This window comes from Anarhichas minor, unplaced genomic scaffold (assembly GCF_050575085.1).
Source record: "Anarhichas minor isolate MPS153535 unplaced genomic scaffold, ASM5057508v1 ptg000053l, whole genome shotgun sequence".
Lineage (NCBI taxonomy): Eukaryota > Metazoa > Chordata > Actinopteri > Perciformes > Anarhichadidae > Anarhichas > Anarhichas minor.
In genome coordinates this window covers 565624-627500 of record NW_027466499.1, presented here as the reverse complement: position 1 = coordinate 627500, position 61877 = coordinate 565624, and the positions used below count along the sequence as shown (strand labels likewise).

The 61877-nt window shown below is 43.4% G+C and overlaps 5 protein-coding genes and 1 long non-coding RNA gene across 7 annotated transcripts in view; 3 read left to right on the top strand and 3 right to left on the bottom strand.

Annotated features, from left to right (window-relative positions):
• Positions 1 to 1959: 1959 nt before the first annotated feature.
• Positions 1960 to 5109, bottom strand: LOC142931594 (uncharacterized). The gene is made up of 3 exons (XM_076075590.1): positions 4570 to 5109; positions 3627 to 3667; positions 1960 to 3387 (listed from the first exon to the last, which is right to left on the bottom strand). Exon 3 carries the CDS (start codon positions 3149 to 3151, stop codon positions 2279 to 2281), a length of 873 nt encoding a protein of 290 aa, XP_075931705.1. The 5' UTR covers positions 3152 to 3387; positions 3627 to 3667; positions 4570 to 5109; the 3' UTR covers positions 1960 to 2278.
• A 1024-nt stretch (positions 5110 to 6133) lies between these two features.
• Positions 6134 to 15555, bottom strand: LOC142931558 (uncharacterized). The gene is made up of 2 exons (XM_076075510.1): positions 15270 to 15555; positions 6134 to 10083 (listed from the first exon to the last, which is right to left on the bottom strand). Exons 1-2 carry the CDS (start codon positions 15331 to 15333, stop codon positions 6692 to 6694), a joined length of 3456 nt encoding a protein of 1151 aa, XP_075931625.1. The 5' UTR covers positions 15334 to 15555; the 3' UTR covers positions 6134 to 6691.
• LOC142931610 (uncharacterized) lies at positions 14667 to 20597 on the top strand. Its single transcript, XR_012947389.1, has 2 exons — positions 14667 to 15569; positions 16067 to 20597. It is a non-coding gene; the product is annotated as an uncharacterized LOC142931610 (long non-coding RNA).
• Positions 20598 to 30258: 9661 nt separating this feature from the next.
• LOC142931589 (uncharacterized) lies at positions 30259 to 33473 on the bottom strand. Its single transcript, XM_076075584.1, has 2 exons — positions 33328 to 33473; positions 30259 to 31734 (listed from the first exon to the last, which is right to left on the bottom strand). Exons 1-2 carry the CDS (start codon positions 33347 to 33349, stop codon positions 30512 to 30514), a joined length of 1245 nt encoding a protein of 414 aa, XP_075931699.1. The 5' UTR covers positions 33350 to 33473; the 3' UTR covers positions 30259 to 30511.
• An 18219-nt stretch (positions 33474 to 51692) lies between these two features.
• The window catches only part of LOC142931593 (uncharacterized), a 14563-nt gene continuing 4378 nt past the window's right edge, over positions 51693 to 61877 (top strand). Inside the window, exon 1 of the mRNA XM_076075589.1 lies at positions 51693 to 51810. Within this exon, the coding sequence (XP_075931704.1) occupies positions 51789 to 51810 (22 nt within the window). The 5' untranslated portion in view covers positions 51693 to 51788. The remainder of the gene's footprint in view (positions 51811 to 61877) is intronic.
• LOC142931572 (uncharacterized) overlaps positions 51774 to 61877 on the top strand; it is a 10217-nt gene continuing 113 nt past the window's right edge. Inside the window, exons 1-2 of one of the 2 annotated variants that reach the window (XM_076075536.1) lie at positions 51774 to 51810; positions 58665 to 61877. The exon at positions 58665 to 61877 is cut by the window's right edge and continues 113 nt beyond it. In XM_076075536.1, the coding sequence (XP_075931651.1) occupies positions 51789 to 51810; positions 58665 to 60709 (2067 nt within the window). In that variant the 5' untranslated portion in view covers positions 51774 to 51788 and the 3' untranslated portion in view covers positions 60710 to 61877. Of the gene's footprint in view, positions 51811 to 53013; positions 57821 to 58664 lie in introns of those variants that run through there. The other variant, XM_076075535.1, reaches the window with a different exon arrangement.

Here is a 61877-nt window from a genome sequence, read left to right as displayed (position 1 = left end):
TTCATCACCTCTGAGTTACAGCATCATAGTGATGAAGAGTAGAGCTGGGTCACCTTCATCACCTCTGAGTTACAGCATCATAGTGATGAAGAGTAGAGCTGGGTCACCTTCATCACCTCTGAGTTACAGCATCATAGTGATGAAGAGTAGAGCTGGGTCACCTTCATCACCTCTGAGTTACAGCATCATAGTGATGAAGAGTAGAGCTGGGTCACCTTCATCACCTCTGAGTTACAGCATCATAGTGATGAAGAGTAGAGCTGGGTCACCTTCATCACCTCTGAGTTACAGCATCATAGTGATGAAGAGTAGAGCTGGGTCACCTTCATCACCTCTGAGTTACAGCATCATAGTGATGAAGAGTAGAGCTGGGTCACCTTCATCACCTCTGAGTTACAGCATCATAGTGATGAAGAGTAGAGCTGGGTCACCTTCATCACCTCTGAGTTACAGCATCATAGTGATGAAGAGTAGAGCTGCATCACATGCTCTGACTGTCATGAAGACACAACACACACATGTAGATGAAAGGTGTGAAACATGTTCCTGTTGCACAGCAGTGGAACGTTTCACACACACACACTGAGCACAGATAGTGAAGAGATAGAACTGCTGCTGTGTGAAGAGAACACTGCTGCTAACAACAACCTGATGTGTTTAAAGTGTTTACACACAATGTTATTCACCTTTAGTTCATAGAGCAGCACTTTAAAATAAAAGTGCACAATACACTACTTTTGAATTCATTGTTGAACTTTGAGCATAACAATGAGATTAATCGCGATGAAATATTGTAATCGTTGCCCAGCACTAATATTAATATATATATATACTGTTGACCTGCTCTGTCTCCCCTAAAAAAAAAAAACATACAACAGTCTGTTAAAACTCTTTAAACGCGAACCTGTCGCCAGCGACTGAAAGTGACGTCAGAAAGTTACGTCAGAATTCAAATTACCGTAACTCCTCAACCATTTGCGCAATCGACGTAATTCCAACGGATTCTGAAACCTGATAGATGGTACATTACGGTAATGGAGAAATCAGGGGCGCGAAGAGGCTGTGGGAATGTTTGTGAGGTGAACAGAGGAGGAAGGAGAGCAGCTCCGAGTGAGTAGAGTGAGTACAGCTTTTGACTATTGCTGAAGTGTTTCTGCGATGTTTTAGTTTCTGAGAGTTTTTGACGGCTTTTTTCGCCACCATGTCGCGGAGATGCACGAGGCAGAGGAAGGAGAGTCCCCTCGAGACGTTTGGAGGACGATGAAGTAATTAATTCAATTTGTATACACTGGATTATTCCCAGCTTTATTACAATAATGTTTTTCAATATTACATTTACATTACATTACAGTCATTTAGCAGACGCTTTTATCCAAAGCGACTTACAATTCAGATTATATCACACCGTAGGCTCAGCTACAGGAGCAATTTTGGGGTTAAGTGTCTTGCTCAAGGACATATCAACATGCGACTAGTGGAGCCTGAGCCGGGGATCGAACCGCCGATCCTCTGATTGAAGGACGGCCTTGCTCTCCACTTAGCCACAGTCGCCCGATAATCAATATCTAGTGTATATATCCAAGAGGAAACAGTGCACTCTCTGCCATAAAAGCACACCCTGGATATGTGAGGAGTGTAAGGTTGGGCTGTCTTCAGCTGGAGAGGAACTGCTACAGGGACTACCCCTGCTGCTAAAAATTGCAAACCATATGGACAAATATAACAGCCTGTAGCATGGACACTGAAAGCTCTACATATTCTCAAAACTGTTTGACAATATGTAAAATAGGTTGAATTTCATTTATTTCATTAATTGTTAATTCAAATCCGTTTATTTACTTTTTTGTTATTACACACTTGTTTTAAGCATTTATAACATATAATAATGACGACATACTTGCCTGGTTTTGAAAGTTACATTTCTCCTGAAAAAAGGAGCAAAATAATTTTCAAAAAGGACATTGTCTAACATATTTATTGAAGAAAAAAGACAAAAAAGACCAGGCGGACCTTCATAACACTGTGTGCATAGGGTTTTAAGAGTTAAAGTTGTTTCGGAGACTCTCCACATGTCCAGCTATAAACATTGTTGTTTCCCTTACAGTGAGATCAGGACAAAAGACCCTCAAAACAAATATCAGAGCAGTCTGGTGGAATCACAAACAGTCTTGAGTGGTCGCAATCACCTATAGCTGTGTATATCATATGGTGGTAAAATGTCCTCACCAGGCCTCCCTAATCCCATCTGTCATCAGTCTTGTCAAATGTCTATCTGGATCTAAGTTCCTGCGTGGCTCTGGTCCTCCATTGTCCCCTCCATTAGCAGCAACCAGATGGTTTCTCTCCCGTATGAGTTCTCATGTGTACCTTTAGGTTTCCACTTTTGATAAAAGTTTTCCCACACAGTGAGCAGATGAATGGTTTCTCTCCTGTGTGGATTCTCGTGTGTCTGTAAATTTCCTCTCTGTGCAAAAGATTTCTTGCAAACGGAGCAGCTGTAGGGTTTCTCTCCGGTGTGCGTTATCATGTGTCTCTTCAGATATGCTTTTTGCAAAAAGCTTTGACCACAAACTGAGCACTTGAAAGGTCTCTCTCGTGTGTGGATTCTCGTGTGTGTGTGTAAATTCCCTCTCTGTGCAAAAGACTTCTTACAGACTGAGCAACTGAATGGTTTCTCCCCTGCGTGACGTGCCATGTGGAAAGTCAGCTCTCGCTTTTGTATAAATCCTTTACCACAAACTAAGCAACTAAACGGTTTCACCCCAGTGTGACGGGCCATGTGGTCTGCCAGATGTACTTTTTGTATAAATCTTTTACCGCAAAGTGAGCAGCTGAATGGTCTCTCTCCTGTGTGAATTATCATGTGTCTCTTTAGACATCTTCCTTTGCCAAATCTTTTCCCACACTCAGAGCAGCGAAATGGTTTCTCTCCAGCACTACATCTGGAACCACCGACAGAAAATTCATTATTCAGAGAGTTTAAACCTGACTGAGTTTCTCTGGTCTCCTTCCAGTCATCACTGTCATCAGTTTCTTGTTTGTTACATTGTGAGGGTTTGTCACTGCTGGATAGTTGGAAATGTCTATCTGGATCTGAGTGCCTGTCTGGTTCTGGTCCTCCACAGTCCTCTCCATGAGCTTCTGTTTCCATCTGTTCAGTTTGTCTTTGATGAAGCTGTGAGGACTGAGCTTCCTCTTCATCATCTTCACTCTTCACAGGAGTGAATGACAACTTGATATCAGCCTCCTCCAGACCTTGAAGCTGCTCTCCCTCCTGACTGGTCCAGAGTTCCTCCTGGTCCTCTTTAATGTGTGGGGCCAGACTGGAGCTCCACTACTGCTGCTCAGGGGGAAACTCTTCTTTAACCACCAACAGCTGCTGGACGTCTGCAGGACAGAATGAAGTACAGACACGTTACCGATCACCTCTCAGACTAAACTTAAACAGAAAATAATAAGAGTGAAAACAATCAGATGTAGTTCAAAAATAGAGAAGAAATTCAGCAAAAGAACCATTAATGATGGAATGTTTTCTCAATGAGTTCATCTGATTAACAACCGAAATGTAAACAACAGGCTGAGAGGGAGGAAAAGAAATCATTCAGCCGTTACTTTCACTTACTTACCATTTAGTCGTTCTCTCTTCCAAAGAAATCCAGCAACGTAACTATTCATGAAATGAAATCACACACTTTAGGATCCTCCTTAGCCCGGGGATATGCAGACACATTACCGGTTTATAAGAGAGGCATTGAACAATGCAGCGGGATGAGGGACAGAAGTACCAGAAGCTCCGTGGGGAGAGAAAGACATCATGTAGAGACGCCACAGTTTCAGATCTAACTCCATGAGTTAAGGGCTGAGAGTTAGTAATATGATGGATCTCAACCACATATCGGAGCACAAGGGTCCGGGGCGATTACAGAAGCAATGAAAATGAGGCACATAGCATCTGACGACATTTATGACAATACGAGATTGTGAACCGCTTACAGAAGTGGACAAGAAGCCTACAAGAAAGCTTCATTTAACAGACGTTAAATCAGGAGTCTGATTAAATATCAGGAGTGATTCTGACGCGCCAAACCCGCTCTGCAGAACATGTGGTGACAGAGGAAGATCAGCTGCTGGAGATGGTAAATGAAGGTGGCTTTAAAAGTATGTTTGAGACAACAACTCTGCTGGTGTTTGGATTAAAATCAAGGCTGAATATCCTGAGATCACCACTAAAGCACTGAAACCCTGCTCACCATTTCATACATCCTCTCTGTGAAGCGGGATGTTCTGCAGTGACATCAATCAAAACTAAACGGAGTAGACTGGACATCAGGAACAGACTTCGGGTGTCATTGTCTCCCGTTACCCCCAGATGGACCGTCTCGTTGCAGAGAAACAAGCTCAGGGCTCCACTGATTCAGAGTTATTGTGAGTTGTATTATTTATGCATTTTATATTTGTTTGCATGCCGATCGTATCATTTTATTTCGTCGTGTTTTTCCGCCACACCTTGAAGGCCGGTCCGTGAAAATAGTCATTAAATCAACCAAAGAAGAAGCAAAGAGAACCAACCTGCTCTGTGTAACCGAAGCTGAGGGATGAAAACAGCGTCCAGTAGTTTCCGTTGTCGCTCGTTCTCCTCTTTTGAACGAGAGAGTTCCTCCTCGTACTCTGCTATCGTTCTTTCAAACACACCAAATATCTCTTCAGCAGCCGCAGTTAGTCGCTGGTTGACTAAACATCTCAGCATTTGGACTTTAGACATGTTCTCACAACCACACAAACTGCGTCACAAACACCGTTTGCTCTCATTAAACTCTGACTAGCGCTGTGTGGATCACTTCCGTCCCAGCTAGCATGCTAAGCTAACTCCAATAGCTTTGTAGGCTACCGGGAGATGAGTCAGAGGAAACACGTTGAGAGAAAAGTCCATTCAGAAGGTTTATCCGGACACACAGAGACCAAGATGGAGCTCACACACACTCAGTGAACACAACACAGAGACTCTGCTAACAGACGTGTTTCTGATAGACGCCATCTTGGTCACAGACTGTGAAGTTAGCCTCAGTTTCCGGGGCAAATCCGCTGCTGACTTTCAAAATAAAAGTGTTACTGAAATGACAGACTTCCTCATAAAAACACAGACAGGAAGTTAAATGATTGAATATACTTACATTCATTGAGCTTTAATGTCAACACAAGATCCAAATAAATTGCTGCTTCTGGAGCTTTCAACCACAAACTGGGCCTCTTCACTGAATCTTTTGCTTGGATGTCATTAAATTACCTGTTAAAATGTAATTCATGTTGTAGTCAACTCTGGTGTGATTTATTTTCTAGGAGTACAGAAAAAAAAGATGCATTGTTCTTAACTTACAGCAATATTATATTAACTTCTTCAAATATAAGTTAAGCTTGAATACACTTCTTTTAGAGAACTATAACCTCTTAAACATGTCGGCCTGTGTTAAAAAAAAGAAAGACTGATACAGAGTGTAGAGTTTTTAACAAAACATGGACTTTAAAGTATTTCTCTACTGAGGTCAAAGGTAAAGCTGCGTGCTTAGTTTGTGGAGAACAGATCGGATTACAATTTGAATCGTCATCACGAGACAAAACACTCGGAGGAATACTAAAACGTGATGGATGCAGAGCGGCACGGACATCTGAGGCTTTATAAGCTGCTAAAGCAACATGCTCAGAAGATGTTGCTTCTCTTTGGATCGACCTCCACATGTGAACAAATGATGAAGTTTAACTAATCCAGATCAGATCCTCTCTCACTGACCATCAGCTTCACATCTCACCTCACACGTTCAGCCGGACTTCAGTTCATCGCTCACTGAACTGAAGAACAGGAAATGAGGTCATTGGACTACAAACAATAGTAATAACAGAACTAATTATCAGAAACATGATCCCTGTCAGTGTTGTACTATTACATATGTATCTTTGTTTGGATCATCCTTCCTGCTGCAGCTCATTTGAACTCCTTTATACTCTGTTGTTTGTGTAGTTAGGAAGTGTTTGAAACATCATAATGTTTACAGTAACTAAAGCTGACAGACATGTAGAGTCCAGAGTTTACCTCTGAGATGTAGTGGAAGTACAAAGTTGAATAAAATGGAAAATTGAATTTGTATTTAAGTACTTTTATTATTCCACCACTGATCATACATTCATACATTCACTCTCACAGCTCATCAGAACCAACAATGTGCTTCAGTCTAATGGTCCCGGTCCCCCCCCCGATCCAACTGATCCAGTGTGACGATGGTTAGAAACAAGAGATCCACAGGAAGTTCACCAGGAGGTCAAAGGTTAAGTTTATTGTCATCTGTGGATTAAATGAGCTCCACCGCGTCAACACAAACGTTACAGTGATGAATGAACGACAACATTTAGGAATTCTTTCATCACTTTTCAAAAACAAAATCAAATCAATTTCTATACAAATAGTAAACGTGATCGTTTGGGTTTAAACAGGAACTCAACCAGCAGCATCGGAAACTGACTGAAAAGTTTAGTTTGGTTTTTTTTATGCAAAAATGCGAAATATTGCTGCTTCATAAGATAATTTACAGCAAACGGAATGTTTTAGGTTTTTTTGGGACGACGAGACATTATGAAGATTCAGATTCGTCTTTTATGTATAAAAAATAAAAAAAAATAAAAAACTGGACAAACGGCCGAGTCACATCGCTTCTCTCCAGATTTCCCGCGTCGACTCTCCGGCACACTGGTGGTACTTCAGCTCCGTGTACCAAGCGAAGCCTTCGCCGCAGACACTGCAGCTGTACTGTTTCTCCACCGTGTGGACGGCCATGTGCGACTGCATGCTGGCCTTGTGAGCGTATTTCTTACCGCAAACCAGGCACGGGAATGGTTTCTCTCTGGTGTGCGTTCTCATGTGGATCTCCAGATGGGACTTGTAGAGACATTTCAGACCACAGACGGAGCAGAAGAAGGCCTTCTCCCCCGTGTGGTACTTCATGTGGTTCTTCAGATTGTAATCGTGGTGGAATCTCTTTCCGCACTCGGTGCAGCTGTACGGTTTTGTGACGGTCAACCTCGTTTTGCTTTCGGGAACTTCGTTACTGTTTAGACTGGACCTCCTGTCGTCTTTCCAAAAATCGCTGTCGTCGCTGTCGGGTTCAAGACACTCTTCTTTGTTGACGGAATGACATCCCATAATACCGTCAGAGATTTCATTATTCTTCAGAGAGTTTAATCCCGACTGAGGTTCTCTGGTCTCCTTCCAAAAATCACTATCGACACTATCATCAGTATCTGGTTCTGGATGTCTATCTGGATCTGAGTTCCTGTCTGGTTCTGGTCCTCTACAGTCCTCTCCATCAGCTTCTGTTTCCATCTGTTCAGTTTGTCTTTGATGAAGCTGTGAGGACTGAGCTTCCTCTTCATCGTCTTCACTCTTCACAGGAGTGAATATGAACTTGATATCAGCCTCCTCCAGACCTTGAAGCTGCTCTCCCTCCTGACTGGTCCAGAGTTCCTCCTGTTCCTCTTTAATGTGTGGGGGCTCTGGGTCCGTGTGCCGGCTCAGTCTTCCTCCTTCTGTGGACTGTTCCCCTCCTGTAGGACTTCTTCTTCTGTGGTGGTTGGTAAATGTTTCATCGCTCTGAGAGACATCATCATGTTTCACAGAGTTTAAACCAGACAGACGTCCACAGCTCTCGTCCCAAAAATCACTGTCGGCACTGTCTTCAGTCTCAGGTTCAGAAGAGTCTCCAGTATCTGGTTCTGGATGTCTATGTGGATCTGAGTTCCTGTCTGGTTCTGGTCCTCCACAGTCCTCTCCATCACCTTCTGGAGGCTCCGCCTCTCTGTTCTCCTCAGTCCGACTCTGATGAAGCTGTGAGGACCGATGACCAACACACTGATGATATTTCAGCTGATAATGCCAACCGAATCTTTGCTCACAATATCTGCAGCTGTAGACTTTCTCCCTCGAGTGGACTTCCAGATGTTTCTCCAGATGTCGCCTCCAAGCAAATTCTTTCCCACAAACGGTGCAACTGAACTGCGTTTGCCTCGCGTGGATCCTCATATGCTGAACCAAAGACTCGCTGTCACTGCATCCTGTGTTGCACACTGAGCAGCGGAACGGTTTTTCCCCCGAGTGACATGTCATGTGAGAACTTAAGCTCTCACGCTCGGCAAACGTTCTACCGCAAACTGAGCAGCCGAACGGTTTCAGTCCCGTGTGGAGTCTCACGGGAACCTGCAGCTGGTGCTTCGGGTTCAACCCTCCACCGCTCTGAGAGCCGCCGACCGACGTGTCGTCGTCGTCTTGGAGCCGCGAGGACTCGCCGACACACTCGTGACCGACGAGTTGGGACTCCAGAGCGAATCTCTCCTGACAAATGATGCAGCCAAGCGGTTTCTCTCCCGTGTGGACGGACGTGTGTCTTGACAGATGTCCCGCCGTTGCCAATCCTTTTCCGCAAAATAAGCAGCTGAGCGGTTTCTCTCCTGTAGGGGGGTTGTTGTGTGTCAGCAGAGTGAGACTGTCTTCAGATCTTTCGTGACACTCAGACGAGCTGAAAGGTTTCATGTCAGTGTTACATCCTGGATCTCTGACAGAGACCTCCTCACTGTTCAGATGCTTCGGACCTGATTGAGGTCGATCACCTTCAACTCCGTTATCAGTCTTGAGTTCAGTTTCAGCCTCGTCTTCAGAGCAGCTGAAAGGTTTCTTGCTGCTATTAAATCCATCATTTGCAGAGACCTTTTTATTTCTCTGGTACGTGAACCCTGACTGATGTTTCCTGGTCTCTTTCCAAAACTCAACGTCAACACTGTCATCAGGTTCAGAGGACGGTTCAGTCTTGACATCAGTTCCTGGTTGTAAATGTCCAACTGGATCTGAACTGGCTGGTTCTGATCCTTCAAAGTCCTCTTCGTTAAAGCCACTTCCTCTGAACTGTGAGAACTCACCGAGACACTTGTGTTTTTTGATCTGAAAATGCCAGAAGAATCTCCTCCCACAGACGGTGCAGCTGAACGGCTTCACCCCCGAGTGGACCGCCATGTGCTGAGACATGATTCCCCTCTGAGAAAACCGTTTACCGCAAACGGAGCAGCTGAACGGTTTCTCTCCGGTGTGGGTTCTCATGTGTATCTCCAGGTGGGAACTAAACTGACGTTTCTGACCACACACGGAGCAGGTGAACAGTGTCTTTCCTTTGTGCATCCTCATGTGGGTCACCAGCAGGTAGTTGTTGGGAAACGTCATGTCACATTCTGAGCAGCTCAGCGGTTTGTTGTGTTCGTCCCCTCGGGCCCCTAGGAGCCGCGAGTACTCTCCGACACACTTGTGGACTTTGAGCTGCGACGTGGCCCTGAATCTTTTGTTACAAACACTGCAGCTGAACGGTTTTGCTCCTGTGTGCGTCGCCATGTGAGACGTGACCGCTCCTTTGTGGCGAAAGCTTTTACCGCAGAGTGAGCAACTGAACGGTTTCTCCCCCGTGTGGATTCTCAGGTGGTAGTCCAGACCCGCTTTCTGAGTGAACTTTTTACCGCACACGGAGCAGCCGAAGGGTTTCACTCCCGTGTGAGTTCTCATGTGTATATTCAGATTTCCTCTCTGTTTAAATGTTTTGGCGCACACGGAGCAGCGAAACGGTTTTCTTTCAGGATCCGTATAGTCTTCTTCAGGCTCAGATTCAGATGAGTCTGAAGTCTCACTTTCCTGTTCTGGGTGTCTATCTGGATCTGAGTTCCTGCCTGGTTCTGGTCCTCCACAGTCCTCTCCATCACCTTCTGTTTCCATCTGTTCAGTTTGTCTTTGATGAAGCTGTGAGGACTGAGCTTCCTCTTCATCGTCTTCACTCTTCACAGGAGTGAATGAGAACTTGATACCAGCCTCCCCCAGACCTTGAAGCTGCTCTCCCTCCTGACTGGTCCAGAGTTCCTCCTGTTCCTCTTTAATGTGTGGGGGCTCTGGGTCCTCCTGTTCCTCTTTAATGTGTGGGGGCTCTGGGTCCTCCTGGTCCAGACTGGAGCTCCACTCCTGCTGCTCAGGGGGAACCTCTTCTTTAACCACCAACAGCTGCTGGACGTCTGCAGGAAACAGAACATACATTCCTTCAGGTTAAAACTCTACTACAGACTGAAATAATACATTTATAAACAATCATCAGCCTTCAAACCTGAAACTGGACATCCTTGTCTCCAGCTGTGGCTCGGGGGGCTCTTTGAGACTATCTTACTTCTGGAGTGAAACGTCCTCTCTCTGTCTCTTTCTTTCTGCCTCTTTGTCTCTCTCTGTGTCTCTGTCTCTCATTGTAGAACTCTGGTCGTCTCAAACACAATAAAACCCTCACCCTGGACATAAACTGTTTGTGCCCCTCCCATCTGGCAGGAGGCTGGGGTCCATCAGGACCAAGACCTCACGCCACAAAAACAGCTTCTTTCCATCCGCAGTCGGGCGGACTGCTCCCCGGGCGCCTGCATGGGCAGCCCACTGCTCCCTATATACAGGGATGGGTCAAATGCAGAGAATGATTTCCCCACTGTGGGACTAATAAAGGAATGTTTCTTCTTATTATTTTTACACTACTGTTATCCATTCGTTTGTGCACTTTATTTTACATTTCATTTATTTTATATCTCTCTGTAAATTGTAATACGTTTCTACTTGCACTGATTGTTGTTGATTGTTAAATGTTTGCACCTCCCGTCACGCCAAATTCCTTATATGTTCAACATACCATGGCAATAAACGGTTCTGATTCTGACAAGTAAGTTTATCACAACATGTGACCAACAAGCGGAACAGAACATCTGTTTGTGCAGCAGCCGTCGGGTAACGGTAGTGATGTCATCACTGCAGGTAACGGTAGTGATGACATCACTGCAGGTAACGGTAGTGATGTCATCACTGCAGGTAACGGTAGTGATGTCATCACTGCAGGTAACGGTAGTGATGACATCACTGCAGGTAACGGTAGTGATGTCATCACTGCAGGTAACGGTAGTGATGTCATCACTGCAGGTAACGGTAGTGATGTCATACAGAGTTTGATCACAAGAACAGGATCATAAATAAGATCATTGTTGAGCTGAGAATGTTGTAGTTTTAACATTTTAGAACTCAAGAAAGAATGTTTGTTTACATACAAGAAGAGGACAGAGGACAGGAAGACAGAGGAAAGGAAGACAGAGGAAAGGAAGACAGAGGAAAGGAGGACAGGACAGAGGAGAGGAAAGGAGGACAGGAGGACAGAGGGAGGAAAGGAGGACAGAGGAAAGGAGGACAGAGGAGAGGAAAGGAGGACAGAGGACATGAGGACAGAGGAAAGGAGGACAGAAGGCAGAGGACAGAGGGCAGGACACTGACACTATCTGACGTCTGTGTTCTTCATTCTTTCTAAACTTCCCTCATAAATGTGATTTATTTTATTAACATGTTATGTTTTGTTTCCAGTGAATATTAATAACTTCATAAAGACACTTTGAAACTGTTGCTGCTACATTTAAAATATGAATACATTCTGATCCTGTTCTGAATGTATTTACAGTGCCCTCCAGAATCATTGGCACCCTTAGAGAATTTGAGCAAAACAGGCTGTGAAAAAAATTCTTTGCCGTTTATCCTCTTGGTCTTTCACTCAAAATATTCACAAAAATCTTACCTTTTCATTGAAGTAAAATTATTGAAAAAAAAAAATTATGTTGACATTAAATAAATATTTTTCTCCAAAACATGTGTGCCACAATTATTGGCACCCCTAGAACATCTCATGATTAAAATCTAACTGAAGTATAATTCCAGTCATATTTTACATTTTTAAGTTCACCTGTTTGATTAGGAACTCTTAAGTGGTCAACCATGACTTCCTGTTTCACTGGGGTATAAATATGAGGTGACACAGGCCAAATTCCCTTAGTCATTCATCACCATGGGAAAGACCCGAGAGCACAGTGACGATGTGCGACGAAAAGTTGTTGAGCTGCACAAATCAGGAAAAGGATATAAGAAAATCTGTAAACAGTTGAAAATACCCATTTCCACTACCAGGGCAATAATTAAGAAGTTTAAAGAGACGGGAGATGTTAAGAATCAGCCTGGAAGAGGACGTGTGTGTACATTGACCCCACGCACCGTGAGGAGGATGGTTCGACTGGCAAAATAATCTCCAAGGATCACAGCTGGAGAATTGCAGAGGTTAGTTGAGTCTTGGGGTCAGAAAATCTCCTAAACTACCATCAGACACCACCTACATCACCACAAGTTGTTTGGGAGGGTTGCCAGAAAAAAGCCTCTGCTGTCAATCAACAACAAACTAAAGCGCCTACAGTTTGCCAAACGTCACTGGGACTTTCAATGGGACCGGGTTATATGGTCAGATGAGATCAAAATAGAGATTTTTGGCAACAAACATCAAAGGTGGGTTTGGCGTAGACAGAAGATAGCCATACAGAGAAGCACCTCATACCCACTGTGAAGTATGGTGGCGGATCTTTGATGTTGTGGGGCTGTTTTTCTTCCAAAGGCCCTGGACATCTTGTTAGGATGCATGGTATCCTGGACTCCATCAAATACCAGCAGATATTAAATGAAAACCTAACAGCCTCTGCCAGGAAGCTTATAATGGGCCGTGGTTGGACCTTCCAGCAGGACAATGATCCGAAGCACACCTCAAAATCTACACAAAGATGGTCCACCGACCACAGAATAAAGGTTTTGCCATGGCCATCACAGTCCCCCGACCTAAACCCCATAGAAGATCTGTGGGATGAGCTGAAGAGGAGAGTCCACAAGCTCGACCTCGGGATCTGAAGGATCTGGAGAGATTCTGCATGGAGGAATGGTCTCAGATCCAGTGCCATGTGTTCACCAACCTCATCACGCATTATAGGAGAAGACTCAGAGCTGTTATCTTGGCAAAGGGAGGCTGCACAAAATATTAAATGAAGGGTGCCAATAATTGTGGCACATATATTTTTGAGAAAACGATTTGTTTCAGGATAAGAATTTAATGTTTCTTTCAATTATGTTACTTCAGTTAAAGGTTAGATTTTTGTGAATATTTTGAATGAAAGATCATGAGGATAAACAATAAAGACATTTTTTCACAGCCTGTTTTGCTCATTTTTACTAAAGGGTGCCAATAATTCTGAAGGGCACTGTATATCTTTAAATAATACAATAAGATAAGAGTAGTAGTATTGATCGGTTTACACATTGGTCTCAACATACATACATAGAATGTATGTAAACAAATAAACAAGAAAAAATATAAAAACAAGGACATTAAAGACAACAAAGTAGAATAGAGAAACTAAGCATTAACATTGTTTACGTGCTAAGCTATGCTAAATGCTAGCAGAGTTGTGGTGAGGAAGGCTGAGCTAAGCTAGGCTAAATGCTAGCAGAGTTGTGGTGAGGAAGGCTGAGCTAAGCTATGCTAAATGCTAGCAGAGTTGTGGTGAGGAAGGCTGAGTTAAGCTAGGCTAAATGCTAGCAGAGTTGTGGTGAGGAAGGCGGAGCTTCAGCAGCTGAATATGGAAACAATGTGACCGACACCTTCTGGATTAAAAGGTAACAGAAGTACACATTTCACTTCTTCTGAGTGAAGTGAACCAGGAAGTAGACTGAAACTATGTAAACTAAACGGAGAACCAGAGGTCTCTATGTAGAACTCGTTGAACCCAGATACACCATTGATGTCTATGTTTTTATGGACTCAGACTCTAGAACCAAAGCAGAGCTACAGTCATGGAGTCAGTGAGGAGAGAGTTCAATGTTCCACAACGAGCTGAATGCTCATTGGTTACTATTCTTTAGTGGTGAATAACAGCAGCTCGTTACGTCACATGACTCACAACATGAGGAAACATTTGATTTATTTTACTGTTGGTTCTCTTTGCAGAGATGAAATGTTCATCTCTTCTATTTGTTACTAATATACATTAATAAACAATAATAGAAGTAAATTCATCTGTTTGTAATTATGAATCATTACAAATATGAAGTGTTTTAAAAACAATAACAAATAAATCTTTTGATGCATCAAGAAGAATCGATGGTTTCATAATCAGATTAGAATACGTCATTAGAACTAATAATATTTCTAAATCATGTTTAATCAAAGAAAATATTTAAATGAAATATGTCCTAAACCTTTGAATTGTGTGTTTTTACTTTGATAACCAGTAGAAACGATAACAAAGTAAAAATAAATCACTGTTTGTATTCATCTATTTATTACGTTTGGCTCAAAGGAAAGAGAAACATTGATCCCTAAAGATTATTATTATTATTATTATTATTATTATTATTATTATTAATAATAATAATAATAATAATAATAATAATAATAATAATAATAATAGACAGAAACATTGCGTGGCCTCACTTCAAACATCATCTCAGACTCCAGCAGCATTAAAAACTGAATTTGAATCATTCATTCATGAAACCGTATTTGTAGCTTTATTCCACATTCAGTTCCCCCGATTTAAACTCACTGCTGAGGAACACGTCTGGTCGCTGATGAAGACGTCTATCTGGGAATCAAACCTTCGGCTTTGGCTCTGAGGCCGCTTACTGAACAGTGCTCAGCCTCCAGACTCCTGAAACCCTTTCATGGTTTTACTTTCCTCCACTTCCAGTTCACGCAGACTAAAGGTTCTTCACTTCCTGCCCTCCATCGGAATTCCACGCGTCATAATAAAGTCACATGATCTCAAACAAGCTACTAGTTCTTGTTTTAGTATAACCAGCAGCTGGAGTTCAGTGACTGTTGAGCCCACATCCTCAGAGACCTGGACCCATCGTGGTCCAGGATCAAGCTGCACTTAAAGAGCGGACATCAGGACAGAGAGCAGGACTCTGGTGGACCAGAGGAGGAGGACTCTGTGTTTACATCATGAGGACTCTGGTGGACCAGAGGAGGACTCTATTTAAATATTGTAGATTTTCTACTTAAATACAATAAAATACAATGCTAGTACTAGTGCCAGATTAGTACTAGCATTAGTACTAGACCCATTATTAGTACTTGAGTCCATGTACTTCGTTACTTTGCTCCTAATCACAACAATCGATCCTCAACACGCAGTCGAAGCTGTTAGCAGGAGCTAGCAGCTAACAGGCTAACGTTAGCCTGTTAGCAGGAGCTAGCAGCTAACAGGCTAACGTTAGCCTGTTAGCAGGAGCTAGCTGCTAACACGCTAACGTTAGCTTAGCACGGACAAAAATGATCAGTACAGATGTTTCCAGCGGGAGAAAGAAAACCAACCTGCTTCTCTCCGCAGCTCCATGTCGGCCTTTAAAACCACATCCAGCACTTTTCTCCTTTTCATATCCGGATATTGTTGTCTCCAAATGTCCAATCAGAGGTCCGCGAGCCGCCGTTTGAATTCATGTTGAACATCCTGAAATGTGGACATTTTCCACAGATCGAGTGAAAGAAGACCAACGAAAACTACACTGTGTTTGTGTCCTTATTGACACTCAGATGACATGCTAACACAGCCGCATGCTAACTGTGTTCCGATAGAGCGAACAGAGAGACCCGGAAGCACTAGCAACACTTCCGGTACGCTCCTCTGGCCTTCACAATAAAATAGCGTTTTAAACGTCCATTTGATCCGCAGTCCTTTGATAAGATGGGTGGTAGTAGTAGTAGTATCATCATAGTATCAGTAGTAGTTGTAGTAGTAGAATGGAATGGAATGAAGTACATTAGACCCGGAAACACTAACACTACTTCCGCTCCTCTGGCCTTCACAATAAAAGAAGATCAGCGGTGGAATATAACGCAGTACATTAGACACGGAAACACTAACACTACTTCCGCTACGCTCATCTGGCCTTCACAATAAAAGAGCACAAATTACCTTGTTGTTTTTTATGTTTGTGTTTGTGTTAACTGTAAGTTTAAGTTTAATTTATAACTCTTTAAAAGCAAAACGTTATTCACAAAAGTGCTTCACAGACATAAATATAAAAGCTTAAACTTTTCAGCATTCCGACGTAAACGTCCTTCAAGTTTATTTACTGTTTACACTTTTCACCTCTATGTTTATTGTTCAGTAAGGGAGACGAGTCAGAGGCTCAGGACCCAGACCTGGGGGCTCCTGGGGGTCTAGAGGGTCTGAGGGACAGGGCCCAGACCTGGGGGGCTCCTGAGGGTCTGATGAAAGGTGGTTCATCTGAACCCACGTCCTCCTGTCACACAGAACCTCCAGATCCAGAGGAAGAAGAAGCAGCTGATGTTCAGCTGTGTTGTTGTTCCTCACAGTCTGGAACAGAAACCTTTACACACAAATCTCTGATAGATTCATGTTCATCATTTAAACATAAAGATGATGCAGCAACATTTTGACCAGAACTCATTTTAATTCAACGTGTTCAAGCCGAGAGAGATGCTGTTGTGAGGAGGAAGAGGAGGAAGAGCAGAGTCTCTCGTCTGTCTGTCTATGAAGAGTGATCGCTCCAGACATGAACCTCTGTTCTTCAGTAAAGAACCTGGACCCTCAGACACACAGTAAGAGAACTCAGTTTCACCTCTGACTAAGTGTTCTGTTTGTATATTTCATTTTTCTGATCATTCTACTAAAATGTATTTGATAACTAAATGATGCATTGAACAAACTTTCATGAATGAAACTCTTCATCTTCGTATCAGTGACAGCTGTAATGTGATCTAAGAGGACTAATACACACTTTGATCCTCTAAGTATTGACAGTAACAGCAGTTTGTGTATTCAGAGCTACTTTAACGTCTTTGTTGGGATCTATCAGAAGCGTGTTTGGTTATCAGCAAATATGAAAAACTAAATTATTGACATCAATAGAATTATTAATGTCAATAAGTTTATTAACAATGATTAATAATAACAGGGCTCCACCCTGAGATCAGGGACTGTTACAACCCGGCTACAAGGCTACAACATAAGGGAGACAAGACGAGTGATAAAAGTAATAGACATTTATTTAAAGAATACAAACTAAACTCACAACCAACCAATCAATCAATCAATCAATCAATCAATCAATCAATCAATCAATCAATCAATCAATCAACCAATTTATTTATTTATTTTTCAGGGACAATGCACACTAATCAACAGTTGCACTGTAAGTGAGCCAGAGTTAGCCAGAGAGGCTAATTTCCATCTGCTGTCCCCGGCCAGATGTTTCAAGGCAGCCTAAAATAACAAAATCTCAAATTGAAACGGAGTTAAAATTCATAGAGAAACGGACAGCAACGTATAGACAAAACCAATACAAAGCAAAAGAAATGTGTATGACATTAAAGCAGAGCAGACATAACAGGTCAACCAACCAACCAATCAATCAACCAATCAAAACAAATAGGCAGCCGTGTCGGCCAAGGAAGAGGCAGCAGAGAAGAGGGCCCCCATCCTTGTTCAGATGTGGGTTTTTGGGTACATCCCAAGTCTCTTAATTGCATCCCCGTTTCCCTTACTTGGGTCCTTTCCTTGCGTCTTAGTCCCTCCCACCAGGGATGCATGGAGGAAACCATGCGAGGAGAGAGGAAACAAGGAAATATGTTTTAAGAGACATGAGACGTCATTACCACCAATACCAGCCTCTTCTCATGTTATAACAGACTCAGATTAGCTTATAACAAACAGGAAGAGAAGATAAAACCTGAACCTGAACTCAATCAAGGCTTCACTTTAGTTTCTCAACTGACGAACATATTGTGTTCAGCAGCTTAATATTTACACTTTATGTTCATGAATCATGTAAACAGGAGAATAATAAAGCTGACTATCAGTTATCATTAGTTTTATGGAAATTTAAGTTGCCTTGAAATGAAGTTAATTTGTGTCTAATATATCTTTTATTTTTATGTTTTCATTCCGTCTTCACATTATGTTCATTGTCCTTTGTACTTTAGTGCTCTCTTGTATTTAGTTACTCCGGGGAACTTTCATGTTGTGTCGTTTTTGGCGGTCCCTGTGGACTAAAGTGGTAGTGTTCCCGAGCACAAGAGTCCCTTTAGAAAACCTCTCATTTTGTCACGTTCTTGGATTTTGTTTAGTTGGTTTCCTGTTTTATTTTGAAGTTCCCTACCTCTTGTGTCCCGTGTTAACTTCACTTCCTGCCTTTGTATGTTTTCCCTGTCCTGTCGCCGGTCCGGCCGACTGCTGCTCCTGTTCCCACCGAGCCCCAGCTTTCCTCGGCTCCTGACGACACCCAGCTCTACATCCCAAGTGCAACCTCAGATCCACCTCCTTTACATCAAGATGGCGCCGCGGACGGCTGGACATTCTCGTCAAAGGTGCGCTCACCTTAACTCATGCAGTGAAGCCCGTAGGAGAGGGAAATGGGCCGGCGCGCTTGTGCGTCTTCGCTCTCGTGGATTCCGCACACCGCTGCCGGGCATATTTCTCTCAAACGTCCGCTCACTGTGCAACAAACTGGACGAACTTCAGCTACTGGTGGGGAGAGACAGAGACTTTTCTTCATCCTCCGTTGTGTGCTTCACTGAGACCTGGCTCTGTGGATCCATACCGGACTCCACGCTCCAGCTGGCTGGCTTCCAGCTGTTCAGAGCGGACCGCGACACGGAGCTCTCCGGCAAATCGAAGGGTGGAGGAATCTGTTTCTACTCCAACAGTGTCTGGTGTAACGATGTGACAGTGATTCTACAGCACTGTTCTCCTGATCTGGAATTCCATCCGCAGTCGGGCTCATTAACAGAGCCCGGGACCCCCACTCACTCTGTCATCCCCAGGACAAATTCCACCGGTCACTCCCTTGCATCCCTTCTATTACACTCGACACTTTTACACTACACTTATATCTCACTTGTTTATAGTCCTGTTATCTGTTCGTTTGTGCACTTTATTTTATATCTTACTTTATTTTATATCTCTTGTAAATTGTAATATGTTTCTACTTGCACTGATTGTTGTTGATTGTTAAATGTTTGCACCTCCCGTCACACCAAATTCCTTGTATGTTTAACATACCATGGCAATAAACGGTTCTGATTCTGATTCTGATTAACCTCCTTAACCCCGTACTCTGTCCAAGCATCGGACCTGGGGGGACAGTTCAACTGCAGGTCCTTCCTGGTACAATGTGGTCTCCACTTCCAGATGCAAGTGACTACCTTCCTTAACGACCATCATGCTCCATCTCTCAGGCAGAGCCGAGGCCTGGGCCTCTATTCATCAAAAGCATGTCTCCATGCTTCCACTGTGTTTAACGTCACAATGCTATGCATTGTGGGTCATTTCCTCAGGCAAAGTATCCAGAAATGTGGAGATTGATTGATGGATGGATGTCGTGGTATTATTGGTCGGTATTAGCTTCAGTAAGAACACGTCAAAATGAGTTTAACAAGAAGAAAAGATGGATTTTGATATGAAGGTAAATGCATGTGATCTAATCGATGTAACAATGACGTTAACGCTCCACCATGTGTCTCAAGTAAAGAGTCTTTTCTTCCAATCAATGATTGTGATTTCCACATTTAGGAGTTCAACAGATCAATAACAATATCAGCTGATATCTCGATTTCATCCTTATTTGATACGTCGTCATTTTACAGTTTAGAAAAAACAAAGTCAAGATAAAAGTTTTAAAATGTCTTTAAAACAACTTTTCTTCGTTATTGGTTTCCATGTAAACTCTTTCAGTCGTCATGGAAACCCTTATATTTGTTAACAGTTAATAAAACGTGACATTTCTTTCTGTTGCTCAGCAACACAGTAACAACATGTGACGCACACAAAATGTATGGTCACATTTTTGTTATTAGATTCATATTTGAACGAATTTCTGTGATTTGCCTATCATAATTAAACTTCCTTTAGAAGTGTATTTTTATCTATGCCCAGTAGGTGGCACTGGAGCGCTGTCGATCTGCCTCGCGACCAGAGATTTGTAGGTGCGCGTTCAGCGTCTTCTCATAGCTTGAGAGGACACTGAAGCGAGAAGCCACAGCGTTTGCCTGTTTCATTTATTTCCTGTTTTTCTCAGGTTAGTAACATGAAAAGTGCACAAAAGACACATGAATTCAGGACCAATGTGTACGTAACATTTGTATAGAGTATTTTGTGTTTTTATGTAGTTGTTTGATCGCTACTGACTGTTAAGACTGACTGTTGAGTGCTAGCTAAGCTAATAGTAGCCCTGTGTTACATCCCTTGTTTTTATCTGGCTCCTACACAATGAACTTTTTCTTTATGATGAAATGAATCGACTCTTTATGTTCTGTTAGGTCGATCCATACTAAATATGTTAATTAATGTGACTGTAATATGTATATAAGTGTTGTGAATGTTTGTTAGCATTTGTTAGCTGTTCGCTGTACTGGTGACGCACCGCCGCCATTTGGAAGAGTGTCTGTCTCACGTACGCCACAGTGGCTGTGGGCATATTGCCAAAGTGCAGTTAGATGGGGTTTTAGCCCAAGAGACAACAGATATGTTGATCAAACATGTAATAATAGTAGTGTAACCTTTGTTATTTTGTTTATTACAACTTAATGTATTTTTCCTGTGTTTTGAAATGGAGAAACATATACAGAAGACTGTTTTCACTTAAAGAAGTGTAAAAATAAATATAGCTTGAGAGGACACTGAAGCGAGAAGCCACAGCGTTTGCCTGTTTCATTTATTTCCTGTTTTTCTCAGGCACAAAATCTGTGATCAGGCCCATTCATGCTGGGACCTGTAACAGATCTTTGGGGGCTCGTCCGGGATCGGCAGTGAATGGGGATCCGACAACTGCTGATCCAGTGATCCATGAACCGTGGGCCAGAGTGACGACACGTTGCCAGAGCGAGGGGTACTACGAGTGTGCGACTGCCAGGGTGAGGGAACCAGCAGAGTGGGATCCAAGCCAAGAGAGCGCAACTCAACAGTCCCAGGGTGTCGACAACGTGCAGCATGTCTGACAACGAGAGAAAGAGACTTGTTTGGACAGTAAAGAAAGGACTCCACAACCTGACATCTGAAGAGATCTTCGAGCTCACTCAAAGCATTGGACCAGTTGATGAGCTTGAATCAGATAAGTTGGACGAAAATGACGAGGAGAGTTGTTTTGAATATTTGTCTGCTTATATGTCTAGCAACTCCCTATTGACGTTAGAAGATGAGGGTATGTCATGGTTATTGGACCTGAAAGATAAAGTAGATCAGATTATTGAAGACCATAGTGTGACGGCCCAGGGCCATCAGGAAGATTGGAGGCAGCTGGCCAACGCCTTCGCCCTACAAGACCCGCCCCATCCGGAGGAGAGGGGGCTTCTTTTCCCTGACACCTGGTGTGCTACACGCAGTGGTTTAGGGGGAGCAGTGACACCGTCTGGGAGGCTGCGAGAATGCTTTCTTGTTGTGCAATCTGAACGGTCCAGACCTTTTTCTAATAAAGGTGGTTTCTTTAGTTAGCACCGTGCCTGAGTTTTCATTACGTTTTGTTGTGATTTCAGAGTGGGACCATAACAATAGCGAGAGTCCAGAGACTCAACAGTTGAATACTGAGGTGAAGATTAACACACCGACCATGATGCATTTATTGCACACTGACAGAGCTACAGCTAATGAGTATTCTGGATTAATGCTAAATGAAGTGACTGGAGTGAACACTGACACACATGGGGCACACACACAAACTGATACAGCCACTGCTAATATTGATACCAATGAGCTTGATATGCAGAAGTTGCTGTCCAGTTATGAGGAGATTTACAACAAACTCCTCCAGTTAAATGTCCCACTGACCACACACACTGCAGACAAGCAGCTGCCTAGTTTCAGGGACTGTAATCAGCCCAGTAGGCTAAACACAGTCCACTCACCCCCGTGCTTACCTAACTCCAACACCGAGAAACAGCCCACCCAAACCAGTAGGCTACACATTGATCACTCACCTCACTACATACCTCAGTTCGGAACAGAACAGCCCACCCATGCAGGTGAAACTATGATAGCCTTAAGGGATCTCCCACTGCTACAGCGTAGGGAATTTAAAATACATGGAGGGCAGATCGGGGACACTGCATCAGATATGAGCTATAACAGTATCTGCAAACAAGTAGATGAGGGACTGAGGGAGCGACACACAGAGAATGAGATCATCAGAGGAGTCCTGCGTGTAATCAAACCTGGAAACTTCAGAGATATGCTCACAAACAAAGAAGAAATGACTGTCACAGAGCTGAAAAGTTTCCTCCAATCTCATCTTGGTGAGAGGGGCAGCACAGAGCTGTTTCAAGAACTGATGTGTGCAAAACAACATGAACATGAGACACCTCAGCAGTTTTTATACAGGACAATTGGACTAAAGCAGAAGATAATGTTCACATCCAGACAATCTAACTCTGTGGTTAAGTATGATGCATCCACAGTACAGTGTGTGTTCCTTAACACCATCTACCAAGGTCTGGGTGAGAAACATGAGGATGTGAGGCGAGATCTAAAACCTCTTCTGTCTGACTCCACCGTGTCTGATGAATCCCTACTGAGGCAAGTAATCAGAACTACCAATGAAGAAAGTGAAAGGAAGCGCAGACTGGGTCGCAGCTCCATCTGCAAAGTGACTCAGGCTCACAGTACTCATGCTGAACCGGAAAAGACAAACAAAGGTGATAAGAGTACTGAAACTGAAAATAAAGACAAGACAATTCAGAGACTATCGGCTCAGGTAGAGGCCTTAAACCAGATCATAGAGTCACTGAAACAACTTAGAACACCAACTCAGGCACCTGAACAGCCATACTCACCTGTGTATAAGTACCCCACTGACAAAGCTATGTCACAGAAAAAAAAAAGACCTTTTGGATGCCCTCAGTGTGTAGAACACGGTCTACCTAACTGTAGCCACTGTTTCGCTTGTGGAGGTGAAGGTCACCGTGCTGTAGGTTGCCTGAAGAAACCAAAGCCGTCGGGAAACGGGCCTCGGTCATGGAAGAGGGACGATCTGTGACCGCATTCGAGACCAAGTCCCACTGCAATGATGTTCTGGCGTCCAAAACTGACGATGTCAGTTCAGTCATTTCCCCTCAGCTGTCCAACAACACACAGCCAGTCACAGACAAAGTAGCTCCACTCATAGGACGCAGATCCCTGCTAAGATGCAGCATGGCTGGCTATGCTGTCACCGTTCTGTTAGACACTGGAGCAAATGTGAGTATCCTTGATCGTACCTGGAAAGAGAAATACTTACCCTGTCAAGATATTCGACCTCTCAGTGAACTCATTGACAAGGAACTGGATGTGCTAGCCATCACAGGAGACGAAATACCCTACGACGGATGGATTGAGGTAATAGTCAACTTACAAGGCAACAATGACCCAGACCTGTCTATTCGAGTGCCGTTCCTAGTGAGTCGTTTAAAGATAGAAAGGCCATTGATTGGATTTAATGTAATTCAAGAGCTCATCATGGGGCAACAAAGCAGACCCAAAGTCCTGTCTATCCTCACAAATCTCATCGCTGGAGCCATGGAAATTGACAGTGTCAAAGCTGAAGCAATTGTGAGTTTTGTGCAAACCCAAAAGCCAGAGGAAGAATATACTACTGTGAAGGTCGGTCTGAAAGGGGCTATCATCCGTCCTGGAGAAGTTGCCTATGTCAAATGTCAAATCCCAGACAATTTTCATTTCTCTGGCTCATTGGTGTTATTTGAACCCAAATTCAACAGCTTACCTTTAGAGAGACTAGACATGGGTGTGGGGCTGGTGGAAATCCGTCAGTCTGACAGGCCCTATGTTGAAGTGCCTATAGGGAACCACACAGAGCAGGATGTGATACTGCCCAGCAAGACAGTTATTGGCAGTATTGAGCTTGTTGAGGAAATAATAGAAGAAGCAGAGCCAGAGAGTCACAAGAAACATGAAAACCTAGTACATGGTACCGACTCTGCACCAGCCACTCGGTTAAACAATGGCAACTCAATCCCACTGTGGCACCCTCCTGTTGACATAAGCCATCTAACAGAGGAACAACAGAAAGAAGTCAATCAAATGCTGTACGAAGAATCTGGAGCTTTTGCAAAGGACGATGATGACATCGGATGCATCCCCAGTCTCCAAATGAGCATCAACCTTAAGGATGATATTCCTGTCCAGCGAACTCATGTATCTATTCCTAAGCCACTCTACAAGGAGGTCAAGGAATATGTACAGGTTCTGCTTGCTAAGGGATGGATAGTAAAGTCAAAATCACCATATGCTGCTCCAGTGGTCTGTGTTAGAAAGAAAGATGGAACACTCAGACTGTGCATTGACTACAGACTACTCAATCAAAAGACTGTGCCAGACCGACACCCCTTACCTCGCATTCAAGACCTAATTAACACCCTTGGAGGTCACAGCTGGTTCACCATTCTGGACCAAGGAAAGGCCTATCACCAGGGCTACATCGCTGAGGGGTCCCGTCACATGACAGCATTTGTCACACCCTGGGGTCTATATGAATGGGTGAGGATCCCATTTGGCCTCTCAAATGCTCCAGCTGCCTTTCAGAGAAGCATGGAGGAAATGCTTGACAGCCTGCGGGATGAATGCTGTATTCCCTACCTGGACGATGTCCTTTGTTATGGCAAATCCTTTGAAGATCACATTGAGGGGGTAAGGCGGGTCCTGAGAGCTCTGCAGCAGCATGGTGTGAAGCTCAGACCAACAAAATGTGATCTATTCAAGCATGAAGTCAGGTATGTGGGAAGGCTGGTCTCTGCAGAGGGAGTACGGATAGACCCAAAGGACCTGGATGCTGTCTTAGCTTTGAGGGAGAAGACACCCAACACGGTAGGAGATGTCAGGAAGCTACTGGGATTCCTCAGTTATTATCGGACATACATCCAAGACTTCTCCCGCATCGCCAAGCCCATTTATGAATTGCTGCAGGTAAAAGGAAGTACAGCAGAAAACTCAACGAGGATACTGAAGAGAGGGAAAGGTGCCCAGCTCTCATCAAGGTCCCCAGTCCAGTGGACAATAGAGCACCAAGGTATCCTCCACCAGCTCATTAACACGCTTACCAACCCACCTGTACTAGCATATCCTGACTTTGACCTGCCCTTTACCGTACACACTGATGCCTCAGAGCAAGGGTTAGGTGCAGTGCTCTACCAGCGCCAGGAAGGAAGACTGAGAGTCATCGCCTATGGTTCAAGGACTTTGTCTCCGGCTGAGAAGAACTACAGGCTTCACTCTGGCAAGCTTGAGTTCCTCGCTTTGAAATGGGCTGTTTGTGAGAAATTTAGGGACTATCTGTTTTATGCTCCCCACTTCACAATCTACACAGACAATAACCCACTAACATACGTCATGAGCACAGCCAAACTAAACGCCGTTGGTCACAGATGGGTAGGTGAACTTGCAGACTTCCGATTTGATATCAGATACCGACCAGGGAAGAGCAATGTTGATGCTGACACCCTCTCCCGTCTACCACTGGACTTTGACAGGTATGTGACAGAATGCACTGAAGAATTGTCCAAGGAAACTGTATTTGCAACGTGGGAAGGTAGTCAGGCTGCAGAGGAACAAGACATTGCTTATGTGGCCGCTCTCAATCTTGCACAAGACCCAGAGCCTCATGGGATAGGACATCTGCCTACTATTAACCATGATGAGCTGGCCAAGGCTCAGAGAGAAGACCCAGCAATTGGGGCACTAATAAGACTGAAGGAAACAACGAGAGTCTTGTCAAATGAAGATCGACGAGGAGCGAATGTCATAAACACAAAGAGAGGAACTCTCACTTTTCCCGATGGCCATGTCATCCAGATGTGGCGACAGCCACCCCGGCCTGGCTGTGTCACAACCCACACCATTATCACACTAACAGCTGAGACAACAAACTCTGCTGCTACCAGCAGCATGCCTTCAAACGAGCCACCTACGCCGCCCTCTACCCTGCCAACTGTCGAGCTGCACCCACCTCCAACCACTGTCTGGCCAGCTGCAGGTTCACACACACAGGTGACAAACACCTCCCCACCTGACGACAGCGAAAGGGTCTTTGCAGTGAAGGAGGTCTGGCAGAAAAACTGTGATGGTCTGACTCCGAGTGAACAAAGTCTGCTGTGGCAACTTCTACTTGAGTTCAAGGACTGCTTTTCACTGTCGGAGGACGATGTGGGCGGCACAGATCTCATCCAGCATAACATCGAAACGGGAGATGCACAGCCAATCAGGATGAGACCTCGACGCCTCCCACTGGCCAGGCAGGCTGCGGCAGACAAAGCCCTGCAAGAGATGCGGCGAGCTGGGATCATTGAGCCTTCCACCAGCCCCTGGGCCGCCCCGGTCGTCATGGTCCCCAAAAAGCAGAAGGAGAAGTGGCGTTTCTGTGTGGACTTCAGACCCCTCAACAAAGTGACCAAAAAGGACTCCTACCCCCTGCCACGCATCGACGAGGCCCTTGAAACAGTGGCAGGGTCATCCTGGTACTCCTCTTTGGACCTGCGGAGCGGGTATTGGCAGGTCCCCCTAGGCCCTGAAGCTCGGGCCAAAACTGCCTTCATCACTAATGGGGGTTTGTGGCAGTTTAAAGTCCTTCCGTTTGGCCTCTGCAATGCCCCTGCCACGTTTGAGAGACTAATGGACAGGGTACTCGCTGGTATCCCTCGGCAGGAGTGTGTTGTGTACCTGGACGACATACTGGTGCATGGTGAATCATTCCAGGCGTCTCTCAAGGCCCTGAGGCGGGTGCTGGAGAGGGTGGCAGCAGCAGGTCTAAAACTGCACCCACAGAAATGCTCCTTCATGCAACGAGAGGTCACATTTCTGGGGCACAAGCTTGGGGGCGGTGGTGTCAGCACCATGGATGAGAAAGTGCAGACTGTGAAGGATTGGCCTACCCCCAGCACTGTGCAGGACCTGAAAAGCTTCCTGGGCCTGGCCTCCTACTACAGGAAGTTTGTGAGAGGGTTTTCCTGCATAGCTGCACCTCTGTTCCGCCTGCTACAAAAAGGGGTGGTGTTTGATTGGACAGAGGAGTGCCATGCAGCTTTCACTTCACTGCAGAAAGCCCTTGTGGAAGCCCCAATCCTCTCACCGCCTGACCCCACCCTGCCTTTTATCCTCGACACAGACGCCAGTAATGCAGGCGCAGGGGCTGTGCTGGCCCAAGTGACTCCCGAAGGAGAGAGAGTGGTGGCTTATCACAGCAGACAGTTCAACAAGGCTGAACGTCGCTACTGTGTCACAAGGCGGGAGCTGCTTGCTGTGGTCAGTGCCATTCGACATTTCAAATATTACCTTGGGGGCCTCCATTTCACAGTCAGGACCGACCACTCTGCCTTAGTGTGGCTCATGTCTTTCAGAGAGCCAGAAGGCCAGCTGGCACGCTGGATTGAGGAGCTGCAGGCGTATGATTTCACTGTGGTCCACAGACCAGGGGCACGCCACGGAAACGCAGACGCACTTTCACGCCGTCCCTGCAGCACTGATGGCTGCAGCTACTGTGAGAAAAGAGAGGCGCAGGAAGAAGAGAGGCTGCAACCTGATGTGAAATGTGCTGCAGTGGGACCGGAGGGCACGCCAGCAGGCCACGGACTGACAGCTGTGGACGCAACAGAGTGGGGGTGCAGACAGGAAGAGGATGTCGACATAAGGCCAGTGCTCACTTGGGTGGGAGCCCGGCAGCGACCAGCTTGGGGAGAGGTTGCCTTGTGTTCTCGAGCCACAAAAGGACTCTGGTCAATTTTTCAAGCCCTGCGCCTGCAGGATGGTGTGCTGCAGAGGGGGTGGAAAGTGCCAGCGACGGGAGAGACACAGTGGCAGGTGGTGGTGCCCAGGGCTCTGAGAGAGACAGTGCTCCAGGCGATGCATGGAGCTCCAGGATCTGGTCATTTCGGGGTTACTAAGACCCTCCGCCGCCTCCGCCAGGGGTTTTACTGGGGCCAACATAGGCGGGATGTGGAGGACTACTGCCGCTGCTGTGACAGCTGCACTGCACGGAAAGGCCCTGCGGACAGATCTCATGCCCAGCTCCAACAGTTTCCAGCTGGGTGTCCCATGGAGAGGGTGGGGATTGATGTTCTCGGACCTTTTCCCCACTCAGAGAGGTAACCGTTACATCCTCACTGCCATGGACTATTTTACTAAGTGGCCTGAAGCTTACTGCCTGCCAAACCAGGAGGCGGAGACTATAGTTGATGCTCTGGTGGGGGGGATGTTCAGCAGATTCGGGGCCCCTGAAGTCATCCACACAGACCAGGGCAGAAACTTTGAGTCCCGTGTCTTTGCTGCCATGTGTGACAAACTGGGCTCCCACAAGACCCGCACCACACCCCTTCATCCACAAAGCGATGGACTGGTCGAGAGATTTAACCGCACTCTGGCGCAGCAGCTGGCCATAGTGACAGCTAAACACCAACGTGACTGGGACGACCATGTACCTCTGGTGCTGATGGCTTACAGGTCTGCTGTACAGGACTCCACTTCCTGCTCTCCTGCCCTTCTCATGCTAGGCAGAGAAATTCGGACACCAGCTGAGATGATGGTGGGGAAACCCCCTGACGCACCTGCAGGTCCCCCGGGGCTCGACTATGCTAGGAAACTCCAGGACCGCTTGGAGTCTGCCCACGAGTTTGCGAGGAACCAGCTGCGCAGTGCAGGTGCAAGGCAAAAGAGGAACTACGACGTGCACGTCAGAGGACGACATTTCGAAGTCGAGGAGCTGGTCTGGGTGTATAGCCCACAAAGGAAGAAGGGCAGGTGCCCAAAGCTAGATAGTGAGTGGGTGGGACCCTGCCGAGTCCTGGAGAGACTTGGTGAGGTAGTGTACAGGGTCCAGCTGCCACCACGAGGAAGGAAAGTCGCCCTGCACAGAGACAGGCTGGCCCCCTACCGGGGCACAGCCATCCCACCAGGACAAGAGCTTGGGACACGGGGAACCCTGGACTCTGCCCGGACTACCCCCCAAACCCTTTCCAATAACCCCAGTGTCTCCCCCGGCCCTTCACAGACTGGACTTGGTGTCCTTGGCCCAGCCCTTTCTTCCCTGTCCCCTGCCCATGGGCCCAGCGTCCCCTCGACCCCTTCCCCTTCTCCCCAAGGCCAACGGCGGCCTCAGAGGAACCGAAGGCCCCCTGGCCACCTGAGAGACTTTGTTTGCCCCCTCGGGGGCGAGGGACTTTGTGGGGGGAGGGTAGTGTAACGGACTGAAGACATATAATGTTAACCTGTTATGTTAGGTGTTATGGTGTTTACAGAAAGTGTTCTAAGATGTTATATAAGATTGGTTCTTGCATTTACGGAGGTCAGTGAAGGCCTCATGCCTGGTGGGATGTTGTGTTTTGTGACCTGGACGACGAGAGTTAGTCTATGACCGGGAGCAGATGATTAAAGATGTTACAGAACGTTAACAGTGTTGACTGTTTGTTGGCGTAGGCTACGGCCCACAGTAGCCTGTGTACTGTCCGCAAATAAAGGACCACAAGAAAATAACGTCTCGTAGCTTTCCTGAGTAAGGGTCGCTACAATATGTTAAATTATTGACGCATGATTCATGTGGAGTTCATTAATGTATCGCTCTGTTACAAGTTGTTGGGACAGAGTGAAGCCTCTCTCATGAACAATCTTTGGCTCGGAAGCCGTCCTGCAGAGAGAACAAACCGTCAGGTGACAAACGGGATTTAGGTTCAGAAGTGAGAGCCGATGTGACTTTACCCGGTTAAAGCGACAGCAGTTTCTTTAATAAAACGTCCTCAGCTTTTTGTTCTAACCGGCTTCCTGCAAACAGACACTCGCCGAGTCGTCGTTTTGAAGTCCTAAAATTCAGAACCAGGTCTGAGAAGAGATGTCGAGGCGGTTCAACGCACCTCAGAATGCGTTTTTGGTGTTTGGCCAATTAAAACGTGTTTGAGATGAGCTAGTTAGTGCAGTTTGACACACACACACACACACACACATTATTTAATATGACACATGTTATTATATTATACACACAGACCTCTGTCTCCAGTCTGAATGTGTTTCCGTTGCCAGAATTTGCACCTAAAACGCTGATAAAACTCCAAAACCCCCAAATGATTCATATTGTCACATGACCTCTGTCATAAGGAATCCTCACCTGACGAGTTAGATAAACGAGGCAGATTCACATCAGCGATGACCAACATGATTAAGACAGATTATTAGAGGTCCCCAGGTTACACGAGTCCCCGTGAGAACCGGGTCTAAAACTGGACCCTCTGAGACCAGCAGCCAGTAAACCCAGGTGTAACTGATAAAGTTAACTTTAGTGGGCGACTTAACTGGAACATATTTAATTACACCTGTGACTTTACATTGTAAATGGACCCTTCCAGGATATTTTATTAGAATATTGGTCGATACATATATCAATGTCAAAATGTTTTGAATCCCTTATATTGTTTAAATCCAGTATCTTAGATCACAAGCTGAGAAGCTGAACTCTTTAACCTGACTGACAGCAGCTCAACTGTTGTTGTGTTTGTCGTACTGAGACTTTAAACTGCAGTCATCATCATCACTGACTTCAGTCTCAGGTTCAGAAGAGTCTCCAGTCTCCTCATCAGGACCTGGTTCTGGATGTGAGTGTGCTGGCTGGAGGCTCCATCTCTCTGTTCTCCTCAGTTTGTCTCTGATGAAGCTGTGAGAACCGTCGACCGACACATTTATGTCTCTTGACCTGTCGACGCCAAGCGAACCTTTTGTTACAAACGCTGCAGCCGAACCACTTCTCTCCCGTGTGAGTGATCGCGTGACTCTTCAAGTGTCCCTTGGTCAAAAATCTTTTATCACACACTGAACAACTAAAGGGTTTCTCTCCTGTGTGAGTTATCATGTGTCTCTTCAGGTGTGCTTTTTGCAAATAACTCTTCTCGCAGACAGAGCAGCCGTACGGTTTCTCTCCCGTGTGGATTGTCATGTGTTTCCGTAAACGTCCTCTCCAGGCAAAATATTTCTTACAGACGGAGCAGCTGAATGGTTTCTCTCCCGTGTGAGACCTCATGTGGATCTTCAGGTATCCACTTTCAATGAAAGCTTTACCGCACAGGGAGCAGCCGAACGGTTTCTCTCCTGTGTGGAGTCTCATGTGTTTCTGTAGACACGTACTCCGTGCAAAACACTTTGTACAGACGGAGCAGCCGAACGGTTTCTCTCCCGTGTGAGTTCTCATGTGTCTGTTCAGATCTGCCTTAGTTCCAAATCTTTTCTCACACTCAGAGCAGCCAAATGGTTTCTCTCCAGCACTACATCTGGACTCACTGACAGAAACTTCATTATTATTCAGAGAGTTTAAACCTGACTGAGGTTCTCTGGTCTCCTCCCAGTCCCCATCACTGACTTCAGTCTCAGAAGAGTCTCTTGGATCTGAGTTCCTGCCTGGTTCTGGTCCTCCACAGTCCTCTCCATCAGCTTCTGTTTCCATCTGTTCGGTTTGTCTTTGATGAAGTTGTGAGGACTGAGCTTCCTCTTCATCATCTTCACTCTTCACAGGAGTGAATGTGAACTTGATATCAGCCTCCTCCAGACCTTGAAGCTGCTCTCCCTCCTGACTGGTCCAGAGTTCCTCCTGTTCCTCGTTAATGTGTGGGGGCTCTGGGTCCTCCTGGTCCTCTTTAATGTGGGGGGGCTCTGGGTCCTCCTGGTCCTCTTTAATGTGTGGGGGCTCTGGGTCCTCCTGGTCCTCTTTAATGTGGGGGGGCTCTGGGTCCTCCTGGTCCAGACTGGAGCTCCACTCCTGCTGCTCTTCTTCACCGATGACCACTTTTCGTACATCTGAAGGTAAAACTGAGACACAGACAGACGTTAATATGAATCTTAAAAGCTGCTCTGTTAGTATCGTGTCTCCTCACACGTCCTCAGAATTCTATCTGTCTTAAGATTGATTGGCAGAACCTGGGAAATAATTCTGAAGTGCTTTAAAGATTTTTGGGGGCGTTTTCACCTTTTATGTGACGGATAGCGTACATATAAGTGAGAGAGAAACAGTTGAACCCGTCGCTGAGTAATGGCCGGTATCACCTGGAAACTAAACGCTGTCAAGACACACGTTAGCTGGTTTACTACAACTGTATGAACCCAAAATAAACTATCTTACTGTGATTTAATTACAATAAAGTTATGCAGAAATAATAAACATCATGATTCATGTTTTGTTAATTCTCTCCTGAAGACAACAAGCAAACAACTTTTAAAATACTTGTTTTCTGAATGGAGTCTGGTTCTATCGATGCTATGCTAAGCTAACATTGTAGCATCTCCATCAACACTCAACATAAGTCATCTAGGTTTAAATACATCAGCGTAGTTATTGTTTGTACCATGTGGTTTATATACAAACATTTATACACATAGTTTCTGGTCTCTGTACAAATATGAGGTATATTATATATATATTATATATATAATATATATTATAGAGATAATATATATTATACATATAATATATATTATAGAGATACGATATGTTTATCCTCCATTTATGATTCAACGTCAGTGATGACGCGATGCTCTGGGACTAAATCTGTCACATCGAGCTTCATCAAGTCATTTAGAGAACGGTCGTCACTTAAACTTTGTGTCCATTAGCTTAGCTTAGCTTAGCTTCATCCCTCTGCCTTTGCTCCTCATAAATGAATCCAGTAATAAAAAGGAAGAGACAACAAATAAAACCAGGACATCGTGGACTTCGTTCTGATTCTTTGGTCCTACTGTGGCCCAGAAGGGACAAACTGAACTGTAGACAGACTTCCTGTTTCTAGATGGTTCTGAAACCAGGAAGTAAATGATTATAGATCAGAGTATTGATCAGCTCCTTACTGATGATTTTATTATTCAATGTTTAAACGTTCATTTATTATCATGATGAGCTGCTCCAACTACACACACACAACTACACACACACACACACATAGACACAACTACACGCACACACACGCAGACACACACACAAACACGCATTGACATAAATGTGATTTATTTTATAAACATGTTACGTTTTGTTTCCAGTGAATATTAATAACTTCATAAAAACACTTTGAAACTGTTGCTGCTACATTTAAAATATAAATACATTCTGATCCTGAATTTGTTTTTTTAAATATATATATTTATATATATAAGATTTCATAAATCAGTATTAGTGGTAATATTCTACTTCAGTACACTTCATTGTATTTGTTTATAAAACACAACACTTAGTATTCTGCTGCTGGTTTAATGTGTAATAACACATCATGTATTACGTTATTACACTTTGTGTTCAGAACTGAAGCTGTTGATCGATGATGACGTTTGTGGATTAAAAAGACTCGAGCTGAAGACAGCTAGCTGCGGCTAACCAGCTAACGTTAGCTTAGCATCATTAGAAAGAAAACAAACCTGTTCTTCTTCTCGGCTTCATTTCGTGCAGCAGTTTCCGGTGCCGGTCCGTCTCCGTTCTGTTTACGGAACTAAACTCTGATGGGTTGTTGTTCTGCCGTTATTTAGGTTCAGCTAACGGTTCTCTCTGCTCACGAGAGGCTAACGGAGAAGCTAACCGGCGGAAATACCAATTATCACTTCCGGGGACAGCTTTCAAAATAAAACTGAAGACTTTCTGCCCGACCCGTAATGTTGTGAATCACCTGTGAAGTAGAGACGGGAGAAATAACATCATGTCTACGCAGAAAAAACAACTGTTGGTTAATTATTGGATAAATCTTAGAATCACCCAACTAAAAAAAATAGTATTATAGGCATCAGAATCAGAATCAGAATCAGAATCAGCTTTATTGGCCATGTATGCTTACGCATACATGGAATTTGTCTCCGGTTTCCACTCCGCTCTCAATGTACAAACACCAATTTACAATAAACAAGAAAATATATGTATAAAGAATAAAAAAGGGCAGCAAAAAAGTAGAACGGATGTAGGTATAAACATTTAACAGCTATATACAATATAAGTATAAATATATATCCGAGAGAAAAAGTGTATATATATATATATACACATGTGAACATAAACCTATAGACAATGGCATGAATTGTAAGTGGTGGTAATAGTGCAGTATAACTTATTTATTGTTCATGAGAGTGACGTGTGGAGGCTGAAATCTTCCCCACCGAGAGAAGGCCGGAGAGCACGCTCCACTGTTGTTTTACAGTAGAGTTGCTTCTTAATAAATCTACCATAAACTGGTTTACAATTAAAAAGTATTTAATCCTACTGAAGCTAATACAATTACAGAATGAAGTACACTACTAACAGAATATATAATATATGATCCGCGCGGAAAAGCTATTCACTCGCGACTCAGCCTGGAAACACAGATGTTTCCACGCTGAGAGCCGAGAAGAAAGAGAGTGAATTCCTTTCCAGCACTTCCTCTTACAGTTTGAAATCCCCTCCCTTTTGTCCATCTTAATTCCTATTGGCTAATTTCGGTTGCCTCCTCCTGGCGTCAGGCTTCCGAAAACCCTCGCGCGGGTACAACCTGCAAATGTCTGTCTAGAAGTCTGACTTTCCCTTGGCTATTCTTCACAGTTTAATACATTCAATGACTGTCTTTTATGGCTTAACACTTCTATGATAAACATTCTATATAAAGATAAGGATTTGCAACTTTTGGCAAAAACTTCACAAGTTTCACAAACAGATATAAAGGTGCTACTAAGATACACTTCTAACTACAAATCACTTCTACAATTATGAATCTTCTAATTATGTATTCCAAAACACTTCTAATTATGATTTCTTAATTATGAATCATTAAACACTTCTATTATGATTTCTTAAAACACTTCTAAACCCAAATTTCCTACAGATGGCCAGCAGAAAGAAGCTGTTCCTGTGTCTGGTGGTTTTGGCGTACAGAGCTCTGTAGCGCCTACTAGAGGGGAGGAGGTGAACAGCTTGTGTCCAGGGTGTGAAGGGTCTGCAGTGATCTTTCCAGCCCGTTTCCTGACTCTGGAGGTGAACAAGTCCAGGATGGGGGGCAGGCTGGCACCAATGATCCTCTCTGCAGACTTGACAGTCCGTTGCAGTCTGTTCCTGTCCTGTTTGGTGGCCGATCCGAACCACACAGTGATAGAGGAGCAGAGAACAGACTGGATGATGGTGGAGTAGAACAGGATCAGCAGCTCCTGAGGCAGGTTGAACTTCTTGAGCTGGAGCAGGAAGTACAACCTCTGCTGGGCCTTTTTCCTGATGGTGTTGATGTTGGGAGCCCACTTCAGGTCCTGGGAGATTGTGGATCCCAGAAACTTGAAGTCCTCCACAGCGGACACAGTGCTGTTGAGTATGGTGAGGGGGGGCAGTGTTGGGGGGCTCCTCCTGAAGTCCACTGTCATCTCCACAGTTTTGAGCTTGTTCAGCTCCAGGTTGTTCTGACCACACCAGAGGACCAGCTGTTCAACCTCCCGTCTGTACGCAGACTCGTCACCGTCCCTGATGAGGCCGATGACCGTTGGGTCGTCTGAGAACTTCAGGAGTTTAACAGACGGGTCCTCTGAGGTGCAGTTGTTGGTGTAGAGGGAGAAGAGCAGTGGGGAGAGACCACATCCCTGGGGGGTCCAGTGCTGATAGTCCGGGTGCTGGATGTGATTTTTCCCAGCCTCACCTGCTGCGTCCTGTCAGTCAGGAGGTTAGTGATCCACTGACAGGTGGAGGCTGCACAGTGAGCTGGGAGAGTTTGGGTTGGAGTATTGCTGGGATGATGGTGTTGAACGCTGAGCTGAAGTCCACAAACAGAACCCTTGCATATGACCCTGGGGAGTCGAGGTGTTGCAGCATGTAGTGCAGTCCCATGTTGACTGCATCATCCACCGACCTGTTTGCACGGTAGGCAAACTGCAGGGGGTCCAGCAGGGGCCCTGTGATGTCCTTCAGATGGGTCAACACCAGTTTCTCAAAGGATTTCATGACCACAGACGTCAGGGCGACGGGCCTGTAGTCATTTAATCCTGTGATAGAGGATTTCTTGGGGACCGGGATGATCGTGGAGCGTTTGAAGCAGGAGGGGACTTCACACAGCTCCAGTGATCGGTTGAAGATCTGTGTGAAGATGGGGGCCAACTGGTCAGCACAGACTTTCAGGCACGAGGGGGGGACACCGTCTGGGCCTGGTGCCTTCCAGATCTTCTGTCTGTGGAAGAGCCGACTCACATCCTCTTCACAGATCCTCAGTGCCGGTGGGGGGTCGGTTGGGAGAGGTGAGAAGGAGGCAGGGGGAGTAGGTGGTTGTTTGATGGTGGGGTGTGTGAAAGTGGGCTTATCAAACCTGCAATAGAAAAAAGTCAGGTCGTCAGCCAGTTGGTGATTGTCCTCAGTGTGGGGGGGGGGGGGGGTGGTCTCCTGTAGTTGGTGAGTACATCCAGGCCTCTCCACACTGACGAGGGGTCGGCTGAAAACTTTTCCTCCTTTTCCTTAGCTACCCTGATCTCCCTCATCAGTGTGTTCCTGGTCTGGTTGTACAGGATCCTGTCCCCACTTCTGTAGGCCTCCTCCTTGGCCCGATGAAGCTGCCTGAGTCTTGCAGTAAACCAGGTTTATTGTTGTTGTATGTGCAGAAGGTTTTAGTCGGCACACACATGTCCTCACAAAGACTGATGTATGATGTCACAGTGTCAGTGAGCTCATCCAGGTCTGTAGCAGCAGCCTCACAAACACTCCAATCAATGCAGACAAAGCAGGACTGTAGCTCCAGCTTTGCCTCGTTAGTCCATCTCCTCACAGTCTTCACCACAGGCTTTGCAGATTTTAATTTCTGCCTGTAGGTCGGGAGAAGATGAACCAGACAGTGATCAGAGAGTCCCAGAGCTGCACGAGGGACGGAGTGATATGCATCCTTTATACAGTGGAGCAGTGGTCCAGTGTGTTTTTGTCCCTGGTGCTACACTTAATATGTTGTCTGTATTTAGGCAGTTCTTTGCTGAGGTTTGCTCTGTTGAAGTCCCCAAGAACAATGAGTCTGGGTGTTTGTGCTCCATGTTGTTTGTGCTCAGCGAGGTGTTGAGAACCTCACTCACACAGGCATGAGGATGTAGACACCGACCAGAAGGAATGAGGAGAACTCCCGCGGTGAATAAAAAGGTTTACAGTCTATGAAAAGTGTTTCTAGGTGAGGGCTGCATGATTCCTTTAACACTGTGATTACATTACATTACAGTCATTTAGCAGACGCTTTTATCCAAAGCGACTTACAATTCAGAGTCTATCACATTTCTACACCGTAGGCACAACTACGGGAGCAATTTTGGGGTTAAGTGTCTTGCTCAAGGACACATCGACATGCGACTAGCAGAGCCGGAGCCTAGGATTGAACCGCCGACCCTCTGATTGAAAGGCAGCCCTGCTATCCACTTAGCAGACGTAGACGTAAAGTATCAAAGACGAGTTTTAGATAAAAGATCCAGAGGTGGACATTAAGGTAAGACATAAAACACTGATTTAGTGAGTATACAGATCAACAATACTCTGCTGTAGCAGTTCCTAGTCACAAAACTGAAATATTAAAAGATATTTTTTTGCTGTGTAAACAGTTGAATTGTGTGCCATTGTATGTTGGTGGGTTGACCAACAGAGATCAGACAAAGGGTGGACATTTGCAGTGACTCATGTCGGCATTAATTAATAATAAAAGTAAAGTAATGAAAAACTGAAAGAGCTGCTTCATTTATTCCATATGTTTCTTTGTCTCTCCTCCTTGAACATACATCACACCACAGTGTGTTACAACATGTATGTTATTCTTTAAAAAGTCTATTCAATCATTTAACTTCCTGTCTGTGTTTTTATGAGGAAGTCTGTCATTTCAGTAAGACTTCCGGACTTTTATTTTGAAAGTCAGCAGCGGATGTGCCCGGGAAGCTGTATTGTTCACTGAGGCTAACTTCACAGCAGAGTGTTGTGTTCACAGAGTGTGTGTGAGCTCCATCCGGGTCTCTGTGTGTGGTTGTGAGAACATGTCTAAAGTCCAAATGCTGAGATGTTTAGTCAACCAGCGACTAACTGCGGCTGCTGAAGAGATATTTGGTGTGTTTGAAAGAACGATAGCAGAGTACGAGGAGGAACTCTCTCGTTCAAAAGAGGAGAACGAGCGACAACGGAAACTACTGGACGCTGTTTTCATCCCTCAGCTTCGGTTACACAGAGCAGGTTGGTTCTCTTCACTTCTTCTTAGAACACAGAGTGTTGATGAAGGACAACAAACTGGTTTTAAAGACGAAACACCAAGAAATCTGATTGAAGCTCAATATTTAGTGTCATTAAAAAGCTGGTGAATTTGTGAAATGAGTCCATCTATCTTTCTTCAATAATGATTTTAACTCTGTGTAAATGTTGTAAAAAGTAGAATTATTAACAATCCTCCACCACTGTAATAGTTCCACACATATAACACTAACTACATTAGTGTAGCCTGGTGCTCATCAGAAGATTGAGCTTCTAACATATGAACGTCAGCGCTTTGAATTATTAAAGCCTTCTGATTTGCTCACAGGTGTGATAGAGTGTGTTAGTGTGTTAGTACATTTCTACTGTGATTTAGTCGATGTGCCTTACTCACTAACAGAACTATGTGTGACATATGATTCTGTACTGAGGAGAATGGTAACAGGACCACATGGGGTGTCTCTGTCTTTGCTTTGATAAGTGGGGGTTGCAGTTTAACCAGAGAATGTTTGGGTGTGAAGACTCCCAGGGGTAATCAAGGGTAATAAAGACACATGTATTTGTGGGACAAGGCTCAGAAGAGGAAGGGGTGACTGGAGGGGTTAATGGGGAGCTTGAAACTGCTGATCAGTTGTTGTAATGTAAACCAGATGTTCCCCCCACTGTGTGCTGATGACAGTATGACGGTGAAGCCTTCTCTGCGCAGAGAATAAATACTTTAAAGACAAACTTCTTTCCTCAATGTTTCTTGTTTCAGTGTTCAGTATTATAGGACTCACTCGGTACGATTGAATAGTTTTATTTCCACCACACAGGTCTGTTTCACACAGCTGAAAGAATAAAGATCAGATATTGTCATACGGGCCATAAAACATGTGCAACACATGAATGAAACAGAATCCACATGTAGTTCTAGTCCGACCTGTTGTGGTTTTAAAGCTGTTACTCATTCACACAGTCGGTGGTTTTGTGCAGTGAGCAGTTTAAACCTGTGACTGTGAGCTGGACTATGAAGAACTCTTTTGTGTGACAGTATGTTAGGATCCGTGGCTCTGATTGGTCAGTCGGTGGTGCTTTTATACGAGTGGATCTCTTATCTCGGGGTGCAGCTGTGGAGGAGCAGGTAGTTGGAGCGCTGATCAGAATGTCGGTGGTGCGATCCCCAGCATTGACTTGGGCCTCTGCCGTCGGTGTGTGATTGTGTGCGTGAATGAGTGAATGTTGACGTGACGTGTACAGCGCTTTGAGTGGTCAGAAGACTAGAAAGACGCCACATAAATGCAAGTCCATCCAACATGAATACAGAGTTGAAGTCTCACTCTGACCAGATGTTTAAAGCAATAAACACTCTGAGAGCATTCGTTAGTGCTGAATCAGCAATGGGAGGAGATGGAAAGATGGAAAGATGATGAAATGTGATATTAACAACGATGAGAAAAACATTTTGTTTATCGATAAAGTCTTCTAATCTTCTAATAAACTGACCCGAGGTCACTAAGTGGTTGGACTCTCATGTCATGTCTGAATGACCTACAAGGTTTATGAACCTCCTCTCTTGTTTTACGAGCATCTACATTCCTGAGGCGAAAGACATCCAGCTGCGAATAAAGGGAAACCTGTTTTGATGTAAAGTAACATGTACCTTATTTGATGTGTTATGCTAAGCTAACATATTTTTCATACTATGAAGAGTGCTTTAACATTTGGGTTTTGGACCTTATGCTGACTTCTCTCAAATACTATGACTCCTTGAGATCCACATCTGTGATTAAGTTAGTTTCTATTTCGGTTCATTTAAATTTATATAAATAAAATACTCATGGTAACAAATAAGCCTATCCTTCTATATGAATCATTTGGTAAGATCCTGCCTCATAGGGTTAGCATGTTTAATGGTCGCAGATTTAATAAATAATACTTAAATACTATCAAAATATGTAAAGATTATTAATGATTCAATTGTGATTTGAAAACCAATAAATTACTTTAAAAGAATGATGATATGACATACGACACCATTAGTTTAACTAACAGAATTAGTACATGTTACTTTACATCATATAAGATTAAATTTAAGATGCCGCCCAATTTTGGAAAAATAGGGAAAATGATATGAATTTGATCTCAATCTCAGGGTCGCTACGGAGTTCTTGTCAGGGTGTACAGGGACTTAATATTTCATATACACACAAATCAAATGATCAATTTCTTTATAAATGAAATATCTATTGACTAACTACACAACTAAACTACTAAACAGAAAATATATTAATAAACAATAAAATACACAAGAGTACAATGAATAACGATGAACCAAAAATGAATGAAAAGGATTGCATGTGACCAGAATCAGTGACTCGTATCATTGATTAACGTCTATCAACACATCAACATGTACGTGCAGTACCGTCATCATACAGGAGTTGAGTTTCAGAAGCACCAGGGACGTCTGGGAAGCAACTTTACATTAGTTATAATTTAGATTAAATTCAGATCTTTAAGTCTAAAGCTCATTCATCTGTTTTATTCATATTTCTATACAAGATTATTTTATTGTCTCACTTAAGTATATTTGGCCTAGAAACGTCAAACTCATTTACATCTGTAAATTGTGTTGTTTTCACCTGTTTTTCCTCGTCTCCACCTCTCTCTGAGCGCGATATTAAAAACCAGGAGAAGGAAGGCACTTCTTCAGGTTCTTGCTTGTCATGATGGTTTGATGTCCGATCAGCCTGTGGTTACATAGTCCTGGGTGAGGTTGTGGAGATCAACCTTCAGCTTCAAAGTCCAGAGTCGAAGAGTAGAAGATAGATGTCATTATGTTAGAGAACAATATGTTCATAAATGTATGACTAAATTTAAGGGGGGTTAACATGCCCATGTCATGCCCCACAGAGGCACCAAGAAAGGGGGAGGGGGCTTGGAACTTTCCCCCGGTGTTGTTAGAGTATAAATATTCTCGGTTTTAAAGAATCGGGGCGTTAGTTGGGGAGAAGTCAACCAGGTCTAGGCGCGGGGTTAACCTTTAACTTCTTACAAATCTCCAGACATTTAAAAACAGCCTGCTCACTGAGTTCAGGGTTTTAAAATTATTTTTGATTTTTCTTATATATCTTTTTGTTAATCGATTTTTCTCTGTATTTGGACCAAAAGAATATACTTTGAATTGGACAGAAATAAATAAGTAACAATTTAACTTTTTTCGAGCGACTCTTTTTCTGCGTCTCTTCTGGGAACTCAGACAGAAGAGGTCTCCTCTAAGGGGGGGGGGGTCTCCCAGCCCCAGTGGTAAGTTGAAGGACCTCCAGCACGGCACACGACTGATGCAATCTTATGCATACACACCTACACATACTAACATCCGTTTCTATAGTTAAGAGAGACCCGGGGAAGTCCCACTTCAAGCCGGTCCCAAAGAACGACCGTGAGTTTGAAAGAGCTTTATAACTGTTGGGCTCTGAGCAAGGAAATAAAAATTTTAAGACTTTATAAAACCGACGGCTATCCGAGCGATAGATTATATTATTTAGTATATCAATGTTTGGCGATTCGGAAAAGAAAGCAAACGACCTATCGATTGTGCTTTTGTTGGTGATTTATTACTATTTGGTGCAATTGGCTACCGGTATAAGTTTCTCTTAAGCGAAGGCTATCGAGGCAAATTAGGGGGAATTGTGCGGGAGCCACTCTCCCTCAGGGCAGGTGAGTGAGTCATATAGAGAGAGAACTGATCCTCTGCCTCTCTCCCCCTTCACGCAGTCTCTTGCTGCACCAGGGGCGCTCACAGGGGGCGACCGGACAGAAAGGGCACGAGACCCGTGGATCCGTGGTCACCCCGGCGGTAGCTCGGGTCTGCCCGTCACCGGCGAGGTTCTCTCAGTTCGCGCACACACTACTGAGGGATCCTCGTTTCACTTTTGTTCGTTTCAAACAGAAGGCCTCTTATTTTATTAATTTTTTTTTTTTTTAATTAAGAAAGCGTGAGGGGGCACCGCACGCTACACAGCTGATGGAGAGAACTGTGGAGGACCAGAACCAGCCTGGAACTCAGATCCACTCAGACCCATTCATATTATATTTGGTGGACTAACTATCGGGTCCTTGACAGCGAGACCTTTCTCTGGCTTATTACAAACAGAAAATAAAGGTACAAGAGGGAAGTCTTAACCATCGGTTTGGTGCCCCCCTAAGGTTTAGGTAAGGGAGGGAAGACCAGTCCATCATAAGACGAGCTCCAGCTCTGCTTACGCTAGAAGGGATCCTCCCCTTCAGGTTCAGGTACGCTGCGTCGCCAAGGCCCGGCACTGCCGACGTGGAGAGACTCCAAGAGAGAGCCCTGCTTCTTCAAGTGGCGGCTGCTCTTTGCTTTCCAGGCGCAAAGGTAACTGACATCCTGGAAAAGTTCCCCAGCATCTTGGCTAAACACCCACTTGCCCAGGACGTGGTCGTGCATGTGGGATGCAATCACATTTCCAGCCAGTCCTCTGAATTACTGAAACAGGATTTCAGCATTCTCCTGGACTCCCTTGAGGTCCATGTTAAACGGGTCTTTATCAGTGGACCCCTCCCCCCACACAACCGCGGCGTGGGTCGGTTCAGCCGCTTGCTGAGTCTACATACGTGGCTGAAGTCAACCTGCACAGCCGAAACGTGGCTTTTATTGATCATTTTAATCTTTTCTGGAAACGTCCTGATGGCGTCCACCCAACTGGCTCGGGGTCACGCACTCTATCTGACAATATTTTCTACTCCATCTTGACTTCACCATCACATTGACTACCCCACATCTCATTTCCTCACCTGGTAGCCTGTCAACACAAGCACTCCCCTCCCTCCCCTACAAGCAACACTAGCTCCCCCTGGCGGCTTGGTGGGTCTCCTACAACTCTCTCCCTCCCTAGTCTCCACCTTAACTTCCACTTCCCGACCCATGAACATTCCTGTCAGAATCACAGACTCGTGCCCTACTTATGGTCGGGTTCACCCTGTTGCAGTGACTTTCTGACCTCTATTATCAAGCTAGATAAAGTGCTAATGGTTGGTGATTTTAATCTGCATATTAATGATACCACAGATAGTATAGCCACTGAGTTTCTGGTGCCACTCACAGGGGTGGTCACACCTTGGACCTTGTGTTCTCTCTGAGTCTAGATATTGATCATGTCCGTTGTGAGGACCTACTGATCAGTGACCATAAATGTATTTTCTATGATCTTTCCGTAAATGCTGACCCCTTGTGTCTGAAACGAACATTCCACTCCCGCATTATTACTCAGGGTACAGCTGATCAGTTCTCAATGCACTCCTGCTGTGATATCAATACAAATCTCAATGATGTTGAATTTTTAATGCAGTCGTTTATTGAACATTGCACTAATAGCTATTATGTCTGGTATTCAGCCTGGGATCTCTTCATCTACATGTAGCTCCTCTTATTCTCCTGCTGTTCTGGACTCTTTCCAGCCTATCAGCCTTCAACACATGATGGACTTAATTAAGAAAACAAAGCCACCATCTTGTCCTCTGGATATTATACCATCCTCTCTATTTTTAGAAAGTTCTGCCAATTACTGGCCCTGCAGTAACATCTATTGTTAATTCCTCATTGTCTACAGGAATTGTCCCGTCCTATTTTAAGCATGCCACTATCCAGCCTATATTAAAGAAACCCAACTTAGATCCAGCATTGCCCATGAACTACAGGCCCATATCAAAACTGCCTTTCCTTTCCAAAATCTTAGAGAAAGTGGTGAACAACCAACTAACTGCTGCACTGGAGAGGCACAACATGTACGACAAGTTCCAGTCTGGGTTTCTTAAGCAACACTCTACTGAAACCGCTCTCCTGAGGGATTCTAATGCAGGTGACTGCTCTGTGTTAGTACTTCTGGACCTCAGTTCTGCGTTCGACACTGTAGACCATAACATCCTGATTAAGAGGCTACGTGACTGGGTTGGCATATGTGGCATAGCGTTAGACTGGTTCACGTCTTACCTCGCTGACAGAAGTTTTAATGTCTCTGTGGGTGATTTTGTGTCTGTCACCTCTCCACTGTCTTGTGGCGTACCGCAGGGCTCGGTTCTGGGGCCTCTGTTATTTTCCCTTTACTTGTTGCCTTTGGGACCGATTATAAAAAGTCATAATGTGTCCTATCATTTATATGCAGATGATATCCAACTCCATCTGTCATTCAAACCCAGCGAGGCCTTCACATTAACTAGGCTCCTGGACTGTGTCAATGCCATCAGAGACTGGATGGCGGAAAACTGTTTACAACTCAACGACACTAAGACGGAGGTTCTAGTTATTGCACCAGATGAAGTTGTCCGTATGATCAAGCAGAGTATTGGTCCACTCGCCACTGCTGCCCATTGCAACCTGCGTAATCTAGGGCTAATATTTGATCGATCCATGTCGTTTGACTCCCATGTTAAGCAGCTGTCCAGATCCTGTTTCTTCCACCTAAGAAATATCAGTAAAGTAAGTGAGATCTTTATTATGAACAGCTGATTTAGAGATGATCATACACGCCTTTATCTCTTCACGCATTGATTACTGTAACACACTTTTCTCGTCACTCAGTGTATCTGCTCTTAACCGTTTGCAGGTCATCTAGAATGCTGCCGCCAGATTACTCACTAGGACAAATCGACGGTCTCACATCACCCCCGTACTCCGATCTATTCACTGGCTCCCTGTAGCATTTAGGATCCACTTTAAAGTTCTCACTCTCACTTACTGTTAAAAACTTTGTGACTTTATGAATGAATCTTACTTACTTACTTCCTCACAAAGAGTGTCACACAAGAGTGAAACAGCAGAAAGCCTTTCTCACTCGGGGGACCACCCTCTCTGTGACGCCTCCATGTTTCTACAACAGGATGGAATATCTTCCTCAAATTAGGCTGCTGTCCCCCAAATTCATCAAGTTCCCCTCGATGGAGGAATAAAGGATCTATAACATTATATATCTATGTTGAAACAAGTGTTTTAACATGTCATGTTTTGTTCACTTCTTTGTTTCACTTGATGATTGTATTTTGTTTTTCTGGTGATGAGTTGATGTTTTGATGGATTGATCTGATTTGATAATGTGATGTACTTTTATAGACTTTACATATTCTGTATATTGATCTGTTTGGAACAAATGTACAACGTAGAAAAGTGAATCTCCTCTCCTCCACTGCCCCTTTCTCTCTTCTCTATATATTCATGACTGTCTATTGAAATGTGGTGAGATACAAGGAGCCCTCTATGTACAGATGTCCACCGGTGACAGCACTCATGTTAACATTAAACTGTCTGATAAAAACATGAACTTTAACTTTACTTTAACAGATAAATGTTAGATTTACACTCCGAGACCAAAACTTGTATTTTCTGTTTGAAACTAAAAGGAAATGGAAACAAACTACCGTCATCTTTTGAATGTTTCTGTTTTATCAGAGATCTGAAAATATAATAAAATATTTGTCTTTCTTCAAACTGAGTTGGTTAAATAAGTAAAAAGCAGCGAGTGTTTCCCAAACTGAAAGGACTTAATAAAGGAAAGTAAAGAACTGAAAGAGCTGCTTCATTTATTCCATATGTTTCTTTGTCTCTCCTCCTTGAACATACATCACACCACAGTGTGTTACAACATGTATGTTATTCTTTAAAAAGTCTATTCAATCATTTAACTTCCTGTCTGTGTTTTTATGAGGAAGTGTCATTTCAGTAAGACTTCCGGACTTTTATTTTGAAAGTCAGCAGCGGATGTGCCCGGGAAGCTGTATTGTTCACTGAGGCTAACTTCACAGCAGAGTGTTGTGTTCACAGAGTGTGTGTGAGCTCCATCCGGGTCTCTGTGTGTGGTTGTGAGAACATGTCTAAAGTCCAAATGCTGAGATGTTTAGTCAACCAGCGACTAACTGCGGCTGCTGAAGAGATATTTGGTGTGTTTGAAAGAACGATAGCAGAGTACGAGGAGGAACTCTCTCGTTCAAAAGAGGAGAACGAGCGACAACGGAAACTACTGGACGCTGTTTTCATCCCTCAGCTTCGGTTACACAGAGCAGGTTGGTTCTCTTCACTTCTTCTTGTTCTCTCTGTTTAAACTGACGTCACATCAGCCTCCAGTACAACAGGAGAGCGGCTCTATTCTACACTTTACGGTAACTGAACGCTGTTGAAACGGTTAAATGTTTGTTTGTGACGTCACTTCGCTTCTGTTACAGTAACAAGAAACTGTTTATCAAGTCTGTTACACAAAGGTGCATAACAATAAACAATAAACAGTGTAATATGAGACATTATTTAAAAAATAGAAAAATATTTAAATTTACAATAAAATATGTTAAACAAACAAACTAAGAGTACGTTAAAACAAGTATATTATTAAAGTGGCAAGTGTATTTTAATAGAGTGTAACAGTAACAAAATGTCCTGAGGATGTCACAGTCTGACTCAGTGGGGGTCCTGGTCTTCATGATGAACCCATGAAGACCAGGGAGGTGTTGAAGATGTCTGAAGAAACTGGGCCGGCTGCTTTGTGGGGGTTCTGACTTTTATGCAGCCTGTTAACATCTCTCAATAATAGAGAGTCATCACTGAGATGGGGGGGGGGGGGGGGCACTGGGATGCGTGTTTGAGAGACGTGGGCCTCTGCTGGGCTGGGGGAGGGGGACCTGGTGGTCTGAGGCTGGTTGATGGAACCGTGGGGGGGTGGGGTCAGGAATGTCCCATTGTCTTTCAAATCTACAGTAGAAGTTGTTCAGCTCGTCTGCCAGGCATTGTTCATTCATGGGGGGGGTTTAGGCTTGTAGGTTATCTGTCTGAGGCCTCCAGACAGAAGCAGAGTCATTGGCTGAGAGCTGATGTTGCAGTTTCTCAGAGTTCAGTCGTTGAGCGTTCCTCACCGCCTTACTAAACCTGTTCTTTGACTCTTTGTACAAGTCCTTGTCCTCACTCCTGAATGCCTGATCCTTGTGCAGCCTTAGCTGTCTGAGTTCTGCTGTGAACCAGGGTTTGTCGTTGTTGTAACTCACCTGGTGCTTGATGGAACACAGCTGTCCTCACAGAAGCTGATGTATGATGTCACAGCCTCTGTGTACTCATCCAGACTGTTGGTAGCAGTCCTGAAGACATCCCAGTCTGTGCAGTCCAAGCACGCCCGAAGATCCTCCAGAGCCTCTTGAATTTCCTCACCACAGGTTTAGAGCTTTAGTTTCTGCCTGTAAGCAGGAATCAGATGGACCATGACGTGGTCCGAGTGTCCCAGTGCAGCACGGGGGACGGCGTGATAGGCCCCGCTGATTGTGGTGTAGCAGTGATCTAATGTTCTCCTCTCTGGTTGGACATTTAATAACCTGTCTGTATTTGGGGAGTTCATGGCTCAGCTTACCTTTGTTAAAGTCACCAAGGACAATAACTGAAGAATCCGGGTCTGTCTGCTCCACAGACACAGTAACTGGTTGGTGAGCGTGCCGCGAGTCGTTAGAGCTCAAAATTTAGCAGCCATCTTCTCGCCTCTCCATCGAAAGTTGAGAGATTGTTCTCTTTTCTGTTCAGTACAGTGTTCATATCGACCTGTCCCGTTATCAAACCAATGAATACGCTCACTGTTACATCACTAGTTGGTATGTAGTCACAGTTTCCCTCAATGTGTGTTTCCTGTTTCCTGCAGATGTCCAGCAGCTGATGGTGGTTAAAGAAGATGTTCCCCCTGAACAGCAGGAGTGGAGCTCCAGTCTGGACCAGGAGGACCCAGAGCCCCCACACATTAAAGAGGACCAGGAGGACCCAGAGCCCCCACAAATTAAAGAGGACCAGGAGGACCCAGAGCCCCCACACATTAAAGAGGACCAGGAGGACCCAGAGCCCCCACACATTAAAGAGGACCAGGAGGACCCAGAGCCCCCACACATTATAGAGGAACAGGAGGAACTCTGGACCAGTCAGGAGGGAGAGCAGCTTCAAGGTCTGGAGGAGGCTGATATCAAGTTCTCATTCACTCCTGTGAAGAGTGAAGATGATGAAGATGAAGCTCAGTCCTCACAGCTTCATCAAAGACAAACTGAACAGATGGAAACAGAAGCTGATGGAGACAGAAGCTGATGGAGAGGACTGTGGAGGACCAGAACCAGACAGGAACTCAGATCCAGATAGACATCCAGAACCAGATACTGATGAGGAGACTGGAGACTCTTCTGATACTGATGACAGTGGTGATTGGAAGGAGACCAGAGAACCTCAGTCAGGTTTAAACTCTGTGAATAATGATGAAGTTCCTGTCAGTGATTCAAGATGTAGTGATGGAGAGAAACCATTTAGCTGGTCTGAGTGTGGGAAAAGATTTACATCGAAGACAAATCTGAAGATACACATGGTAGCGCATACAGGAGAAAAACCTTTCAGCAGCTCAGTGTGTAAGAAATCCTTTAAACGAAAGTGCAGCGTACAGAAACACATGAGAATCCACACAGGAGAGAAACCTTTCAGTTGGCCAGTTTGTGGTAAAAATTTCAAAATAAAAGCAAGTGTGACACACCACACAGGAGAGAAACAAGTCAGTTGCGGTGTTTGTAACCAAACATTTGCCTTGTCGTCTACAGTTCAAAACACATAAATGTGTCAGTCGTCAGTCCTCACAGCTCCATCAAACTCAGACTGAACAGATGGAAACAGAAGGTGATGGAGAGGACTGCAGAGGACCAGAACCAGACAGGAACTCAGATCCAGATAGACACCCAGAACCAGATACTGATGAGGAGACTGGAGACTCTTCTGAACCTGAGACTGATGACAGTGATGACTGGAACGAGACCAGAGAACCTCAGTCAGGTTTTAAAGGCTGACAAATGAAGTAATTCCCTGTCAAAAACGCAAACTTCATTTCAACGGCCATATACATCCAGGTACCTACATTAGATTTGACCTCTGTATCTAACCACTCCAAGCATTAGGAGCGGTTGCTGCTGTGAAGAGCAACTTGGGGTTCAGTGTCTCGGTCAAGGACATGCCGTGGATTAAAACGCCAACCTTGAGATTAAAGGACGACCCGCTCTAACCACTGAGATACAGTTAGTTTTGAGGTTTCGGGATTCAGTACTGGTGAGAAACCATGAAACTGAGTGTGGGAAAATGATTTGTCTGCCAGACACATCTGAAGATACATATGAGAATTCAGTTGCAAAGTTTGTAATAATAGATAAACTTTTTTATTTTTGTTGTGCCTTGTTGGACACACAGACTCATTGTCTTGGTCTCGGCTATTGTCATTTAGTGAAGTCATTGCTGGCTGCTTGTACACTTGTACAGAAACTTTGCTGATCCTACCAACACAGCGTTTCTAAACAGTTCCACACGGCCACTGCCCCAACGCAATTCGGGCAGCCACGGAAAAAAAAAAGTCGTAGTTATTGAATGTAACCAAGTTCTATGAGTGACATTTAGCTTCATGATCAGAGAAAATGTTTGCATCAAGTTTACACTTCTGTCCACGGTCTCTTCTTTTCTTTCTGTCTGAGCTCAATGTATTCGAACACAATAGATTCTGCATCACAAGGAATAATGGATGAATACATATGATGATAAAAGGATTGAAAAATGTGCTACTTGTGCACACAAGACACATAGAGCCTGCCTGTATCCCAGGAAGAAAGGGTGAAACACTAGTTCTGACACTAAGTTTGAACTTGAATGGTTGTTTTAGGAGCCTCATTACTTTCTGTATCCGTGCTGTTTGCATTATCATAATGTCAATAAATAAATTCAAAATGGAAATGTCCCGGCTTGTGTGCATGTTGGTGTTGGTCCCGGGGTAGAAACGTCAAATTTCAAGGTACATTAATGAATTTAATGTTTAGACTGTAAAGGTCCTCAAACTTAAATTCTATGCATTGATTAGTTTGATATATATTGTTTATGTATGTTATAATATAGTTTATAGATTATCTCTGTCCAGCCTAACTTCTTCATCACTATATTGGAAAACAACGACTGCCTATAATGGTCTGGAACAGGACTAGATTTGCTCTGGACTTGGTCTTGGACTTGGTCTTGGACTCGGTCTTGGACTCGGTCTTGGACGTGATTAAGTTGGTCTTGACGAAACTGGGACGAGTAAAGAAACAAAGCGGAGCCCCAGCTTGTTATTCCAGCTGCTTTCAAGATGCCCGCAGACATAGAAGCAGACTGGAATGAAACAATGAGAGAAGTTTATGACACTTACGTCGGCGTACAGCCAAGAGGGAACTAAACAGTGAAACTCCTCCTCATACACGTATTTTTCATTATTCTATTATTCTATTATTCTATTTTGGTATATTCCATTTCACAACTTTGGAGATACTTTCCGGTTTGTTCAGTGTTTGAATAATGTGACACAGACGTGTTTGAAATGTTCCTTATTTCTATAATGAAAAATATACCAAAATCACTGAACACATCACTGGTCTCCTGGTTATACTACACTTATCCAGGAGGAGACCATTGATGTGTATGATATTTATTAAGTTTATTAAATGATTAAATGAATTAAATACACACTAGAGAATACCTCAGATCTTCTGTTAAATGAAACACTTCATTCAAAAATATTGAATATTTTATTAAAAAACAAAAACAAGTTTTGTCATTGTGTGGCTCACACATGATTCATACGATCTGATTCTTGTTAAGATGGAATAAAATAAAACGTTTCATCACATGTTCCAAACAATGAACAGAATAAACATCTGCCGGGTCCCCTTACAGCAACCATCACAAGTGTTAGTGACCCTAACAGAACAGAACATGGAACTCCAGTTCCTCCAGCTGTCTTCAGAGCAAAACCTCCTGGTGTTTAATACTGAATGAGAGGAAATGTTTGATGTGAGACGTTGACAGGTTCAATTATCCATTAAGAAAAAATAAATAGAGATTGTAGTTTGTATTGATGTTGTGAAAGACACAAGGTTTATTTTGGAACTTTAAAATAAAGGTCCCAATGTTCTGTGTCTGTATAAATGTGTTTATGTTCATGTGTGTGTGTGTGTGTGTGTGAGAGAGCACATCTGTTTGTTTGTTTGCACGTATGCACACATGTATTTATATATGTTTACTCATCTTGTTTTACCACTTAACTAATTTATTATTTTACTATTATTGAAATGTTCTGTCAAAAGTGATCTTTTTATTGTCCTTTAAAGCACGTTACAGCATCTGTTATCTAATTAAGTTCATTATTATTATTATTATTATTATTATACAACAATTAAAAACAGAAATCAAACTATCTATTGAATCTTTACACGGAGTGAAGAAGAAGAAATGTGTGAAACCTTAGATATTTGTCTTTGATGTTGGTATTGATTCATGTTCCCTCTACGTCTGTACTTCTGTCTGTTTTCTACACTTGTACATTAAACATGAAACAATAATATAATGAATAACAATACTGACACCAGCTTCAATATTACGTCTTTAATATAAAGTACCACAACATTACGGGTCGGGCAGAAAGTCTTCAGTTTTATTTTGAAAGCTGTCCCCGGAAGTGATAGTTGGTATTTCCGCCGGTTAGCTTCTCCGTTAGCCTCTCCGTTAGCCTCTCGTGAGCAGAGAGAACCGTTAGCTGAACCTAAATAACGGCAGAACAACAACCCGTCAGAGTTTAGTTCCGTAAACAGAACGGAGACGGACCGGCACCGGAAACTGCTGCACGAAATGAAACCTAGAAGAAGAACAGGTTTGTTTTCTCTCTAATGATGCTAAGCTAACGTTAGCTGGTTAGCCGCAGCTAGCTGTCTTCAGCTCGAGTCTTTACTGAGTGTTTGTTTATTAGAACCAGTATTAGAAAGTACACAAGTACATTTACTCAAGTACTCTACCGGAGTACTGCTTACAGGTACTTGTACTTTATTTTCTTCTTCTTTACACTTTTAACTGCACTGACGTCATCGATCAACAGCTTTAGTTACTTCACAGATTCAGAGTATTAATCCACTAATAAATGAAGTATTATTAAATATTAAACCAGCAGCAGTACATAAAGTCATTAAAATAAGCTCCATCTTTAAAGTAACAATTATATATATTAGTCTGCGTAGTGATCGCGTTTACTTCAGGTAGTATTGTTCTTTTACTATAACAGAGTATTTCTACACTGTGGTATTAATACTTCTACTGAGGTAGAAGATCAGAGTACTCAGATGAACTGAATCTCTTTAATGCACCATGAAAATGATTGAATGAAGCTGCTTTCAATAGAATAATAGTTTGAATTAATATCAATATGTTAAAAGCGTAAATTAATGTATTGTTATTCTATTGTATATATTGTGCATTTTTTAATACTTAATATTTTTGGTTACTCTGTTACTTTGCTTACTTGGTGTGTCTTGCTGCTGTAACACACATTTCCCCCTGAGGATGAATAAAGTACATATCTATCTATCTTATATATGTATTATATATTTATTATGGGCGGTTTAATGGAGTATCTTATTGGGTCAATACCTCTTATCTCATCTTCTCCATTAATGCTTTAATATTTTAGTTTTTATCTTAAATTAATGCAGAAAAGTAAAAGTAAGCAGATCAATATAAATGATATTGTGTTATAATTATTGAAGCATTAATGTGTTGATCACTTTAAAGACGGAGCTCATTTTAATGACTTCATGCTGCTAGTATAATCTGTAATACTTCATCATTTATTAGATTATATTTAGTGTTAATAATCTGAATCTGAAGTAACTAAAGCTGTCAGATAAATGTAGTCGCGTACGTTAATATTGTGAAGTACTTGCATTCAAATGTACTTAGTTACTTAATATATTAATTACTTAATAAACCTTAATAAAGATGATGTAATGTTACAGCAGGACGGACGGAGAACATTTTTATTCCGTTTTATTTTGTAGGATTCTCACGATTACTACATTTAAAGGATGATATTTTGGGTTAAACTATATTATTGTAATTTTAAGACTAGAGATGTCCTGATCAAGTTTTGCTGCCAAACTCATTCTTGTTGTTGTTGTTGTTGTTTAGTTAGCAGCTGGTAAACAAGGATCCAGACTAACTCTCTTCTCCAACGTCCTGAGAAATAATTTCAATCGTCTCAAACTCAAATGTTCTGCTTTCATTGTGTAGTGATCTGTAGCGGTTACTTTAGAATACTTTACAGTATTTTTATTGATTTTAATGAAGCATAATCAGATGTTTAGAGCTCGTTCAACAGTTCATTATTCTCTCTCCAAAATCTATTTTCTGTTGCTGTGAAAACATCTGTTTTTCATCTAATATACATTTTACAAGAATACATTTGAACTCGATATACTGTACATCGTGATAGCGTTATAGTTTACCTTCGGCCAACGCTCAATTTACTGATTGGAGCTTGAACGCATCGTATTGTGACTCGATACATTAGTTACCTGGACTCGACCAATCGATCGGGACATCCTATTCAAGACCCTTTCACACCACAGATATGATATAATAGCAATACTTTAAAGAGAGAGTGCGACAAAATATGAGAAAATTCAACAACGATATAAAACATGAATGAAATGGGCTCTGAGATAGAAGGACATGTGGTACCGGAGTAAAGAGAGCAACAGGATATCCTGACGAGCACTTTCTCACTTGTTGGGACATCGGTAAGTTAAAGTAACGCTCTCCTCTCTCATTCGCCTCGAACCCAGAATGTTCCCACTCTGGAGCTGTGGGCCATCAGTCCATAACGTTAGCGATGTGGGAGAGGGAGTCCGAGTATCTCTGGGTTTAACTTTAACTTCTGTCGATCTCCATCTACAGATTTGATCTAGTTACTGTAGTCAGCTGCTGGCTTCGCCGTGAGTGATGTGTTGATTCCCCGTATTAATTCATATATATTGATCTTTTTATGAATAGAGACAATTAGTATTAATATTGACAATTCTCTTTGATGATTGTGCCGTAGCACAGAAAGCTACTCCACAAAGCTCTGTTTATCGCAGCGTGAGCCTCCGAACTCCCAGCATGCACAGCAGGGTCTATACTCAACGCGCTGTTTGTTGTGTTATTGTCCTAAACACCAGAGGACGAACAAACAAAAGAGAACTGAGAGTAACAGAGAGATATGAACATAGACTGTAGATGTAACCGACAACTGATGAGGAGGGATTATAGTTATCTGTAAACTCAAATCTCATATTCATAAACTACTTTATTATTTTATACAAACCCTGTAAAGAAAGAAGTAAAGTATTACATTTATTATGAAGAAACAAAGGTTGAACATCCTGTAAACTATTTGATTTGGCTGCTACATTTTTAATACTTCGTGTTTCTAAAACATCTAAAAATGAATTGTTCTTCTTTGTAGAAGTCCTCTGACATGTAAATAGAGTTTCTATCAGTGAACTTACTGTGAGTCATGCGATCACACTCCAAGTTACAAAAGTTGAGCTACGGCGAGTATAAACTGAGCTTAAGGCTAGTGTACTGCTCAACATCATGCCATGCATAACGTTATGGGGAACCCCGATGTCGTGTCAAAGCAGCCCTAGTTAAAGGAGGTAGAATCCCCTAAGAGCTCAAAACGCCTCTACAGAGTTCAGACCGCTAATCAAAAAAGAAAATCACGCGCTAGTTCGAAGATTTTGCCTTATTGAACTTCCAAACACCAGCTCTAAGCAGCTAAAATACATCATTGAAAGCACTAATTCCAAGATTTTATTCATTACAAATACAATCTTTTATTTCCTTATTTGAATTCTGTGTTTTATGCAAATAACGATATAGACGACTATAACAAAGTAAAGGGACAATATTTCGAACTGTTGGTGGTTTACGCTGACCAGCTGCATAACAAAACAAAACAACAAAAACAACCTGTATGCCATCGTTGATCAGCAATAAAAGCGTGATTGGGCATTTGTTAAAGTTATATTTGCTCGCCAACCTTTTGTCAGCTGATCCGATCCACGACTCAAAACCACGAAACGATCCGAACCTTGATTGTTGTGTGTACGTTGCACCCCTGGTACCGCTCTGCTAACCCTGAGTAAACAGGTTTAGTACCAGTGACAACAACGAGCTGCTAACTTAAGGAGAGCAAACGACCGGAGCGATGGGTTTTCTTAAAATCTGCACAAATGGATAGAAACCGAGCACGGACTGCATCGGAACCTCAACTTCTTCCTCGCCTGGCGTCATCCTTAAACGACAGCACCAGCTAAGCTAACAAAGCAGAACGCTAAGTAACACCGTTTCCTCCGTGGACTTTGTAATGTAACTAGCAAAGCACAGCATTAGCACAGTGATGGCACGTGGCTAAGCATGGCTGTTTTGCTTTAACTTCTGTCAACGTACATGTATTCATTTAATTTGATACTGTTCAGAGTTTTTTCTAGCTGTATGACATTTGGTAGGTATATGTATATGACGTACAAAAAGCCTCTTAGAGGTATGTCCTAAACCCAACAGGAAGTCGGCCATTTTGAATTATGTGATTCTTTTTTTTTTTTTTTTTCAAAGATTAATGGAACTATGTGTCCATGGCGTGGCGGCAAAAACACACTATTCGCCATGAAACAGGAAGTTGTAACTCGGCCGTACATTGTCTAATCTACTCCAAATCTCTCATATGTTACAACATCCTGACCCTGAAGACATCTATATGACAATTTAGAATCATAGTAATAGCGCCACCTAGTGGCAACAGAAAGTTACATGGTTGTGTACTTTTACATCATCCTCACAGATTAATCAGATCCATCTCAAATTTTGTCAGAAAAGCCTTAATACCTAAAACATCTGGTCAACAGTTTCTAACTGCCCATTGACGCCTCCATTCAGCCCCTCCCTCTTATCTCATCTGATCCTTGTCCCTCTAATTCATGTCTTTTATCACCCTTGTTTATAACTGGGAGTCCTCAAACCTTGAAGTGTTATCTACAAAAAAACAAAGTCAAACCACCAAACGGGCTGACAATAGAAACAGGTGAACATGTCACAGTAGAGAAGCAGAAGCATAGGGAAAATGTTCCATACCATTCCACCTGTTTGATCATAATCATTGCTCAATCATAAGTATACACTAGTGTCCATTTGGAACATCTGTATTAACAATTCATAAGGCTAGTACATTTGAAGTATCTTAGCTGTTTTTGTGTAGCATTACTGAGATAAGTACAAGCTGTGGAGGGAAATTAATCATTCTTTACACATGGGTGTCATCATGATGTGTCAGCAGAATAGGTATTAAAATGCACATGCTAAAAAACAGTAGGCAACACGTGCCTCTGAGGCCACATAGTTCTCGTTGTCTAAACGGATGTCAGGGTTGTCTAAACGGAAATCAGGGTGAATTTGCCTTTTCACTCGTGTAGGTGTGTTTAATTTACAAGTTTATTCATCTCTAACAATACTGATTTAAAGTCAATAATATTATAAATCAAGAAAACATGTATTATACAATTTCAAGCATACTACCTAAACAACAAACAATCACGTAGTGTGTAATGGTAACAGTACAGTTAAACTTAAAACAAAACAAACAATGTTACAAACAAACTATGACCTCTCTCTGCCCAGACAAAAGCCTCTTACTTGAGATATCTTCGTAGTGGTTTGTGTGTTTATTCTGACTTGTTCAGTGGAATTTCTCCTGCCTAGGACCGGGGACCGTACCGCTGTGTCAGTGTGTTAAGCGGCAAGCTGACTGTCGTCTGCCGGCGAATGTCGACTTGAAGAATCTAGGAGTTCCGTGTTCTTCCTTCTGCAGGTTAAAGTGGCAGACCACGGGTTGAGTTATCCGTCTCTCCTTCAGGATCCAAAAACAGTCTGTTGTTCGGCCAGCAAAGTTAGGACTTTAACCTAGGTTTCTTTCTTTAAACGCACCAACGTTGTTTCACCTCCTTTTTAGCAACGTGAGTTGCATGGACGGCGTGGGGTCTATGTAGCCTTGGTGACGTCGCGGCTGTGTCACAGGGACTCCATGGGGTGCCCGTGGCTCTTGTTCAATGATGCACCAGTTTTGTGGTAGTCCCCAAGACCCTAACGCTGCTCATCTTGAAGTACTGAATGAAGTCCAGACCCTGTTTCATGAGAGCTACTCAATCCAGTCAGATCTCTGCCGCAATGGGGAGAAGCTGTGACAAATTGATGTTCTCCCATATCAGAGCAACAAACCCATGACCAGATCCAAGCAGGACCTTGAAGTTCTGGCTAAGCTAGATAACGGGACAGCCCATGTAACACTGGCTGTTGCTGACAGATACGCCACTCCACTACCTGGGCTTAATACAGCCCCTCTATTGCAAGCCCCCGAGGAAGTTACCTTTCAGCTATGAAACTCAGCAATCTCTGCCATATCCGTAACACCCCAAGCTGTATTTCTGCTGACATCGAGGCCTTCAAATCCTGTAATGGGTTTGTAGATGCTACGGCTCATAACCTCCACGGTACCCAGACTCCTCCCTCAAATCCCCTTGAACGTACTATGGTTGAGAACCTTTCCCTGAGGAATACAAACTGTTCCTGTCAGATAAGCCTGTTCCCAATGGTAGTTACTGTTGTACCCTTGCACCTGAGTTTGATCCTGTTACCAGTCTGATCCGTGTGGGAGGAGGCCTCAGAGAAGGTAAAGACCCCATTACTTTTTTTCTCATCGGAGAATATGATCGGAAGTTTCTCCACCCTGGACCTGAGAGTATTCGCTGGGGTCCATCGACACTACTGGATCCTTAGAGGTCGACAAGCCATCGGTAAGCATCTATTTTCTTGTCTAGTCTGCAGGAACCTCAAGGGAAAACCTGTCCCTCAAAATGGCCAACTTACCCCCCTCACGACTCCGCCTGTTTAAGCCAACCTTCTTTTCAGAGGTGAAACTGTCACAGATGAGGTATTAAGGACAGTTATCACAGAGGTGGAGGATGTACTAAATGCAAAGCCCCTTGGATATGTGTCCTTTGACATATCTGACCCTAAGCCAGTCACCCCTAATCTCTTTTAGGGGGCGGCTAGAAGCATCCTTTCGGCAAGCAATATTCAGAGACACCGAACTCCTGTCCAACCATCGATGGCGCCTCAGTCAAGCTCTGGCGGACCAATTCTGGACTCTGTATATAAATACTACCTCCCTGCTCTTCAGCCGAGGCAGAAATAGTTCACAGACACCCCCAACTTGGCTATATCCACCGTCGTCATGGTAATGGACCAAAGCTAACACGAGCCCTTTGGCCCATAGCAAGGGTCCAACTTACTCCTTTTGCGCCGCCTGGCTATTCGCGTCTTTGCATGTGATCGTGCCACGGAAAAAGTTAGCTTTGTGTTTGGTGTGAACACGACGTTAGTCCTCAATCTGTAATCCGTTGGAGCTCTCCCCATGTATTTCTTCAATAAGCTTCAGTCTGTTAGCGTGATGCAATGCAAGTAGGGTTTACAGACTTCTCTGCTGGAAACAAAATGTCAGCTGAACAATAGAATTGTCAATTAACTCATTGTTTTCCTGTACTAATGGCTAAACACTATGTGACTGTTTTTATTTACATCACTGAACACGTAATGTTATCCACCTTGAGTTTATATTAATGTGTGTCTGTGTTTCAGTTTTACATTCAGATGTAAGAAAAGTGATCGTTGTTAAAGAAGAGCAGCAGGAGTGGAGCTCCAGTCTGGACCAGGAGGACCCAGAGCCCCCACACATTAAAGAGGAACAGGAGGAACTCTGGACCAGTCAGGAGGGAGAGCAGCTTCAAGGTCTGGAGGAGGCTGATATCAAGTTCTCATTCACTCCTGTGAAGAGTGAAGATGATGAAGAGGAAGCTCAGTCCTCACAGCTTCATCAGAGACAAACTGAACAGATAGAAACAGAAGCTGATGGAGAGGACTGTGGAGGACCAGAACCAGGCAGGAACTCAGATCCAGATAGACATCCAGAACCAGATACTGTTGACAAGGCTGGAGACTCTTCTGACACTGATGACAGTGGTGATTGGAAGGAGACCAGAGAACCTCAGTCAGGTTTAAACTCTGTGAATAATGATGAAGTTTCTGTCAATGAGTCCAGATGTAGTGCTGGTGAGAAACCATTTAGCTGCTCTGAGTGTGGGAAAAGATTTACATCGAAGACAAATCTGAAGATCCACATGGTAATGCATACAGGAGAGAAACCGTTCAGCTGTTCAGTTTGTAAGAAATCTTTTACTCAGAATGGAAGCTTGCAGATTCACATGAGAATCCACACAGGAGAGAAACCATTCAGCTGCTCAGATTGTAAGAAATCCTTTATACGAAGAAGAGATTTACAGGTGCACATGAGAGTCCACACAGGAGAGAAACCATTCAGCTGCTCGGTTTGTAAGAAATCTTTTACACAAAATGGACATTTACAGGGCCACATGAAAATCCATGCGGGAGAGAAACCATTCAACTGCTCAGTTTGTAAGAAATCCTTTCCACGAAAAGGAGATGTACAGACACACATGAGAATTCACACAGGAGAGAAACCATTCAGCTGCTCAGTTTGTAAGAAATCCTTTACACAGAATGGACATTTACTGGACCACATGAGAATCCACACAGGAGAGAAACCATTCAGCTGCTCTGTTTGTAAGAAATCCTTTTCACAGAATGGAAATTTACTGGACCACATGAGAATCCACACAGGAGAGAAACCATTCAGCTGCTCTGTTTGTAAGAAATCCTTTATACGAAAAAGAGACTTACAGATACACACGAGAATCCACAAAGGAGAGAGACCGTTCAGCTGCTCAGTTTGTAAAGAATCAGCCGGCAGCTCAACTGAACAGATTAAAACTGAAGGTGATGGAGAGGACTGTAGAGGACCAGAACCAGACAGGAACTCAGATCCAGATAGACATCCAGAACCAGATACAGTTTACAAGACTGGAGACTCTTCTGAACCCGAGACTGATAACAGTGATGACTGGAAGGAGACCAGAAAACCTCAGTCAGGTTTAAACTCTCTGAATAAAAATGAAGTTTCTGTCAGTGATTCCAGATGCAGTGCTTGTGAGAAAAAATGTCGCTGCTCTGAGTGTGATAAAAGATTTGACTGTAAGGCAGAACTGAAGAGACACATGAACACTCACACAGGAGAGAAACCTTACAGCTGCTCAGTTTGTAAGAAATCATTCACACAGAGTGGAAATTTACAGAAACACATGAGAATCCACACTGGAGAGAAACCATTCAGCTGCTCAGTTTGTGGTAAAGCTTTTGTTCAAAGCGTAACTCTGAAGGCCCACATGATATCTCATACGGGAGAGAAACCTTTCAGCTGTTCAGTTTGTAAGAAATCTTTTAAACAGAGTAGAAATCTACAGCTACACATGAAAATCCACACAGGAGAGAAACCATTCAGCTGCTCCGTTTGTGACAGAAGATTCACCTGGTCTAATCAAATCAAACGACACAAGTGTGTTCGTCATCAGTCCTCACAGCTTCATCAAAGACAAGCCGAACAGATGGAACCGGCAGGTGATGGAGAAGACTGTGGAGGACCAGAACCAGACAAGAACTCAGATCCAGATAGACACCCAGAACTAGATACTGTTGAGGAGACTGGAGACTCTTCTGAACCTGAGACTGATAACAGCGATGACTGGAAGGAGACCAGAGAAACTCAGTAAAAACAGTTGTTTTTACTACAACATGGTTCCCTTTCCCCACACGTAGTCAAAGATACATTAACAAGTGATCATTTTAACTGCACATTACTGCAGTGATGAAATAAAATCATGTCATAACCATTTTGAGTTTTAAGTCAGGAACCACACTAAAAATACTGAGGCTGTACTACATACTACTGGCAAAGACAGCATGCAGTATAAAGTACATACTGCATCCAACAGTAGTATGAAACTCTTGAATTTCCGGTCTGCTCGGCGTTAGCCTTTAAACAAGCTTTTAAAGCCCTGGACAAAAAAAATATCAATATGGCAATGGTATTAAAAACACAACTTAATGAGTTTTCCATTTTTTGTTTATGATGAATGTTTGTTTACTTTATAAGACTTATAAGATAATTTAGCTCCCTCATCCTTTAAATATTGTATTCCAACATGTCATGGTGAAATATGAGAGGAGACTGTAAATATAAAATATCGCTTGACAAAATGTGCTTGAACTGCTTTGTTCAGAGAACCACCCAAACCAGCCTCTCTATTAATTTTCCTTTTAAAGAAATAATTACCTTGCACACGATGTAAACTGTTTGGCCTGTTGTGGTTTTTGTGCTTAACTGACTGTTATGCAGCTTTGTTCTTGTAACATTTAGCCATAGAGCCTAGAAAGCAGTATTTCAAAGTGTTATTTACTTTTATTCCATTTTAGGCTCATTAGTCTTTATTTCTTTAAGTTTTATTCTTTTTGATGAGATGCTATTGATTTCTTACATTTTATTGAGCCAACAATAGTTTGGAATCAACATCATTTTATTTCTCGTTCTTTAAATTTCATTATTACCGAGTGTTTGTTTACTGATAACCTTTAAGTGATTTTCGTTCATTTATCAATATGTAATCGTATGTGCTTCTATACTCACTGAATAAGAAACAGATGATGCACAATGGAAACTGAAAGAGACTTTCTGACTGATGTTCCACTCAGGAAGACCAGACGGGAACCTTCAGGGGGGCCAAGAATTAAATGTTAACTTAAACAAGTCTGTAATTAATTTAGTCTTCCATATATTGATCTGAAAGATTCTCCAAGTAAAGATGTATATAAATGGGTAGAGACAACAAAGAATCCGTGTTGTTTTGGTTTTTAGAAATCTTTTCGTCTTTTCTTTTAAAG

Bases quoted from the DNA above. Each gene is read 5' to 3' on its own strand.
- LOC142931594 (XM_076075590.1), bottom strand. From the start codon at position 3,151: ATGGAAACAGAAGCTCATGGAGAGGACTGTGGAGGACCAGAACCAGAC.
- LOC142931558 (XM_076075510.1), bottom strand. From the start codon at position 15,333: ATGAAAAGGAGAAAAGTGCTGGATGTGGTTTTAAAGGCCGACATGGAG. The intron at 10,084-15,269 runs GTTGGTTTTCTT...TGTTTCCTGCAG, and splicing joins GGAGCTGCGGAGAGAAGCAG to ACGTCCAGCAGCTGTTGGTG.
- LOC142931589 (XM_076075584.1), bottom strand. From the start codon at position 33,349: ATGAAGCCGAGAAGAAGAACAG. The intron at 31,735-33,327 runs GTTTGTTTTCTT...TCTGTGTCTCAG, and splicing joins GAAGCCGAGAAGAAGAACAG to TTTTACCTTCAGATGTACGA.